This window comes from Macaca mulatta, chromosome 20, assembly GCF_049350105.2.
Source record: "Macaca mulatta isolate MMU2019108-1 chromosome 20, T2T-MMU8v2.0, whole genome shotgun sequence".
Classification (NCBI taxonomy): Eukaryota; Metazoa; Chordata; class Mammalia; order Primates; family Cercopithecidae; genus Macaca; species Macaca mulatta.
The window spans coordinates 36,510,825-36,582,593 of record NC_133425.1 but is presented as its reverse complement, the minus strand read 5'-3'; positions in this window follow the sequence as shown (position 1 = coordinate 36,582,593).

The window sequence follows — 71,769 nt, the reverse complement described above, 5'->3', positions numbered from 1 at the left end:
AGAGTTACATCTGTATTTCGTGGATCTCTTTGCTAGCCTTATTTCTGTGGAATCTGAAAACAGATATTTCGGATCCCTTTGGAGACTATACGGCCAAAGGAAATATCCTCCGATAACAAAGAGAAAGAAGCTTTCTGAGAAACTTCTTTGTGTTCTGTGAAATCATCTCACAGAGTTACAGCTTTCCCCTCAAGAAGCCTTTCGCTAAGACAGTTCTTGTGGAATTGGCAAAGTGATATTTGTAAGCCCATAGAGGGCTATGGTGAAAAAGGAAATATCCTCAGATGAAATCTGGAAAGAAGCTTTCTGAGAAACTGCTTAGTGTTCTGTTAATTCATCTCACAGAGTTACATCTGTATTTCGTGGATCTCTTTGCTAGCCTTATTTCTGTGGAATCTGAGAACAGATATTTCTGTTCCCTTTGGAGCCTATAGGGCCAAAGGAAATATCCTCCGATAACAAAGAGAAAGAAGCTTTCTGAGAAACTTCTTTGTGTTCTGTGAAATCATCTCACAGAGTTACAGCTTTCCCCTCAAGAAGCCTTTCGCTAAGACAGTTCTTGTGGAATTGGCAGAGTAATATTTGGAAGCCCATAGAGGGCTATGTTGAAAAAGGAAATATCCTCAGATGAAATCTGGAAAGAAGCTTTCTGAGAAACTGCTTAGTGTTCTGTTAATTCATCTCACAGAGTTACATCTGTATTTCGTGGATCTCTTTGCTAGCCTTATTTCTGTGGAATCTGAGAACAGATATTTCGGATCCCTTTGGAGACTATAGGGCCAAAGGAAATATCCTCCGATAACAAAGAGAAAGAAGCTTTCTGAGAAACTTCTTTGTGTTCTGTGAAATCATCTCACAGAGTTACAGCTTTCCCCTCAAGAAGCCTTTCGCTAAGACAGTTCTTGTGGAATTGGCAAAGTGATATTTGGAAGCCCATAGAGGGCTATGGTGAAAAAGGAAATATCCTCAGATGAAATCTTGAAAGAAGCTTTCTGAGAAACTGCTTAGTGTTCTGTTAATTCATATCACAGAGTTACATCTGTATTTCGTGGATCTCTTTGCTACCCTTATTTTTGTGGAATCTGAGAACAGATATTTCTGTTCCCTTTGGAGACTACAGGGCCAAAGGAAATATCCTCCGATAACAAAGAGAAAGAAGCTTTCTGAGAAACTTCTTTGTGTTCTGTGAAATCATCTCACAGAGTTAGAGCTTTCCCGTCAAGAAGCCTTTCGCTAAGACAGTTCTTGTGGAATTTGCAAAGTGATATTTGGAAGCCCATAGAGGGCTATGGTGAAAAAGGAAATATCCTCAGATGAAATCTGGAAAGAAGCTTTCTGAGAAACTGCTTAGTGTTCTGTTAATTCATCTCACAGAGTTACATCTGTATTTCGTGGATCTCTTTGCTAGCCTTATTTCTGTGGAATCTGAGAACAGATATTTAGGATCCCTGTGGACACTATATGGCCAAAGGAAATATACTCCGATAACAAAGAGAAAGAAGCTTTCTGAGAAACTTCTTTGTGTTCTGTGAAATCATCTCACAGAGTTACAGCTTTCCCCTCAAGAAGCCTTTCGCTAAGACAGTTCTTGTGGATTTTGCAAAGTGATATTTGGAAGCCCATAGAGGGCTATGGTGAAAAAGGAAATATCCTCAGATGAAATCTGGAAAGAAGCTTTCTGAGAAACTGCTTAGTGTTCTGTTAATTCATCTCACAGAGTTACATCTGCATTTCGTGGATCTCTTTGCTAGCCTTATTTCTGTGGAATCTGAGAACAGATATTTCTGTTCCCTTTGGAGACTACTGGGCCAAAGGAAATATCCTCCGATAACAAAGAGAAAGAAGCTTTCTGAGAAACTTCTTTGTGTTCTGTGAAATCATCTCACAGAGTTACAGCTTTCCCCTCAAGAAGCCTTTCGCTAAGACAGTTCTTGTGGAATTGGCAAAGTGATATTTGGAAGCCCATAGAGGGCTATGGTGAAAAAGGAAATATCCTCAGATGAAATCTGGAAAGAAGCTTTCTGAGAAACTGCTTAGTGTTCTGTTAATTCATCTCACAGAGTTACATCTGTATTTCGTGGATCTCTTTGCTAGCCTTATTTCTGTGGAATCTGAGAACAGATATTTCGGATCCCTTTGGAGACTATAGGGCCAAAGGAAATATCCTCCGATAACAAAGAGAAAGAAGCTTTCTGAGAAACTTCTTTGTGTTCTGTGAAATCATCTCACAGAGTTACAGCTTTCCCCTCAAGAAGCCTTTCGCTAAGACAGTTCTTGTAGATTTGGCACAGTGATATTTGGAAGCCCATAGAGGGCTATGGTGAAAAAGGAAATATCCTCAGATGAAATCTGGAAAGAAGCTTTCTGAGAAACTGCTTAGTGTTCTGTTAATTCATCTCACAGAGTTACATCTGTATTTCGTGGATCTCTTTGCTAGCCTTATTTCTGTGGAATCTGAGAACAGATATTTCGGTTCCCTTTGGAGACTATAGGGCCAAAGGAAATATCCTCCGATAACAAAGAGAAAGAAGCTTTCTGAGAAACTTCTTTGTGTTCTGTGAAATCATCTCACAGAGTTACAGCTTTCCCCTCAAGAAGCCTTTCGCTAAGACAGTTCTTGTGGAATTGGCAAAGTGATATTTTTAAGCCCATAGAGGGCTATGGTGAAAAAGGAAATATCCTCAGATGAAATCTGGAAAGAAGCTTTCTGAGAAACTGCTTAGTGTTCTGTTAATTCATCTCACAGAGTTACATCTGTATTTCGTGGATCTCTTTGCTAGCCTTATTTCTGTGGAATCTGAGAACAGATGTTTCGGTTCCCTTTGGAGACTATAGGGCCAAAGGAAATATCCTCCGGTAACAAAGAGAAAGAAGCTTTCTGAGAAACTTCTTTGTGTTCTGTGAAATCATCTCACAGAGTTACAGCTTTCCCCTCAAGAAGCCTTTCGCTAAGACAGTTCTTGTGGAATTTGCAAAGTGATATTTGGAAGCCCATAGAGGGCTATGGTGAAAAAGGAAATATCCTCAGATGAAATCTGGAAAGAAGCTTTCTGAGAAACTGCTTAGTGTTCTGTTAATTCATCTCACAGAGTTACATCTGTATTTCGTGGATCTCTTTGCTAGCCTTATTTCTGTGGAATCTGAGAACAGATATTTCGGATCCCTTTGGAGACTATATGGCCAAAGGAAATATCCTCCGATAACAAAGAGAAAGAAGCTTTCTGAGAAACTTCTTTGTCTTCTGTGAAATCATCTCACAGAGTTACAGCTTTCCCCTCAAGAAGCCTTTCGCTAAGACAGTTCTTGTAGATTTGGCAAAGTGATATTTGGAAGCCCATGGTGGGCTATGTTGAAAAAGGAAATATCCTCAGATGAAATCTGGAAAGAATGTTTCTGAGAAACTGCTTAGTGTTCTGTTAATTCATCTCACAGAGTTACATCTGTATTTCGTGGATCTCTTTGCTAGCCTTATTTCTGTGGAATCTGAGAACAGATATTTCTGTTCCCTTTGGAGCCTATAGGGGTAAGGAAATATCCTCCGATAACAAAGAGAAAGAAGCTTTCTGAGAAACTTCTTTGTGTTCTGTGAAATCATCTCACAGAGTTACAGCATTCCTCTCAAGATGCCTTTCGTTAAGACAGTTCTTGTGGAATTGGCAAAGTGATATATGGAAGCCCATAGAGGGCTATGGTGAAAAAGGAAATATCCTCAGATGAAATCTGGAAAGAAGATTTCTGAGAAACTGCTTAGTGTTCTGTTAATTCATCTTACAGAGTTACATCTGTATTTCGTGGATCTCTTTGCTAGCCTTATTTCTGTGGAATCTGAGAACAGATATTTCGGTTCCCTTTGGAGACTATAGGGACAAAGGAAATATCCTCCGATAACAAAGAGAAAGAAGCTTTCTGAGAAACTTCTTTGTGTTCTGTGAAATCATCTCACAGAGTTACAGCTTTCCCCTCAAGAAGCCTTTCGCTAAGACAGTTCTTGTAGATTTGGCAAAGTGATATTTGGAAGCCCATAGAGGGCTATGGTGAAAAAGGAAATATCCTCAGATGAAATCTGGAAAGAAGCTTTCTGAGAAACTGCTTAGTGTTCTGTTAATTCATCTCACAGAGTTACATCTGTATTTCGTGGATCTCTTTGCTAGCCTTATTTCTGTGGAATCTGAGAACAGATATTTCGGTTCCCTTTGGAGACTATAGGGCCAAAGGAAATATCCTCCGATAACAAAGAGAAAGAAGCTTTCTGAGAAACTTCTTTGTGTTCTGTGAAATCATCTCACAGAGTTACAGCTTTCCCCTCAAGAAGCCTTTCGCTAAGACAGTTCTTGTGGAATTGGCAAAGTGATATTTTTAAGCCCATAGAGGGCTATGGTGAAAAAGGAAATATCCTCAGATGAAATCTGGAAAGAAGCTTTCTGAGAAACTGCTTAGTGTTCTGTTAATTCATCTCACAGAGTTACATCTGTATTTCGTGGATCTCTTTGCTAGCCTTATTTCTGTGGAATCTGAGAACAGATGTTTCGGTTCCCTTTGGAGACTATAGGGCCAAAGGAAATATCCTCCGGTAACAAAGAGAAAGAAGCTTTCTGAGAAACTTCTTTGTGTTCTGTGAAATCATCTCACAGAGTTACAGCTTTCCCCTCAAGAAGCCTTTCGCTAAGACAGTTCTTGTGGAATTTGCAAAGTGATATTTGGAAGCCCATAGAGGGCTATGGTGAAAAAGGAAATATCCTCAGATGAAATCTGGAAAGAAGCTTTCTGAGAAACTGCTTAGTGTTCTGTTAATTCATCTCACAGAGTTACATCTGTATTTCGTGGATCTCTTTGCTAGCCTTATTTCTGTGGAATCTGAGAACAGATATTTCGGATCCCTTTGGAGACTATATGGCCAAAGGAAATATCCTCCGATAACAAAGAGAAAGAAGCTTTCTGAGAAACTTCTTTGTGTTCTGTGAAATCATCTCACAGAGTTACAGCTTTCCCCTCAAGAAGCCTTTCGCTAAGACAGTTCTTGTGGAATTGGCAAAGTGATATTTGGAAGGCCATAGAGGGCTATGGTGAAAAAGGAAATATCCTCAGATGAAATCTGGAAAGAAGCTTTCTGAGAAACTGCTTAGTGTTCTGTTAATTCATCTCACAGAGTTACATCTGTATTTCCTGGATCTCTTTGCTAGCCTTATTTCTGTGGAATCTGAGAACAGATATTTCGGTTCCCTTTGGAGACTATAGGGCCAAAGGAAATATCCTCCGATAACAAAGAGAAAGAAGCTTTCTGAGAAACTTCTTTGTGTTCTGTGAAATCATCTCACAGAGTTACAGCTTTCCCCTCAAGAAGCCTTTCGCTAAGACAGTTCTTGTAGATTTAGCAAAGTGATATTTGGAAGCCCATAGAGGGCTATGGTGAAAAAGGAAATATCCTCAGATGAAATCTGGAAAGAAGCTTTCTGAGAAACTGCTTAGTGTTCTGTTAATTCATCTCACAGAGTTATATTTGTATTTCGTGGATCTCTTTGCTAGCCTTATTTCTGTGGAATCTGAGAAGAGATATTTCGGATCCCTTTGGAGACTATAGGGCCAAAGGAAATATCCTCCGATAACAAAGAGAAAGAAGCTTTCTGAGAAACTTCTTTGTGTTCTGTGAAATCATCTCACAGATTTACAGCTTACCCCTCAAGAAGCCTTTCGCTAAGACAGTTCTTGTGGATTTGGAAAGTGATATTAGGAAGCCCATAGAGGGCTATGGTGAAAAAGGAAATATCCTTAGATGAAATCTGGAAAGAAGCTTTCTGAGAAACTGCTTAGTGTTCTGTTAATTCATCTCACAGAGTTACATCTGTATTTCGTAGATCTCTTTGCTAGCCTTATTTCTGTGGAATCTGAGAACAGATATTTCGATTCCCTTTGGAGACTATAGGGCCAAAGGAAATATCCTCCGATAACAAAGAGAAAGAAGCTTTCTGAGAAACTTCTTTGTGTTCTGTGAAATCATCTCACAGAGTTACAGCTTTCCCCTCAAGAAGCCTTTCGCTAAGACAGTTCTTGTAGATTTGGCAAAGTGATATTTGGAAGCCCATAGAGGGCTATGGTGAAAAAGGAAATATCCTCAGATGAAATCTGGAAAGAAGCTTTCTGAGAAACTGCTTAGTGTTCTCTTAATTCATCTCACAGAGTTACATCTGTATTTCGTGGATCTCTTTGCTAGCCTTATTTCTGTGGAATCTGAGAACAGAGATTTCGGATCCCTTTGGAGACTTTAGGGCCAAAGGAAATATCCTCCGATAACAAAGAGAAAGAAGCTTTCTGAGAAACTTCTTTGTGTTCTGTGAAATCATCTCACAGAGTTACAGCTTTCCCCTCCAGAAGCCTTTCGCTAAGACAGTTCTTGTGGAATTGGCAAAGTGATATTTGGAAGCCCATAGAGGGCTATGGTGAAAAAGGAAATATCCTCAGATGAAATCTGGAAAGAAGCTTTCTGAGAAACTGCTTAGTGTTCTGTTAATTCATCTCACAGAGTTACATCTGTATTTCGTGGATCTCTTTGCTAGCCTTATTTCTGTGGAATCTGAGAACAGATATTTCTGTTCCCCTTGGAGCCTATAGGGCCAAAGGAAATATCCTCCGATAACAAAGAGAAAGAAGCTTTCTGAGAAATTTCTTTATGTTCTGTGGAATCATCTCACAGAGTTACAGCTTTCCCCTCAAGAAGCCTTTCGCTAAGACAGTTCTTGTGGAATTGGCAAAGTGAAATATGCAAGCCCATAGAGGGCTATGGTGAAAAAGGAAATATCCTCAGATGAAATCTGGAAAGAAGATTTCTGAGAAACTGCTTAGTGTTCTGTTAATTCATCTCACAGAGTTACATCTGTATTTCGTGGATCTCTTTGCTAGCCTTATTTCTGTGGAATCTGAGAACAGATATTTCGGATCCCTTTGGAGACTATATGGCCAAAGGAAATATCCTCCGATAACAAAGAGAAAGAAGCTTTCTGAGAAACTTCTTTGTGTTCTGTGAAATCATCTCACAGAGTTACAGCTTTCCCCTCAAGAAGCCTTTCGCTAAGACAGTTCTTGTGGAATTGGCAAAGTGAAATATGCAAGCCCATAGAGGGCTATGGTGAAAAAGGAAATATCCTCAGATGAAATCTGGAAAGAAGATTTCTGAGAAACTGCTTAGTGTTCTGTTAATTCATCTCACAGAGTTACATCTGTATTTCGTGGATCTCTTTGCTAGCCTTATTTCTGTGGAATCTGAGAACAGATATTTCGGATCCCTTTGGAGACTATATGGCCAAAGGAAATATCCTCCGATAACAAAGAGAAAGAAGCTTTCTGAGAAACTTCTTTGTGTTCTGTGAAATCATCTCACAGAGTTACAGCTTTCCCCTCAAGAAGCCTTTCGCTAAGACAGTTCTTGTGGAATTGGCAAAGTGATATTTGGAAGGCCATAGAGGGCTATGGTGAAAAAGGAAATATCCTCAGATGAAATCTGGAAAGAAGCTTTCTGAGAAACTGCTTAGTGTTCTGTTAATTCATCTCACAGAGTTACATCTGTATTTCCTGGATCTCTTTGCTAGCCTTATTTCTGTGGAATCTGAGAACAGATATTTCGGTTCCCTTTGGAGACTATAGGGCCAAAGGAAATATCCTCCGATAACAAAGAGAAAGAAGCTTTCTGAGAAACTTCTTTGTGTTCTGTGAAATCATCTCACAGAGTTACAGCTTTCCCCTCAAGAAGCCTTTCGCTAAGACAGTTCTTGTAGATTTAGCAAAGTGATATTTGGAAGCCCATAGAGGGCTATGGTGAAAAAGGAAATATCCTCAGATGAAATCTGGAAAGAAGCTTTCTGAGAAACTGCTTAGTGTTCTGTTAATTCATCTCACAGAGTTATATTTGTATTTCGTGGATCTCTTTGCTAGCCTTATTTCTGTGGAATCTGAGAAGAGATATTTCGGATCCCTTTGGAGACTATAGGGCCAAAGGAAATATCCTCCGATAACAAAGAGAAAGAAGCTTTCTGAGAAACTTCTTTGTGTTCTGTGAAATCATCTCACAGATTTACAGCTTACCCCTCAAGAAGCCTTTCGCTAAGACAGTTCTTGTGGATTTGGAAAGTGATATTAGGAAGCCCATAGAGGGCTATGGTGAAAAAGGAAATATCCTTAGATGAAATCTGGAAAGAAGCTTTCTGAGAAACTGCTTAGTGTTCTGTTAATTCATCTCACAGAGTTACATCTGTATTTCGTAGATCTCTTTGCTAGCCTTATTTCTGTGGAATCTGAGAACAGATATTTCGATTCCCTTTGGAGACTATAGGGCCAAAGGAAATATCCTCCGATAACAAAGAGAAAGAAGCTTTCTGAGAAACTTCTTTGTGTTCTGTGAAATCATCTCACAGAGTTACAGCTTTCCCCTCAAGAAGCCTTTCGCTAAGACAGTTCTTGTAGATTTGGCAAAGTGATATTTGGAAGCCCATAGAGGGCTATGGTGAAAAAGGAAATATCCTCAGATGAAATCTGGAAAGAAGCTTTCTGAGAAACTGCTTAGTGTTCTCTTAATTCATCTCACAGAGTTACATCTGTATTTCGTGGATCTCTTTGCTAGCCTTATTTCTGTGGAATCTGAGAACAGAGATTTCGGATCCCTTTGGAGACTTTAGGGCCAAAGGAAATATCCTCCGATAACAAAGAGAAAGAAGCTTTCTGAGAAACTTCTTTGTGTTCTGTGAAATCATCTCACAGAGTTACAGCTTTCCCCTCCAGAAGCCTTTCGCTAAGACAGTTCTTGTGGAATTGGCAAAGTGATATTTGGAAGCCCATAGAGGGCTATGGTGAAAAAGGAAATATCCTCAGATGAAATCTGGAAAGAAGCTTTCTGAGAAACTGCTTAGTGTTCTGTTAATTCATCTCACAGAGTTACATCTGTATTTCGTGGATCTCTTTGCTAGCCTTATTTCTGTGGAATCTGAGAACAGATATTTCTGTTCCCCTTGGAGCCTATAGGGCCAAAGGAAATATCCTCCGATAACAAAGAGAAAGAAGCTTTCTGAGAAATTTCTTTATGTTCTGTGGAATCATCTCACAGAGTTACAGCTTTCCCCTCAAGAAGCCTTTCGCTAAGACAGTTCTTGTGGAATTGGCAAAGTGAAATATGCAAGCCCATAGAGGGCTATGGTGAAAAAGGAAATATCCTCAGATGAAATCTGGAAAGAAGATTTCTGAGAAACTGCTTAGTGTTCTGTTAATTCATCTCACAGAGTTACATCTGTATTTCGTGGATCTCTTTGCTAGCCTTATTTCTGTGGAATCTGAGAACAGATATTTCGGTTCCCTTTGGAGACTAAAGGGACAAAGGAAATATCCTCCGATAACAATGAGAAAGAAGCTTTCTGAGAAACTTCTTTGTGTTCTGTGAAATCATCTCACAGAGTTACAGCTTTCCCCTCAAGAAGCCTTTCGCTAAGACAGTTCTTGTAGATTTGGCAAAGTGATATTTGGAAGCCCATAGAGGGCTATGGTGAAAAAGGAAATATCCTCAGATGAAATCTGGAAAGAAGCTTTCTGAGAAACTGCTTAGTGTTCTGTTAATTCATCTCACAGAGTTACATCTGTATTTCGTGGATCTCTTTGCTAGCCTTATTTCTGTGGAATCTGAGAACAGATATTTCGGTTCCCTTTGGAGACTATAGGGCCAAAGGAAATATCCTCCGATAACAAAGAGAAAGAAGCTTTCTGAGAAACTTCTTTGTGTTCTGTGAAATCATCTCACAGAGTTACAGCTTTCCCTTCAAGAAGCCTTTCACTAAGACAGTTCTTGTAGATTTGGCAAAGTGATATTTGGAAGCCCTTAGAGGGCTATGGTGAAAAAGGAAATATCCTCAGATGAAATCTGGAAAGAAGCTTTCTGAGAAACTGCTTAGTGTTCTGTTAATTCATCTCACAGAGTTACATCTGTATTTCGTGGATCTCTTTGCTAGCCTTATTTCTGTGGAATCTGAGAACAGATATTTCGGATCCCTTTGGAGACTATAGGGCCAAAGGAAATATCCTCCGATAACAAAGAGAAAGAAGCTTTCTGAGAAACTTCTTTTTGTTCTGTGAAATCATCTCACAGAGTTACAGCTTTCCCCTCAAGAATCCTTTCGCTAAGACAGTTCTTGTAGATTTGGCAAAGTGATATTTGGAAGCCCATAGAGGGCTATGGTGAAAAAGGAAATATCCTCAGATGAAATCTGGAAAGAAGCTTTCTGAGAAACTGCTTAGTGTTCTGTTAATTCATCTCACAGAGTTACATCTGTATTTCGTGGATCTCTTTGCTAGCCTTATTTCTGTGGAATCTGAGAACAGATATTTCGGTTCCCTTTGGAGACTATAGGGCCAAAGGAAATATCCTCCGATAACAAAGAGAAAGAAGCTTTCTGAGAAACTTCTTTGTGTTCTGTGAAATCATCTCACAGAGTTACAGCTTTCCCCTCAAGAAGCCTTTCGCTAAGACAGTTCTTGTGGAATTGGCAAAGTGATATTTGGAAGCCCATAGAGGGCTATGGTGAAAAAGGAAATATCCTCAGATGAAATCTGGAAAGAAGCTTTCTGAGAAACTGCTTAGTGTTCTCTTAATTCATCTCACAGAGTTACATCTGTATTTCGTGAATCTCTTTGCTAGCCTTATTTCTGTGGAATCTGAGAATAGATATTTCGGTTCCCTTTGGAGACTATAGGGCCAAAGGAAATATCCTCCGATAACAAAGAGAAAGAAGCTTTCTGAGAAACTTCTTTGTGTTCTGTGAAATCATCTCACAGAGTTACAGCTTTCCCCTCAAGAAGCCCTTCGCTAAGACAGTTCTTGTGGAATTGGCAAAGTGATATTTGGAAGCCCATAGAGGGCTATGGTGAAAAAGGAAATATCCTCAGATGAAATCTGGAAAGAAGCTTTCTGAGAAACTGCTTAGTGTTCTGTTAATTCATCTCACCGAGTTACATCTGTATTTCGTGGATCTCTTTGCTAGCCTTATTTCTGTGGAATCTGAGAACAGATATTTCGGATCCCTTTGGAGACTATAGGGCCAAAGGAAATATCCTCCGATAACAAAGAGAAAGAAGCTTTCTGAGAAACTTCTTTGTGTTCTGTGAAATCATCTCACAGAGTTACAGCTTTCCCCTCAAGAAGCCTTTCGCTAAGACAGTTCTTGTGGAATTGGCAAAGTGATATTTGGAAGCCCATAGAGGGCTATGGTGAAAAAGGAAATATCCTCAGATGAAATCTGGAAAGAAGCTTTCTGAGAAACTGCTTAGTGTTCTCTTAATTCATCTCACAGAGTTACATCTGTATTTCGTGGATCTCTTTGCTAGCCTTATTTCTGTGGAATCTGAGAACAGATATTTCGGTTCCCTTTGGAGACTATAGGGCCAAAGGAAATATCCTCCGATAACAAAGAGAAAGAAGCTTTCTGAGAAACTTCTTTGTGTTCTGTGAAATCATCTCACAGAGTTACAGCTTTCCCCTCAAGAAGCCTTTCGCTAAGACAGTTCTTGTCGATTTGGCAAAGTGATATTTGGAAGACCATAGAGGGCTATGGTGAAAAAGGAAATATCCTGAGATGAAATCTGGAAAGAAGCTTTCTGAGAAACTGCTTAGTGTTCTGTTAATTCATCTCACAGAGTTACATCTGTATTTCGTGGATCTCTTTGCTAGCCTTATTTCTGTGGAATCTGAGAACAGATATTTCGGATCCCTTTGGAGACTACAGGGCCAAAGGAAATATCCTCCGATAACAAAGAGAAAGAAGCTTTCTGAGAAACTACTTTGTGTTCTGTGAAATCATCTCACAGAGTTACAGCTTTCCACTCAAAAAGCCTTTCGCTAAGACAGTTCTTGTAGATTTGGCAAAGTGATATTTGGAAGCCCATAGAGGGCTATGGTGAAAAAGGAAATATCCTCAGATGAAATCTGGAAAGAAGCTTTCTGAGAAACTGCTTAGTGTTCTGTTAATTCATCTCACAGAGTTACATCTGTATTTCGTGGATCTCTTTGCTAGCCTTATTTCTGTGGAATCTGAGAACAGATATTTCGGATCCCTTTGGAGACTATAGGGCCAAAGGAAATATCCTCCGATAACAAAGAGAAAGAAGCTTTCTGAGAAACTTCTTTGTGTTCTGTGAAATCATCTCACAGAGTTACAGCTTTCCCCTCAAGAAGCCTTTCGCTAAGACAGTTCTTGTGGAATTGGCAAAGTGATATTTGGAAGCCCATAGAGGGCTATGGTGAAAAAGGAAATATCCTCAGATGAAATCTGGAAAGAAGCTTTCTGAGAAACTGCTTAGTGTTCTGTTAATTCATCTCACAGAGTTACATCTGTATTTCGTGGATCTCTTTGCTAGCCTTATTTCTGTGGAATCTGAGAACAGATATTTCGGTTCCCTTTGGAGACTATAGGGCCAAAGGAAATATCCTCCGATAACAAAGAGAAAGAAGCTTTCTGAGAAACTACTTTGTGTTCTGTGAAATCATCTCACAGAGTTACAGCTTTCCCCTCAAGAAGCCTTTCGCTAAGACAGTTCTTTTAGATTTGGCAAAGTGATATTTGGAAGCCCATAGAGGGCTATGGTGAAAAAGGAAATATCCTCAGATGAAATCTGGAAAGAAGCTTTCTGAGAAACTGCTTAGTGTTCTGTTAATTCATCTCACAGAGTTACATCTGTATTTCGTGGATCTCTTTGGTAGCCTTATTTCTGTGGAATCTGAGAACAGATATTTCGGATCCCTTTGGAGACTATAGGGCCAAAGGAAATATCCTCCGATAACAAAGAGAAAGAAGCTTTCTGAGAAACTTCTTTGTGTTCTGTGAAATCATCTCACAGAGTTACAGCTTTCCCCTCAAGAAGCCTTTCGCTAAGACAGTTCTTGTAGATTTGGCAAAGTGATATTTGGAAGCCCATAGAGGGTTATGGTGAAAAAGGAAATATCCTCAGATGAAATCTGGAAAGAAGCTTTCTGAGAAACTGCTTAGTGTTGTGTTAATTCATCTCACAGAGTTACATCTGTATTTCGTGGATCTCTTTGCTAGCCTTATTTCTGTGGAATCTGATAACAGATATTTCGGTTCCCTTTGGAGACTATAGGGCCAAAGGAAATATCCTCCGATAACAAAGAGAAAGAAGCTTTCTGAGAAACTTCTTTGTGTTCTGTGAAATCATCTCACAGAGTTACAGCTTTCCCCTCAAGAAGCCTTTCGCTAAGACAGTTCTTGTGGTATTGGCAAAGTGATATTTGGAAGCCCATAGAGGGCTATGTTGAAAAAGGAAATATCCTCAGATGACATCTGGAAAGAAGCTTTCTGAGAAACTGCTTAGTGTTCTGTTAATTCATCTCACAGAGTTACATCTGTATTTCTTGGATCTCTTTCTAGCCTTATTTCTGTGGAATCTGAGAACAGATATTTCGGATCCCTTTGGAGACTATAGGGCCAAAGGAAATATCCTCCGATAACAAAGAGAAAGAAGCTTTCTGAGAAACTTCTTTGTGTTCTGTGAAATCATCTCACAGAGTTACAGCTTTCCCCTCAAGAAGCCTTTCGCTAAGACAGTTCTTGTGGAATTGGCAAAGTGATATTTGGAAGCCCATAGAGGGCTATGGTGAAAAAGGAAATATCCTCAGATGAAATCTGGAAAGAAGCTTTCTGAGAAACTGCTTAGTGTTCTGTTAATTCATCTCACAGAGTTACATCTGTATTTCGTGGATCTCTTTGCTAGCCTTATTTCTGTGGAATCTGAGAACAGATATTTCGGATCCCTTTGGAGACTATAGGGCCAAAGGAAATATCCTCCGATAACAAAGAGAAAGAAGCTTTCTGAGAATCTTCTTTGTGTTCTGTGAAATCATCTCACAGAGTTACAGCTTTCCCCTCAAGAAGCCTTTCGCTAAGACAGTTCTTGTGGAATTGGCAAAGTGATATTTGGAAGCCCATAGAGGGCTATGGTGAAAAAGGAAATATCCTCAGATGAAATCTGGAAAGAAGCTTTCTGAGAAACTGCTTAGTGTTCTGTTAATTCATGTCACAGAGTTACATCTGTATTTCGTGGATCTCTTTGCTAGCCTTATTTCTGTGGAATCTGAGAACAGATATTTCGGATCCCTTTGGAGACTATAGGGCCAAAGGAAATATCCTCCGATAACAAAGAGAAAGAAGCTTTCTGAGAAACTTCTTTGAGTTCTGTGAAATCATCTCACAGAGTTACAGCTTTCCCCTCAAGAAGCCTTTCGCTAAGACAGTTCTTGTAGATTTGGCAAAGTGATATTTGGAAGCCCATAGAGGGCTACGGTGAAAAAGGAAATATCCTCAGATGAAATCTGGAAAGAAGCTTTCTGAGAAACTGCTTAGTGTTCTGTTAATTCATCTCACAGAGTTACATCTGTATTTCGTGGATCTCTTTGCTAGCCTTATTTCTGTGGAATCTGAGAACAGATATTTCGGATCCCATTGGAGACTATAGGGCCAAAGGAAATATCCTCCGATAACAAAGAGAAAGAAGCTTTCTGAGAAACTTCTTTGTGTTCTGTGAAATCATCTCACAGAGTTACAGCTTTCCCCTCAGGAAGCCTTTCGCTAAGACAGTTCTTGTGGAATTGGCAAAGTGATATTTGGAAGCCCATAGAGGGCTATGGTGAAAAAGGAAATATCCTCAGATGAAATCTGGAAAGAAGCTTTGTGAGAAACTGCTTAGTGTTCTGTTAATTCATCTCACAGAGTTACATCTGTATTTCGTGGATCTCTTTGCTAGCCTTATTTCTGTGGAATCTGAGAACAGATATTTCTGTTCCCTTTGGAGCCTATAGGGCCAAAGGAAATATCCTCCGATAACAAAGAGAAAGAAGCTTTCTGAGAAACTTCTTTGTGTTCTGTGAAATCATCTCACAGAGTTACAGCTTTCCCCTCAAGAAGCCTTTCGCTAAGACAGTTCTTGTGGAATTGGAAAAGTGATATATGGAAGCCCATAGAGGGCTATGGTGAAAAAGGAAATATCCTCAGATGAAATCTGGAAAGAAGATTCCTGAGAAACTGCTTAGTGTTCTGTTAATTCATCTCACAGAGTTACATCTGTATTTCGTGGATCTCTTTGCTAGCCTTATTTCTGTGGAATCTGAGAACAGATATTTCGGTTCCCTTTGGAGACTATATGGCCAAAGGAAATATCCTCCGATAACAAAGAGAAAGAAGCTTTCTGAGAAACTTCTTTGTGTTCTGTGAAATCATCTCACAGAGTTACAGCTTTCCCCTCAAGAAGCCTTTCGCTAAGACAGTTCTTGTAGATTTGGCAAAGTGATATTTGGAAGCCCATAGAGGGCTATGGTGAAAAAGGAAATATCCTCAGATGAAATCTGGAAAGAAGCTTTCTGAGAAACTGCTTAGTGTTCTGTTAATTCATCTCACAGAGTTACATCTGTATTTCGTGGATCTCTTTGCTAGCCTTATTTCTGTGGAATCTGAGAACAGATATTTCGGTTCCCTTTGGAGACTATAGGGCCAAAGGAAATATCCTCCGATAACAAAGAGAAAGAAGCTTTCTGAGAAACTTCTTTGTGTTCTGTGAAATCATCTCACAGAGTTACAGCTTTCCCCTCAAGAAGCCTTTCGCTAAGACAGTTCTTGTGGAATTGGCAAAGTGATATTTGGAAGCCCATAGAGGGCTATAGTGAAAAAGGAAATATCCTCACATGAAATCTGGAAAGAAGCTTTCTGAGAAACTGCTTAGTGTTCTGTTAATTCATCTCACAGAGTTACATCTGTATTTCGTGGATCTCTTTGCTAGCCTTATTTCTGTGGAATCTGAGAAGAGACATTTCGGTTCCCTTTGGAGACTATAGGGCCAAAGGAAATATCCTCCGATAACAAAGAGAAAGAAGCTTTCTGAGAAACTTCTTTGTGTTCTGTGAAATCATCTCACAGAGTTACAGCTTTCCCCTCAAGAAGCCTTTCGCTAAGACAGTTCTTGTGGAATTGGCAAAGTGATATTTGGAAGCCCATAGAGGGTTATGGTGAAAAAGGAAATATCCTCAGATGAAATCTGGAAAGAAGCTTTCTGAGAAACTGCTTAGTGTTCTGTTAATTCATCTCACAGAGTTACATCTGTATTTCGTGGATCTCTTTGCTAGCCTTATTTCTGTGGAATCTGAGAACAGATATTTCGGATCCCTTTGGAGACTATAGGGCCAAAGGAAATATCCTCCGATAACAAAGAGAAAGAAGCTTTCTGAGAAACTTCTTTGTGTTCTGTGAAATCATCTCACAGAGTTACAGCTTTCCCCTCAAGAAGCCTTTCGCTAAGACAGTTCTTGTAGATTTGGCAAAGTGATATTTGGAAGCCCATAGAGGGCTATGGTGAAATAGGAAATATCCTCAGATGAAATCTGGAAAGAAGCTTTCTGAGAAACTGCTTAGTGTTCTGTTAATTCATCTCACAGAGTTACATCTGTATTTCGTGGATCTCTTTGCTAGCCTTATTTCTGTGGAATCTGAGAACAGATATTTCGGTTCCCTTTGGAGACTATAGGGCCAAAGGAAATATCCTCCGATAACAAAGAGAAAGAAGCTTTCTGAGAAACTTCTTTGTGTTCTGTGAAATCATCTCACAGAGTTACAGCTTTCCCCTCAAGAAGCCTTTCGCTAAGACAGTTCTTGTAGATTTGGCAAAGTGATATTTGGAAGCCCATAGAGGGCTATGGTGAAAAAGGAAATATCCTCAGATGAAATCTGGAAAGAAGCTTTCTGAGAAACTGCTTAGTGTTCTGTTAATTCATCTCACAGAGTTACATCTGTATTTCGTGGATCTCTTTGCTAGCCTTATTTCTGTGGAATCTGAGAACAGATATTTCGGATCCCTTTGGAGACTATAGGGCCAAAGGAAATATCCTCCGATAACAAAGAGAAAGAAGCTTTCTGAGAAACTTCTTTGTGTTCTGTGAAATCATCTCACAGAGTTACAGCTTTCCCCTCAAGAAGCCTTTCGCTAAGACAGTTCTTGTAGATTTGGCCCAGTGATATTTGGAAGCCCATAGAGGGCTATGGTGAAAAAGGAAATATCCTCAGATGAAATCTGGAAAGAAGCTTTCTGAGAAACTGCTTAGTGTTCTCTTAATTCATCTCACAGAGTTACATCTGTATTTCGTGGATCTCTTTGCTAGCCTTATTTCTGTGGAATCTGAGAACAGATATTTCGGTTCCCTTTGGAGACTATAGGGCCAAAGGAAATATCCTCCGATAACAAAGAGAAAGAAGCTTTCTGAGAAACTTCTTTGTGTTCTGTGAAATCATCTCACAGAGTTACAGCTTTCCCCTCAAGAACCCTTTCGCTAAGACAGTTCTTGTGGAATTGGCAAAGTGATATTTTTAAGCCCATAGAGGGCTATGGTGAAAAAGGAAATATCCTCAGATGAAATCTGGAAAGAAGCTTTCTGAGAAACTGCTTAGTGTTCTGTTAATTCATCTCACAGAGTTACATCTGTATTTCGTGGATCTCTTTGCTAGCCTTATTTCTGTGGAATCTGAGAACAGATATTTCGGATCCCTTTGGAGACTATAGGGCCAAAGGAAATATCCTCCGATAACAAAGAGAAAGAAGCTTTCTGAGAAACTTCTTTGAGTTCTGTGAAATCATCTCACAGAGTTACAGCTTTCCCCTCAAGAAGCCTTTCGCTAAGACAGTTCTTGTAGATTTGGCAAAGTGATATTTGGAAGCCCATAGAGGGCTATGGTGAAAAAGGAAATATCCTCAGATGAAATCTGGAAAGAAGCTTTCTGAGAAACTGCTTAGTGTTCTGTTAATTCATGTCACAGAGTTACATCTGTATTTCGTGGATCTCTTTGCTAGCCTTATTTCTGTGGAATCTGAGAACAGATATTTCGGATCCCTTTGGAGACTATAGGGCCAAAGGAAATATCCTCCGATAACACAGAGAAAGAAGCTTTCTGAGAAACTTCTTTGAGTTCTGTGAAATCATCTCACAGAGTTACAGCTTTCCCCTCAAGAAGCCTTTCGCTAAGACAGTTCTTGTAGATTTGGCAAAGTGATATTTGGAAGCCCATAGAGGGCTACGGTGAAAAAGGAAATATCCTCAGATGAAATCTGGAAAGAAGCTTTCTGAGAAACTGCTTAGTGTTCTGTTAATTCATCTCACAGAGTTACATCTGTATTTCGTGGATCTCTTTGCTAGCCTTATTTCTGTGGAATCTGAGAACAGATATTTCGGATCCCTTTGGAGACTATAGGGCCAAAGGAAATATCCTCCGATAACAAAGAGAAAGAAGCTTTCTGAGAAACTTCTTTGTGTTCTGTGAAATCATCTCACAGAGTTACAGCTTTCCCCTCAGGAAGCCTTTCGCTAAGACAGTTCTTGTGGAATTGGCAAAGTGATATTTGGAAGCCCATAGAGGGCTATGGTGAAAAAGGAAATATCCTCAGATGAAATCTGGAAAGAAGCTTTGTGAGAAACTGCTTAGTGTTCTGTTAATTCATCTCACAGAGTTACATCTGTATTTCGTGTATCTCTTTGCTAGCCTTATTTCTGTGGAATCTGAGAACAGATATTTCTGTTCCCTTTGGAGCCTATAGGGCCAAAGGAAATATCCTCCGATAACAAAGAGAAAGAAGCTTTCTGAGAAACTTCTTTGTGTTCTGTGAAATCATCTCACAGAGTTACAGCTTTCCCCTCAAGAAGCCTTTCGCTAAGACAGTTCTTGTGGAATTGGAAAAGTGATATATGGAAGCCCATAGAGGGCTATGGTGAAAAAGGAAATATCCTCAGATGAAATCTGGAAAGAAGATTCCTGAGAAACTGCTTAGTGTTCTGTTAATTCATCTCACAGAGTTACATCTGTATTTCGTGGATCTCTTTGCTAGCCTTATTTCTGTGGAATCTGAGAACAGATATTTCGGTTCCCTTTGGAGACTATATGGCCAAAGGAAATATCCTCCGATAACAAAGAGAAAGAAGCTTTCTGAGAAACTTCTTTGTGTTCTGTGAAATCATCTCACAGAGTTACAGCTTTCCCCTCAAGAAGCCTTTCGCTAAGACAGTTCTTGTAGATTTGGCAAAGTGATATTTGGAAGCCCATAGAGGGCTATGGTGAAAAAGGAAATATCCTCAGATGAAATCTGGAAAGAAGCTTTCTGAGAAACTGCTTAGTGTTCTGTTAATTCATCTCACAGAGTTACATCTGTATTTCGTGGATCTCTTTGCTAGCCTTATTTCTGTGGAATCTGAGAACAGATATTTCGGTTCCCTTTGGAGACTATAGGGCCAAAGGAAATATCCTCCGATAACAAAGAGAAAGAAGCTTTCTGAGAAACTTCTTTGTGTTCTGTGAAATCATCTCACAGAGTTACAGCTTTCCCCTCAAGAAGCCTTTCGCTAAGACAGTTCTTGTGGAATTGGCAAAGTGATATTTGGAAGCCCATAGAGGGCTATAGTGAAAAAGGAAATATCCTCAGATGAAATCTGGAAAGAAGCTTTCTGAGAAACTGCTTAGTGTTCTGTTAATTCATCTCACAGAGTTACATCTGTATTTCGTGGATCTCTTTGCTAGCCTTATTTCTGTGGAATCTGAGAAGAGACATTTCGGTTCCCTTTGGAGACTATAGGGCCAAAGGAAATATCCTCCGATAACAAAGAGAAAGAAGCTTTCTGAGAAACTTCTTTGTGTTCTGTGAAATCATCTCACAGAGTTACAGCTTTCCCCTCAAGAAGCCTTTCGCTAAGACAGTTCTTGTGGAATTGGCAAAGTGATATTTGGAAGCCCATAGAGGGTTATGGTGAAAAAGGAAATATCCTCAGATGAAATCTGGAAAGAAGCTTTCTGAGAAACTGCTTAGTGTTCTGTTAATTCATCTCACAGAGTTACATCTGTATTTCGTGGATCTCTTTGCTAGCCTTATTTCTGTGGAATCTGAGAACAGATATTTCGGATCCCTTTGGAGACTATAGGGCCAAAGGAAATATCCTCCGATAACAAAGAGAAAGAAGCTTTCTGAGAAACTTCTTTGTGTTCTGTGAAATCATCTCACAGAGTTACAGCTTTCCCCTCAAGAAGCCTTTCGCTAAGACGGTTCTTGTAGATTTGGCAAAGTGATATTTGGAAGCCCATAGAGGGCTATGGTGAAATAGGAAATATCCTCAGATGAAATCTGGAAAGAAGCTTTCTGAGAAACTGCTTAGTGTTCTGTTAATTCATCTCACAGAGTTACATCTGTATTTCGTGGATCTCTTTGCTAGCCTTATTTCTGTGGAATCTGAGAACAGATATTTCGGTTCCCTTTGGAGACTATAGGGCCAAAGGAAATATCCTCCGATAACAAAGAGAAAGAAGCTTTCTGAGAAACTTCTTTGTGTTCTGTGAAATCATCTCACAGAGTTACAGCTTTCCCCTCAAGAAGCCTTTCGCTAAGACAGTTCTTGTAGATTTGGCAAAGTGATATTTGGAAGCCCATAGAGGGCTATGGTGAAAAAGGAAATATCCTCAGATGAAATCTGGAAAGAAGCTTTCTGAGAAACTGCTTAGTGTTCTGTTAATTCATCTCACAGAGTTACATCTGTATTTCGTGGATCTCTTTGCTAGCCTTATTTCTATGGAATCTGAGAACAGATATTTCGGATCCCTTTGGAGACTATAGGGCCAAAGGAAATATCCTCCGATAACAAAGAGAAAGAAGCTTTCTGAGAAACTTCTTTGTGTTCTGTGAAATCATCTCACAGAGTTACAGCTTTCCCCTCAAGAAGCCTTTCGCTAAGACAGTTCTTGTAGATTTGGCCCAGTGATATTTGGAAGCCCATAGAGGGCTATGGTGAAAAAGGAAATATCCTCAGATGAAATCTGGAAAGAAGCTTTCTGAGAAACTGCTTAGTGTTCTCTTAATTCATCTCACAGAGTTACATCTGTATTTCGTGGATCTCTTTGCTAGCCTTATTTCTGTGGAATCTGAGAACAGATATTTCGGTTCCCTTTGGAGACTATAGGGCCAAAGGAAATATCCTCCGATAACAAAGAGAAAGAAGCTTTCTGAGAAACTTCTTTGTGTTCTGTGAAATCATCTCACAGAGTTACAGCTTTCCCCTCAAGAAGCCTTTCGCTAAGACAGTTCTTGTGGAATTGGCAAAGTGATATTTTTAAGCCCATAGAGGGCTATGGTGAAAAAGGAAATATCCTCAGATGAAATCTGGAAAGAAGCTTTCTGAGAAACTGCTTAGTGTTCTGTTAATTCATCTCACAGAGTTACATCTGTATTTCGTGGATCTCTTTGCTAGCCTTATTTCTGTGGAATCTGAGAACAGATGTTTCGGTTCCCTTTGGAGACTATAGGGCCAAAGGAAATACCCTCCGGTAACAAAGAGAAAGAAGCTTTCTGAGAAACTTCTTTGTGTTCTGTGAAATCATCTCACAGAGTTACAGCTTTCCCCTCAAGAAGCCTTTCGCTAAGACAGTTCTTGTGGAATTTGCAAAGTGATATTTGGAAGCCCATAGAGGGCTATGGTGAAAAAGGAAATATCCTCAGATGAAATCTGGAAAGAAGCTTTCTGAGAAACTGCTTAGTGTTCTCTTAATTCATCTCACAGAGTTACATCTGTATTTCGTGGATCTCTTTGCTAGCCTTATTTCTGTGGAATCTGAGAACAGATATTTCGGATCCCTTTGGAGACTATATGGCCAAAGGAAATATCCTCCGATAACAAAGAGAAAGAAGCTTTCTGAGAAACTTCTTTGTGTTCTGTGAAATCATCTCACAGAGTTACAGCTTTCCCCTCAAGAAGCCTTTCGCTAAGACAGTTCTTGTCGAATTGGCAAAGTGATATTTGGAAGCCCATAGAGGGCTATGGTGAAAAAGGAAATATCCTCAGATGAAATCTGGAAAGAAGCTTTCTGAGAAACTGCTTAGTGTTCTGTTAATTCATCTCACAGAGTTACATCTGTATTTCCTGGATCTCTTTGCTAGCCTTATTTCTGTGGAATCTGAGAACAGATATTTCGGTTCCCTTTGGAGACTATAGGGCCAAAGGAAATATCCTCCGATAACAAAGAGAAAGAAGCTTTCTGAGAAACTTCTTTGTGTTCTGTGAAATCATCTCACAGAGTTACAGCTTTCCCCTCAAGAAGCCTTTCGCTAAGACAGTTCTTGTAGATTTGGCAAAGTGATATTTGGAAGCCCATAGAGGGCTATGGTGAAAAAGGAAATATCCTCAGATGAAATCTGGAAAGAAGCTTTCTGAGAAACTGCTTAGTGTTCTGTTAATTCATCTCACAGAGTTACATCTGTATTTCCTGGATCTCTTTGCTAGCCTTATTTCTGTGGAATCTGAGAACAGATATTTCGGTTCCCTTTGGAGACTATAGGGCCAAAGGAAATATCCTCCGATAACAAAGAGAAAGAAGCTTTCTGAGAAACTTCTTTGTGTTCTGTGAAATCATCTCACAGAGTTACAGCTTTCCCCTCAAGAAGCCTTTCGCTAAGACAGTTCTTGTAGATTTGGCAAAGTGATATTTGGAAGCCCATAGAGGGCTATGGTGAAAAAGGAAATATCCTCAGATGAAATCTGGAAAGAAGCTTTCTGAGAAACTGCTTAGTGTTCTGTTAATTCATCTCACAGAGTTACATCTGTATTTCGTGGATCTCTTTGCTAGCCTTATTTCTATGGAATCTGAGAACAGATATTTCGGATCCCTTTGGAGACTATAGGGCCAAAGGAAATATCCTCCGATAACAAAGAGAAAGAAGCTTTCTGAGAAACTTCTTTGTGTTCTGTGAAATCATCTCACAGAGTTACAGCTTTCCCCTCAAGAAGCCTTTCGCTAAGACAGTTCTTGTAGATTTGGCCCAGTGATATTTGGAAGCCCATAGAGGGCTATGGTGAAAAAGGAAATATCCTCAGATGAAATCTGGAAAGAAGCTTTCTGAGAAACTGCTTAGTGTTCTCTTAATTCATCTCACAGAGTTACATCTGTATTTCGTGGATCTCTTTGCTAGCCTTATTTCTGTGGAATCTGAGAACAGATATTTCGGTTCCCTTTGGAGACTATAGGGCCAAAGGAAATATCCTCCGATAACAAAGAGAAAGAAGCTTTCTGAGAAACTTCTTTGTGTTCTGTGAAATCATCTCACAGAGTTACAGCTTTCCCCTCAAGAAGCCTTTCGCTAAGACAGTTCTTGTGGAATTGGCAAAGTGATATTTTTAAGCCCATAGAGGGCTATGGTGAAAAAGGAAATATCCTCAGATGAAATCTGGAAAGAAGCTTTCTGAGAAACTGCTTAGTGTTCTGTTAATTCATCTCACAGAGTTACATCTGTATTTCGTGGATCTCTTTGCTAGCCTTATTTCTGTGGAATCTGAGAACAGATGTTTCGGTTCCCTTTGGAGACTATAGGGCCAAAGGAAATACCCTCCGGTAACAAAGAGAAAGAAGCTTTCTGAGAAACTTCTTTGTGTTCTGTGAAATCATCTCACAGAGTTACAGCTTTCCCCTCAAGAAGCCTTTCGCTAAGACAGTTCTTGTGGAATTTGCAAAGTGATATTTGGAAGCCCATAGAGGGCTATGGTGAAAAAGGAAATATCCTCAGATGAAATCTGGAAAGAAGCTTTCTGAGAAACTGCTTAGTGTTCTGTTAATTCATCTCACAGAGTTACATCTGTATTTCGTGGATCTCTTTGCTAGCCTTATTTCTGTGGAATCTGAGAACAGATATTTCGGATCCCTTTGGAGACTATATGGCCAAAGGAAATATCCTCCGATAACAAAGAGAAAGAAGCTTTCTGAGAAACTTCTTTGTGTTCTGTGAAATCATCTCACAGAGTTACAGCTTTCCCCTCAAGAAGCCTTTCGCTAAGACAGTTCTTGTCGAATTGGCAAAGTGATATTTGGAAGCCCATAGAGGGCTATGGTGAAAAAGGAAATATCCTCAGATGAAATCTGGAAAGAAGCTTTCTGAGAAACTGCTTAGTGTTCTGTTAATTCATCTCACAGAGTTACATCTGTATTTCCTGGATCTCTTTGCTAGCCTTATTTCTGTGGAATCTGAGAACAGATATTTCGGTTCCCTTTGGAGACTATAGGGCCAAAGGAAATATCCTCCGATAACAAAGAGAAAGAAGCTTTCTGAGAAACTTCTTTGTGTTCTGTGAAATCATCTCACAGAGTTACAGCTTTCCCCTCAAGAAGCCTTTCGCTAAGACAGTTCTTGTAGATTTGGCAAAGTGATATTTGGAAGCCCATAGAGGGCTATGGTGAAAAAGGAAATATCCTCAGATGAAATCTGGAAAGAAGCTTTCTGAGAAACTGCTTAGTGTTCTGTTAATTCATCTCACAGAGTTACATCTGTATTTCCTGGATCTCTTTGCTAGCCTTATTTCTGTGGAATCTGAGAACAGATATTTCGGTTCCCTTTGGAGACTATAGGGCCAAAGGAAATATCCTCCGATAACAAAGAGAAAGAAGCTTTCTGAGAAACTTCTTTGTGTTCTGTGAAATCATCTCACAGAGTTACAGCTTTCCCCTCAAGAAGCCTTTCGCTAAGACAGTTCTTGTGGAATTGGCAAAGTGATATATGGAAGCCCATAGAGGGCTATGGTGAAAAAGGAAATATCCTCAGATGAAATCTGGAAAGAAGAATTCTGAGAAACTGCTTAGTGTTCTGTTAATTCATCTCACAGAGTTACATCTGTATTTCGTGGATCTCTTTGCTAGCCTTATTTCTGTGGAATCTGAGAACAGATATTTCGGATCCCTTTGGAGACTATAGGGCCAAAGGAAATATCCTCCGATAACAAAGAGAAAGAAGCTTTCTGAGAAACTTCTTTGTGTTCTGTGAAATCATCTCACAGAGTTACAGCTTTCCCCTCAAGAAGCCTTTCGTTAAGACAGTTCTTGTAGATTTGGCAAAGTGATATTTGGAAGCCCATGGTGGGCTATGTTGAAAAAGGAAATATCCTCAGATGAAATCTGGAAAGAATGTTTCTGAGAAACTGCTTAGTGTTCTGTTAATTCATCTCACAGAGTTACATCTGTATTTCGTGGATCTCTTTGCTAGCCTTATTTCTGTGGAATCTGAGAACAGATATTTCTGTTCCCTTTGGAGCCTATAGGGGTAAGGAAATATCCTCCGATAACAAAGAGAAAGAAGCTTTCTGAGAAACTTCTTTGTGTTCTGTGAAATCATCTCACAGAGTTACAGCATTCCTCTCAAGATGCCTTTCGCTAAGACAGTTCTTGTGGAATTGGCAAAGTGATATATGGAAGCCCATAGAGGGCTATGGTGAAAAAGGAAATATCCTCAGATGAAATCTGGAAAGAAGCTTTCTGAGAAACTGCTTAGTGTTCTGTTAATTCATCTTACAGAGTTACATCTGTATTTCGTGGATCTCTTTGCTAGCCTTATTTCTGTGGAATCTGAGAACAGATATTTCGGTTCCCTTTGGAGACTATAGGGACAAAGGAAATATCCTCCGATAACAAAGAGAAAGAAGCTTTCTGAGAAACTTCTTTGTGTTCTGTGAAATCATCTCACAGAGTTACAGCTTTCCCCTCAAGAAGCCTTTCGCTAAGACAGTTCTTGTAGATTTGGCAAAGTGATATTTGGAAGCCCATAGAGGGCTATGGTGAAAAAGGAAATATCCTCAGATGAAATCTGGAAAGAAGCTTTCTGAGAAACTGCTTAGTGTTCTGTTAATTCATCTCACAGAGTTACATCTGTATTTCGTGGATCTCTTTGCTAGCCTTATTTCTGTGGAATCTGAGAACAGATATTTCGGATCCCTTTGGAGACTATAGGGCCAAAGGAAATATCCTCCGATAACAAAGAGAAAGAAGCTTTCTGAGAAACTTCTTTGTGTTCTGTGAAATCATCTCACAGAGTTACAGCTTTCCCTTCAAGAAGCCTTTCGCTAAGACAGTTCTTGTAGATTTGGCACAGTGATATTAGGAAGCCCATAGAGGGCTATGGTGAAAAAGGAAATATCCTCAGATGAAATCTGGAAAGAAGCTTTCTGAGAAACTGCTTAGTGTTCTCTTAATTCATCTCACAGAGTTACATCTGTATTTCGTGGATCTCTTTGCTAGCCTTATTTCTGTGGAATCTGAGAACAGATATTTCGGTTCCCTTTGGAGACTATAGGGCCAAAGGAAATATCCTCCGATAACAAAGAGAAAGAAGCTTTCTGAGAAACTTCTTTGTGTTCTGTGAAATCATCTCACAGAGTTACAGCTTTCCCCTCAAGAAGCCTTTCGCTAAGACAGTTCTTGTGGAATTGGCAAAGTGATATTTTTAAGCCCATAGAGGGCTACGGTGAAAAAGGAAATATCCTCAGATGAAATCTGGAAAGAAGCTTTCTGAGAAACTGCTTAGTGTTCTGTTAATTCATCTCACAGAGTTACATCTGTATTTCGTGGATCTCTTTGCTAGCCTTATTTCTGTGGAATCTGAGAACAGATGTTTCGGTTCCCTTTGGAGACTATAGGGCCAAAGGAAATATCCTCCGGTAACAAAGAGAAAGAAGCTTTCTGAGAAACTTCTTTGTGTTCTGTGAAATCATCTCACAGAGTTACAGCTTTCCCCTCCAGAAGCCTTTCGCTAAGACAGTTCTTGTGGAATTGGCAAAGTGATATTTGGAAGCCCATAGAGGGCTATGGTGAAAAAGGAAATATCCTCAGATGAAATCTGGAAAGAAGCTTTCTGAGAAACTGCTTAGTGTTCTGTTAATTCATCTCACAGAGTTACATCTGTATTTCGTGGATCTCTTTGCTAGCCTTATTTCTGTGGAATCTGAGAACAGATATTTCTGTTCCCTTTGGAGCCTATAGGGCCAAAGGAAATATCCTCCGATAACAAAGAGAAAGAAGCTTTCTGAGAAACTTCTTTGTGTTCTGTGAAATCATCTCACAGAGTTACAGCTTTCCCCTCAAGAAGCCTTTCGCTAAGACAGTTCTTGTGGAATTGGAAAAGTGATATATGGAAGCCCATAGAGGGCTATGGTGAAAAAGGAAATATCCTCAGATGAAATCTGGAAAGAAGATTCCTGAGAAACTGCTTAGTGTTCTGTTAATTCATCTCACAGAGTTACATCTGTATTTCGTGGATCTCTTTGCTAGCCTTATTTCTGTGGAATCTGAGAACAGATATTTCGGTTCCCTTTGGAGACTATATGGCCAAAGGAAATATCCTCCGATAACAAAGAGAAAGAAGCTTTCTGAGAAACTTCTTTGTGTTCTGTGAAATCATCTCACAGAGTTACAGCTTTCCCGTCAAGAAGCCTTTCGCTAAGACAGTTCTTGTAGATTTGGCAAAGTGATATTTGGAAGCCCATAGAGGGCTATGGTGAAAAAGGAAATATCCTCAGATGAAATCTGGAAAGAAGCTTTCTGAGAAACTGCTTAGTGTTCTGTTAATTCATCTCACAGAGTTACATCTGTATTTCGTGGATCTCTTTGCTAGCCTTATTTCTGTGGAATCTGAGAACAGATATTTCGGTTCCCTTTGGAGACTATAGGGCCAAAGGAAATATCCTCCGATAACAAAGAGAAAGAAGCTTTCTGAGAAACTTCTTTGTGTTCTGTGAAATCATCTCACAGAGTTACAGCTTTCCCCTCAAGAAGCCTTTCGCTAAGACAGTTCTTGTGGAATTGGCAAAGTGATATTTGGAAGCCCATAGAGGGCTATAGTGAAAAAGGAAATATCCTCAGATGAAATCTGGAAAGAAGCTTTCTGAGAAACTGCTTAGTGTTCTGTTAATTCATCTCACAGAGTTACATCTGTATTTCGTGGATCTCTTTGCTAGCCTTATTTCTGTGGAATCTGAGAAGAGACATTTCGGTTCCCTTTGGAGACTATAGGGCCAAAGGAAATATCCTCCGATAACAAAGAGAAAGAAGCTTTCTGAGAAACTTCTTTGTGTTCTGTGAAATCATCTCACAGAGTTACAGCTTTCCCCTCAAGAAGCCTTTCGCTAAGACAGTTCTTGTGGAATTGGCAAAGTGATATTTGGAAGCCCATAGAGGGTTATGGTGAAAAAGGAAATATCCTCAGATGAAATCTGGAAAGAAGCTTTCTGAGAAACTGCTTAGTGTTCTGTTAATTCATCTCACAGAGTTACATCTGTATTTCGTGGATCTCTTTGCTAGCCTTATTTCTGTGGAATCTGAGAACTGATATTTCGGATCCCTTTGGAGACTATAGGGCCAAAGGAAATATCCTCCGATAACAAAGAGAAAGAAGCTTTCTGAGAAACTTCTTTGTGTTCTGTGAAATCATCTCACAGAGTTACAGCTTTCCCCTCAAGAAGCCTTTCGCTAAGACGGTTCTTGTAGATTTGGCAAAGTGATATTTGGAAGCCCATAGAGGGCTATGGTGAAATAGGAAATATCCTCAGATGAAATCTGGAAAGAAGCTTTCTGAGAAACTGCTTAGTGTTCTGTTAATTCATCTCACAGAGTTACATCTGTATTTCGTGGATCTCTTTGCTAGCCTTATTTCTGTGGAATCTGAGAACAGATATTTCGGTTCCCTTTGGAGACTATAGGGCCAAAGGAAATATCCTCCGATAACAAAGAGAAAGAAGCTTTCTGAGAAACTTCTTTGTGTTCTGTGAAATCATCTCACAGAGTTACAGCTTTCCCCTCAAGAAGCCTTTCGCTAAGACAGTTCTTGTAGATTTGGCAAAGTGATATTTGGAAGCCCCTAGAGGGCTATGGTGAAAAAGGAAATATCCTCAGATGAAATCTGGAAAGAAGCTTTCTGAGAAACTGCTTAGTGTTCTGTTAATTCATCTCACAGAGTTACATCTGTATTTCGTGGATCTCTTTGCTAGCCTTATTTCTGTGGAATCTGAGAACAGATGTTTCGGTTCCCTTTGGAGACTATAGGGCCAAAGGAAATATCCTCCGGTAACAAAGAGAAAGAAGCTTTCTGAGAAACTTCTTTGTGTTCTGTGAAATCATCTCACAGAGTTACAGCTTTCCCCTCAAGAAGCCTTTCGCTAAGACAGTTCTTGTGGAATTTGCAAAGTGATATTTGGAAGCCCATAGAGGGCTATGGTGAAAAAGGAAATATCCTCAGATGAAATCTGGAAAGAAGCTTTCTGAGAAACTGCTTAGTGTTCTGTTAATTCATCTCACAGAGTTACATCTGTATTTCGTGGATCTCTTTGCTAGCCTTATTTCTGTGGAATCTGAGAACAGATATTTCTGTTCCCTTTGGAGCCTATAGGGCCAAAGGAAATATCCTCCGATAACAAAGAGAAAGAAGCTTTCTGAGAAACTTCTTTGTGTTCTGTGAAATCATCTCACAGAGTTACAGCTTTCCCCTCAAGAAGCCTTTCGCTAAGACAGTTCTTGTGGAATTGGAAAAGTGATATATGGAAGCCCATAGAGGGCTATGGTGAAAAAGGAAATATCCTCAGATGAAATCTGGAAAGAAGATTCCTGAGAAACTGCTTAGTGTTCTGTTAATTCATCTCACAGAGTTACATCTGTATTTCGTGGATCTCTTTGCTAGCCTTATTTCTGTGGAATCTGAGAACAGATATTTCGGTTCCCTTTGGAGACTATATGGCCAAAGGAAATATCCTCCGATAACAAAGAGAAAGAAGCTTTCTGAGAAACTTCTTTGTGTTCTGTGAAATCATCTCACAGAGTTACAGCTTTCCCCTCAAGAAGCCTTTCGCTAAGACAGTTCTTGTAGATTTGGCAAAGTGATATTTGGAAGCCCATAGAGGGCTATGGTGAAAAAGGAAATATCCTCAGATGAAATCTGGAAAGAAGCTTTCTGAGAAACTGCTTAGTGTTCTGTTAATTCATCTCACAGAGTTACATCTGTATTTCGTGGATCTCTTTGCTAGCCTTATTTCTGTGGAATCTGAGAACAGATATTTCGGTTCCCTTTGGAGACTATAGGGCCAAAGGAAATATCCTCCGATAACAAAGAGAAAGAAGCTTTCTGAGAAACTTCTTTGTGTTCTGTTAAATCATCTCACAGAGTTACAGCTTTCCCCTCAAGAAGCCTTTCGCTAAGACAGTTCTTGTGGAATTGGCAAAGTGATATTTGGAAGCCCATAGAGGGCTATAGTGAAAAAGGAAATATCCTCAGATGAAATCTGGAAAGAAGCTTTCTGAGAAACTGCTTAGTGTTCTGTTAATTCATCTCACAGAGTTACATCTGTATTTCGTGGATCTCTTTGCTAGCCTTATTTCTGTGGAATCTGAGAAGAGACATTTCGGTTCCCTTTGGAGACTATAGGGCCAAAGGAAATATCCTCCGATAACAAAGAGAAAGAAGCTTTCTGAGAAACTTCTTTGTGTTCTGTGAAATCATCTCACAGAGTTACAGCTTTCCCCTCAAGAAGCCTTTCGCTAAGACAGTTCTTGTGGAATTGGCAAAGTGATATTTGGAAGCCCATAGAGGGTTATGGTGAAAAAGGAAATATCCTCAGATGAAATCTGGAAAGAAGCTTTCTGAGAAACTGCTTAGTGTTCTGTTAATTCATCTCACAGAGTTACATCTGTATTTCGTGGATCTCTTTGCTAGCCTTATTTCTGTGGAATCTGAGAACAGATATTTCGGATCCCTTTGGAGACTATAGGGCCAAAGGAAATATCCTCCGATAACAAAGAGAAAGAAGCTTTCTGAGAAACTTCTTTGTGTTCTGTGAAATCATCTCACAGAGTTACAGCTTTCCCCTCAAGAAGCCTTTCGCTAAGACGGTTCTTGTAGATTTGGCAAAGTGATATTTGGAAGCCCATAGAGGGCTATGGTGAAATAGGAAATATCCTCAGATGAAATCTGGAAAGAAGCTTTCTGAGAAACTGCTTAGTGTTCTGTTAATTCATCTCACAGAGTTACATCTGTATTTCGTGGATCTCTTTGCTAGCCTTATTTCTGTGGAATCTGAGAACAGATGTTTCGGTTCCCTTTGGAGACTATAGGGCCAAAGGAAATACCCTCCGGTAACAAAGAGAAAGAAGCTTTCTGAGAAACTTCTTTGTGTTCTGTGAAATCATCTCACAGAGTTACAGCTTTCCCCTCAAGAAGCCTTTCGCTAAGACAGTTCTTGTGGAATTTGCAAAGTGATATTTGGAAGCCCATAGAGGGCTATGGTGAAAAAGGAAATATCCTCAGATGAAATCTGGAAAGAAGCTTTCTGAGAAACTGCTTAGTGTTCTGTTAATTCATCTCACAGAGTTACATCTGTATTTCGTGGATCTCTTTGCTAGCCTTATTTCTGTGGAATCTGAGAACAGATTTTTCGGATCCCTTTGGAGACTATATGGCCAAAGGAAATATCCTCCGATAACAAAGAGAAAGAAGCTTTCTGAGAAACTTCTTTGTGTTCTGTGAAATCATCTCACAGAGTTACAGCTTTCCCCTCAAGAAGCCTTTCGCTAAGACAGTTCTTGTGGAATTGGCAAAGTGATATTTGGAAGCCCATAGAGGGCTATGGTGAAAAAGGAAATATCCTCAGATGAAATCTGGAAAGAAGCTTTCTGAGAAACTGCTTAGTGTTCTGTTAATTCATCTCACAGAGTTACATCTGTATTTCCTGGATCTCTTTGCTAGCCTTATTTCTGTGGAATCTGAGAACAGATATTTCGGTTCCCTTTGGAGAATATAGGGCCAAAGGAAATATCCTCCGATAACAAAGAGAAAGAAGCTTTCTGAGAAACTTCTTTGTGTTCTGTGAAATCATCTCACAGAGTTACAGCTTTCCCCTCAAGAAGCCTTTCGCTAAGACAGTTCTTGTAGATTTGGCAAAGTGATATTTGGAAGCCCATAGAGGGCTATGGTGAAAAAGGAAATATCCTCAGATGAAATCTGGAAAGAAGCTTTCTGAGAAACTGCTTAGTGTTCTGTTAATTCATCTCACAGAGTTACATCTGTATTTCCTGGATCTCTTTGCTAGCCTTATTTCTGTGGAATCTGAGAACAGATATTTCGGTTCCCTTTGGAGACTATAGGGCCAAAGGAAATATCCTCCGATAACAAAGAGAAAGAAGCTTTCTGAGAAACTTCTTTGTGTTCTGTGAAATCATCTCACAGAGTTACAGCTTTCCCCTCAAGAAGCCTTTCGCTAAGACAGTTCTTGTGGAATTGGCAAAGTGATATATGGAAGCCCATAGAGGGCTATGGTGAAAAAGGAAATATCCTCAGATGAAATCTGGAAAGAAGAATTCTGAGAAACTGCTTAGTGTTCTGTTAATTCATCTCACAGAGTTACATCTGTATTTCGTGGATCTCTTTGCTAGCCTTATTTCTGTGGAATCTGAGATCAGATATTTCGGATCCCTTTGGAGACTATAGGGCCAAAGGAAATATCCTCCGATAACAAAGAGAAAGAAGCTTTCTGAGAAACTTCTTTGTGTTCTGTGAAATCATCTCACAGAGTTACAGCTTTCCCCTCAAGAAGCCTTTCGCTAAGACAGTTCTTGTAGATTTGGCAAAGTGATATTTGGAAGCCCATGGTGGGCTATGTTGAAAAAGGAAATATCCTCAGATGAAATCTGGAAAGAATGTTTCTGAGAAACTGCTTAGTGTTCTGTTAATTCATCTCACAGAGTTACATCTGTATTTCGTGGATCTCTTTGCTAGCCTTATTTCTGTGGAATCTGAGAACAGATATTTCTGTTCCCTTTGGAGCCTATAGGGGTAAGGAAATATCCTCCGATAACAAAGAGAAAGAAGCTTTCTGAGAAACTTCTTTGTGTTCTGTGAAATCATCTCACAGAGTTACAGCATTCCTCTCAAGATGCCTTTCGCTAAGACAGTTCTTGTGGAATTGGCAAAGTGATATATGGAAGCCCATAGAGGGCTATGGTGAAAAAGGAAATATCCTCAGATGAAATCTGGAAAGAAGCTTTCTGAGAAACTGCTTAGTGTTCTGTTAATTCATCTTACAGAGTTACATCTGTATTTCGTGGATCTCTTTGCTAGCCTTATTTCTGTGGAATCTGAGAACAGATATTTCGGTTCCCTTTGGAGACTATAGGGACAAAGGAAATATCCTCCGATAACAAAGAGAAAGAAGCTTTCTGAGAAACTTCTTTGTGTTCTGTGAAATCATCTCACAGAGTTACAGCTTTCCCCTCAAGAAGCCTTTCGCTAAGACAGTTCTTGTAGATTTGGCAAAGTGATATTTGGAAGCCCATAGAGGGCTATGGTGAAAAAGGAAATATCCTCAGATGAAATCTGGAAAGAAGCTTTCTGAGAAACTGCTTAGTGTTCTGTTAATTCATCTCACAGAGTTACATCTGTATTTCGTGGATCTCTTTGCTAGCCTTATTTCTGTGGAATCTGAGAACAGATATTTCGGATCCCTTTGGAGACTATAGGGCCAAAGGAAATATCCTCCGATAACAAAGAGAAAGAAGCTTTCTGAGAAACTTCTTTGTGTTCTGTGAAATCATCTCACAGAGTTACAGCTTTCCCCTCAAGAAGCCTTTCGCTAAGACAGTTCTTGTAGATTTGGCACAGTGATATTAGGAAGCCCATAGAGGGCTATGGTGAAAAAGGAAATATCCTCAGATGAAATCTGGAAAGAAGCTTTCTGAGAAACTGCTTAGTGTTCTCTTAATTCATCTCACAGAGTTACATCTGTATTTCGTGGATCTCTTTGCTAGCCTTATTTCTGTGGAATCTGAGAACAGATATTTCGGTTCCCTTTGGAGACTATAGGGCCAAAGGAAATATCCTCCGATAACAAAGAGAAAGAAGCTTTCTGAGAAACTTCTTTGTGTTCTGTGAAATCATCTCACAGAGTTACAGCTTTCCCCTCAAGAAGCCTTTCGCTAAGACAGTTCTTGTGGAATTGGCAAAGTGATATTTTTAAGCCCATAGAGGGCTATGGTGAAAAAGGAAATATCCTCAGATGAAATCTGGAAAGAAGCTTTCTGAGAAACTGCTTAGTGTTCTGTTAATTCATCTCACAGAGTTACATCTGTATTTCGTGGATCTCTTTGCTAGCCTTATTTCTGTGGAATCTGAGAACAGATGTTTCGGTTCCCTTTGGAGACTATAGGGCCAAAGGAAATATCCTCCGGTAACAAAGAGAAAGAAGCTTTCTGAGAAACTTCTTTGTGTTCTGTGAAATCATCTCACAGAGTTACAGCTTTCCCCTCAAGAAGCCTTTCGCTAAGACAGTTCTTGTGGAATTTGCAAAGTGATATTTGGAAGCCCATAGAGGGCTATGGTGAAAAAGGAAATATCCTCAGATGAAATCTGGAAAGAAGCTTTCTGAGAAACTGCTTAGTGTTCTGTTAATTCATCTCACAGAGTTACATCTGTATTTCGTGGATCTCTTTGCTAGCCTTATTTCTGTGGAATCTGAGAACAGATATTTCGGATCCCTTTGGAGACTATATGGCCAAAGGAAATATCCTCCGATAACAAAGAGAAAGAAGCTTTCTGAGAAACTTCTTTGTGTTCTGTGAAATCATCTCACAGAGTTACAGCTTTCCCCTCAAGAAGCCTTTCGCTAAGACAGTTCTTGTGGAATTGGCAAAGTGATATTTGGAAGCCCACAGAGGGCTATGGTGAAAAAGGAAATATCCTCAGATGAAATCTGGAAAGAAGCTTTCTGAGAAACTGCTTAGTGTTCTCTTAATTCATCTCACAGAGTTACATCTGTATTTCGTGAATCTCTTTGCTAGCCTTATTTCTGTGGAATCTGAGAATAGATATTTCGGTTCCCTTTGGAGACTATAGGGCCAAAGGAAATATCCTCCGATAACAAAGAGAAAGAAGCTTTCTGAGAAACTTCTTTGTGTTCTGTGAAATCATCTCACAGAGTTACAGCTTTCCCCTCAAGAAGCCCTTCGCTAAGACAGTTCTTGTGGAATTGGCAAAGTGATATTTGGAAGCCCATAGAGGGCTATGGTGAAAAAGGAAATATCCTCAGATGAAATCTGGAAAGAAGCTTTCTGAGAAACTGCTTAGTGTTCTGTTAATTCATCTCACCGAGTTACATCTGTATTTCGTGGATCTCTTTGCTAGCCTTATTTCTGTGGAATCTGAGAACAGATATTTCGGATCCCTTTGGAGACTATAGGGCCAAAGGAAATATCCTCCGATAACAAAGAGAAAGAAGCTTTCTGAGAAACTTCTTTGTGTTCTGTGAAATCATCTCACAGAGTTACAGCTTTCCCCTCAAGAAGCCTTTCGCTAAGACAGTTCTTGTGGAATTGGCAAAGTGATATTTGGAAGCCCATAGAGGGCTATGGTGAAAAAGGAAATATCCTCAGATGAAATCTGGAAAGAAGCTTTCTGAGAAACTGCTTAGTGTTCTGTTAATTCATCTCACAGAGTTACATCTGTATTTCGTGGATCTCTTTGCTAGCCTTATTTCTGTGGAATCTGAGAACAGATGTTTCGGTTCCCTTTGGAGACTATAGGGCCAAAGGAAATATCCTCCGATAACAAAGAGAAAGAAGCTTTCTGAGAAACTTCTTTGTGTTCTGTGAAATCATCTCACAGAGTTACAGCTTTCCCCTCAAGAAGCCTTTCGCTAAGACAGTTCTTGTCGATTTGGCAAAGTGATATTTGGAAGCCCATAGAGGGCTATGGTGAAAAAGGAAATATCCTGAGATGAAATCTGGAAAGAAGCTTTCTGAGAAACTGCTTAGTGTTCTGTTAATTCATCTCACAGAGTTACATCTGTATTTCGTGGATCTCTTTGCTAGCCTTATTTCTGTGGAATCTGAGAACAGATATTTCGGATCCCTTTGGAGACTATAGGGCCAAAGGAAATATCCTCCGATAACAAAGAGAAAGAAGCTTTCTGAGAAACTTCTTTGTGTTCTGTGAAATCATCTCACAGAGTTACAGCTTTCCCCTCAAGAAGCCTTTCGCTAAGACAGTTCTTGTCGATTTGGCAAAGTGATATTTGGAAGCCCATAGAGGGCTATGGTGAAAAAGGAAATATCCTGAGATGAAATCTGGAAAGAAGCTTTCTGAGAAACTGCTTAGTGTTCTGTTAATTCATCTCACAGAGTTACATCTGTATTTCGTGGATCTCTTTGCTAGCCTTATTTCTGTGGAATCTGAGAACAGATATTTCGGATCCCTTTGGAGACTATAGGGCCAAAGGAAATATCCTCCGATAACAAAGAGAAAGAAGCTTTCTGAGAAACTACTTTGTGTTCTGTGAAATCATCTCACAGAGTTACAGCTTTCCCCTCAAAAAGCCTTTCGCTAAGACAGTTCTTGTAGATTTGGCAAAGTGATATTTGGAAGCCCATAGAGGGCTATGGTGAAAAAGGAAATATCCTCAGATGAAATCTGGAAAGAAGCTTTCTGAGAAACTGCTTAGTGTTCTGTTAATTCATCTCACAGAGTTACATCTGTATTTCGTGGATCTCTTTGCTAGCCTTATTTCTGTGGAATCTGAGAACAGATATTTCGGATCCCTTTGGAGACTATAGGGCCAAAGGAAATATCCTCCGATAACAAAGAGAAAGAAGCTTTCTGAGAAACTTCTTTGTGTTCTGTGAAATCATCTCACAGAGTTACAGCTTTCCCCTCAAGAAGCCTTTCGCTAAGACAGTTCTTGTGGAATTGGCAAAGTGATATTTGGAAGCCCATAGAGGGCTATGGTGAAAAAGGAAATATCCTCAGATGAAATCTGGAAAGAAGCTTTCTGAGAAACTGCTTAGTGTTCTGTTAATTCATCTCACAGAGTTATATCTGTATTTCGTGGATCTCTTTGCTAGCCTTATTTCTGTGGAATCTGAGAACAGATATTTCGGTTCCCTTTGGAGACTATAGGGCCAAAGGAAATATCCTCCGATAACAAAGAGAAAGAAGCTTTCTGAGAAACTACTTTGTGTTCTGTGAAATCATCTCACAGAGTTACAGCTTTCCCCTCAAGAAGCCTTTCGCTAAGACAGTTCTTTTAGATTTGGCAAAATGATATTTGGAAGCCCATAGAGGGCTATGGTGAAAAAGGAAATATCCTCAGATGAAATCTGGAAAGAAGCTTTCTGAGAAACTGCTTAGTGTTCTGTTAATTCATCTCACAGAGTTACATCGGTATTTCGTGGATCTCTTTGCTAGCCTTATTTCTGTGGAATCTGAGAACAGATATTTCGGATCCCTTTGGAGACTATAGGGCCAAAGGAAATATCCTCCGATAACAAAGAGAAAGAAGCTTTCTGAGAAACTTCTTTGTGTTCTGTGAAATCATCTCACAGAGTTACAGCTTTCCCCTCAAGAAGCCTTTCGCTAAGACAGTTCTTGTAGATTTGGCAAAGTGATATATGGAAGCCCATAGAGGGCTATGGTGAAAAAGGAAATATCCTCAGATGAAATCTGGAAAGAAGCTTTCTGAGAAACTGCTTAGTGTTCTGTTAATTCATCTCACAGAGTTACATCTGTATTTCGTGGATCTCTTTGCTAGCCTTATTTCTGTGGAATCTGAGCACAGATATTTCGGTTCCCTTTGGAGACTATAGGGCCAAAGGAAATATCCTCCGATAACAAAGAGAAAGAAGCTTTCTGAGAAACTTCTTTGTGTTCTGTGAAATCATCTCACAGAGTTACAGCTTTCCCCTCAAGAAGCCTTTCGCTAAGACAGTTCTTGTAGATTTGGCAAAGTGATATTTGGAAGCCCATAGAGGGTTATGGTGAAAAAGGAAATATCCTCAGATGAAATCTGGAAAGAAGCTTTCTGAGAAACTGCTTAGTGTTCTGTTAATTCATCTCACAGAGTTACATCTGTATTTCCTGGATCTCTTTGCTAGCCTTATTTCTGTGGAATCTGAGAAGAGATATTTCGGTTCCCTTTGGAGACTATAGGGCCAAAGGAAATATCCTCCGATAACAAAGAGAAAGAAGCTTTCTGAGAAACTTCTTTGTGTTCTGTGAAATCATCTCACAGAGTTACAGCTTTCCCCTCAAGAAGCCTTTCGCTAAGACAGTTCTTGTGGAATTGGCAAAGTGATATTTGGAAGCCCATAGAGGGCTATGGTGAAAAAGGAAATATCCTCAGATGAAATCTGGAAAGAAGCTTTCTGAGAAACTGCTTAGTGTTCTGTTAATTCATCTCACAGAGTTACATCTGTATTTCTTGGATCTCTTTCTAGCCTTATTTCTGTGGAATCTGAGAACAGATATTTCGGATCCCTTTGGAGACTATAGGGCCAAAGGAAATATCCTCCGATAACAAAGAGAAAGAAGCTTTCTGAGAAACTTCTTTGTGTTCTGTGAAATCATCTCACAGAGTTACAGCTTTCCCCTCAGGAAGCCTTTCGCTAAGACAGTTCTTGTGGAATTGGCAAAGTGATATTTGGAAGCCCATAGAGGGCTATGGTGAAAAAGGAAATATCCTCAGATGAAATCTGGAAAGAAGCTTTCTGAGAAACTGCTTAGTGTTCTGTTAATTCATCTCACAGAGTTACATCTGTATTTCGTGGATCTCTTTGCTAGCCTTATTTCTGTGGAATCTGAGAACAGATATTTCTGTTCCCTTTGGAGCCTATAGGGCCAAAGGAAATATCCTCTGATAACAAAGAGAAAAAAGCTTTCTGAGAAACTTCTTTGTGTTCTGTGAAATCATCTCACAGAGTTACAGCTTTCCCCTCAAGAAGCCTTTCGCTAAGACAGTTCTTGTGGAATTGGCAAAGTGATATATGGAAGCCCATAGAGGTCTATGGTGAAAAAGGAAATATCCTCAGATGAAATCTGGAAAGAAGATTTCTGAGAAACTGCTTAGTGTTCTGTTAATTCATCTCACAGAGTTACATCTGTATTTCGTGGATCTCTTTGCTAGCCTTATTTCTGTGGAATCTGAGAACAGATATTTCGGTTCCCTTTGGAGACTATAGGGCCAAAGGAAATATCCTCCGATAACAAAGAGAAAGAAGCTTTCTGAGAAACTTCTTTGTGTTCTGTGAAATCATCTCACAGAGTTACAGCTTTCACCTCAAGAAGCCTTTCGCTAAGGCAGTTCTTGTAGATTTGGCAAAGTGATATTTGGAAGCCCATAGATTGCTATGGTGAAAAAGGAAATATCCTCAGATGAAATCTGGAAAGAAGCTTTGTGAGAAACTGCTTAGTGTTCTGTTAATTCATCTCACAGAGTTACATCTGTATTTCGTGGATCTCTTTGCTAGCCTTATTTCTGTGGAATCTGAGAACAGATATTTCGGATCCCTTTGGAGACTATAGGGCCAAAGGAAATATCCTCCGATAACAAAGAGAAAGAAGCTTTCTGAGAAACTTGTTTGTGTTCTGTGAAATCATCTCACAGAGTTACAGCTTTCCCCTCAAGAAGCCTTTCGCTAAGACAGTTCTTGTAGATTTGGCAAAGTGATATTTGGAAGCCCGTAGAGGGCTATGGTGAAAAAGGTAATATCCTCAGATAAAATCTGGAAAGAAGCTTTCTGAGAAACTGCTTAGTGTTCTGTTAATTCATCTCACAGAGTTACATCTGTATTTCGTGGATCTCTTTGCTAGCCTTATTTCTGTGGAATCTGAGAACAGATATTTCAGTTCCCTTTGGAGACTATAGGGCCAAAGGAAATATCCTCCGATAACAAAGAGAAAGAAGCTTTCTGAGAAACTTCTTTGTGTTCTGTGAAATCATCTCACAGAGTTACAGCTTTCCCCTCAAGAAGCCTTTCGCTAAGACAGTTCTTGTGGAATTGGCAAAGTGATATTTGGAAGCCCATAGAGGGCTATAGTGAAAAAGGAAATATCCTCAGATGAAACCTGGAAAGAAGCTTTCTGAGAAACTACTTAGTGTTCTGTTAATTCATCTCACAGAGTTACATCGGTATTTCGTGGATCTCTTTGCTAGCCTTATTTCTGTGGAATCTGAGAACAGATATTTCGGTTCCCTTTGGAGACTATAGGGCCAAAGGAAATATCCTCCGATAACAAAGAGAAAGAAGCTTTCTGAGAAACTTCTTTGTGTTCTGTGAAATCATCTCACAGAGTTACAGCTTTCCCCTCAAGAAGCCTTTCGCTAAGACAGTTCTTGTCGATTTGGCAAAGTGATATTTGGAAGCCCATAGAGGGCTATGGTGAAAAAGGAAATATCCTGAGATGAAATCTGGAAAGAAGCTTTCTGAGAAACTGCTTAGTGTTCTGTTAATTCATCTCACAGAGTTACATCTGTATTTCGTGGATCTCTTTGCTAGCCTTATTTCTGTGGAATCTGAGAACAGATATTTCGGATCCCTTTGGAGACTATAGGGCCAAAGGAAATATCCTCCGATAACAAAGAGAAAGAAGCTTTCTGAGAAACTACTTTGTGTTCTGTGAAATCATCTCACAGAGTTACAGCTTTCCCCTCAAAAAGCCTTTCGCTAAGACAGTTCTTGTAGATTTGGCAAAGTGATATTTGGAAGCCCATAGAGGGCTATGGTGAAATAGGAAATATCCTCAGATGAAATCTGGAAAGAAGCTTTCTGAGAAACTGCTTAGTGTTCTGTTAATTCATCTCACAGAGTTACATCTGTATTTCGTGGATCTCTTTGCTAGCCTTATTTCTGTGGAATCTGAGAACAGATATTTCGGATCCCTTTGGAGACTATAGGGCCAAAGGAAATATCCTCCGATAACAAAGAGAAAGAAGCTTTCTGAGAAACTTCTTTGTGTTCTGTGAAATCATCTCACAGAGTTACAGCTTTCCCCTCAAGAAGCCTTTCGCTAAGACAGTTCTTGTGGAATTGGCAAAGTGATATTTGGAAGCCCATAGAGGGCTATGGTGAAAAAGGAAATATCCTCAGATGAAATCTGGAAAGAAGCTTTCTGAGAAACTGCTTAGTGTTCTGTTAATTCATCTCACAGAGTTACATCTGTATTTCGTGGATCTCTTTGCTAGCCTTATTTCTGTGGAATCTGAGAACAGATATTTCGGTTCCCTTTGGAGACTATAGGGCCAAAGGAAATATCCTCCGATAACAAAGAGAAAGAAGCTTTCTGAGAAAGTACTTTGTGTTCTGTGAAATCATCTCACAGAGTTACAGCTTTCCCCTCAAGAAGCCTTTCGCTAAGACAGTTCTTTTAGATTTGGCATAGTGATATTTGGAAGCCCATAGAAGGCTATGGTGAAAAAGGAAATATCCTCAGATGAAATCTGGAAAGAAGCTTTCTGAGAAACTGCTTAGTGTTCTGTTAATTCATCTCACAGAGTTACATCGGTATTTCGTGGATCTCTTTGCTAGCCTTATTTCTGTGGAATCTGAGAACAGATATTTCGGATCCCTTTGGAGACTATAGGGCCAAAGGAAATATCCTCCGATAACAAAGAGAAAGAAGCTTTCTGAGAAACTTCTTTGTGTTCTGTGAAATCATCTCACAGAGTTACAGCTTTCCCCTCAAGAAGCCTTTCGCTAAGACAGTTCTTGTAGATTTGGCAAAGTGATATATGGAAGCCCATAGAGGGCTATGGTGAAAAAGGAAATATCCTCAGATGAAATCTGGAAAGAAGCTTTCTGAGAAACTGCTTAGTGTTCTGTTAATTCATCTCACAGAGTTACATCTGTATTTCGTGGATCTCTTTGCTAGCCTTATTTCTGTGGAATCTGAGAAGAGATATTTCGGTTCCCTTTGGAGACTATAGGGCCAAAGGAAATATCCTCCGATAACAAAGAGAAAGAAGCTTTCTGAGAAACTTCTTTGTGTTCTGTGAAATCATCTCACAGAGTTACAGCTTTCCCCTCAAGAAGCCTTTCGCTAAGACAGTTCTAGTAGATTTGGCAAAGTGATATTTGGAAGCCCATAGAGGGTTATGGTGAAAAAGGAAATATCCACAGATGAAATCTGGAAAGAAGCTTTCTGAGAAACTGCTTAGTGTTGTGTTAATTCATCTCACAGAGTTACATCTGTATTTCGTGGATCTCTTTGCTAGCCTTATTTCTGTGGAATCTGAGAAGAGATATTTCGGTTCCCTTTGGAGACTATAGGGCCAAAGGAAATATCCTCCGATAACAAAGAGAAAGAAGCTTTCTGAGAAACTTCTTTGTGTTCTGTGAAATCATCTCACAGAGTTACAGCTTTCCCCTCAAGAAGCCTTTCGCTAAGACAGTTCTTGTGGAATTAGCAAAGTGATATTTGGAAGCCCATAGAGGGCTATGGTGAAAAAGGAAATATCCTCAGATGAAATCTGGAAAGAAGCTTTCTGAGAAACTGCTTAGTGTTCTGTTAATTCATCTCACAGAGTTACATCTGTATTTCTTGGATCTCTTTCTAGCCTTATTTCTGTGGAATCTGAGAACAGATATTTCGGATCCCTTTGGAGACTATAGGGCCAAAGGAAATATCCTCCGATAACAAAGAGAAAGAAGCTTTCTGAGAAACTTGTTTGTGTTCTGTGAAATCATCTCACAGAGTTACAGCTTTCCCCTCAGGAAGCCTTTCGCTAAGACAGTTCTTGTGGAATTGGCAAAGTGATATTTGGAAGCCCATAGAGGGCTATGGTGAAAAAGGAAATATCCTCAGATGAAATCTGGAAAGAAGCTTTCTGAGAAACTGCTTAGTGTTCTGTTAATTCATCTCACAGAGTTACATCTGTATTTCGTGGATCTCTTTGCAGGCCTTATTTCTGTGGAATCTGAGAACAGATATTTCTGTTCCCTTTGGAGCCTATAGGGCCAAAGGAAATATCCTCTGATAACAAAGAGAAAAAAGCTTTCTGAGAAACTTCTTTGTGTTCTGTGAAATCATCTCACAGAGTTACAGCTTTCCCCTCAAGAAGCCTTTCGCTAAGACAGTTCTTGTGGAATTGGCAAAGTGATATATGGAAGCCCATAGAGGGCTATGGTGAAAAAGGAAATATCCTCAGATGAAATCTGGAAAGAAGATTTCTGAGAAACTGCTTAGTGTTCTGTTAATTCATCTCACAGAGTTACATCTGTATTTCGTGGATCTCTTTGCTAGCCTTATTTCTGTGGAATCTGAGAACAGATATTTCGGTTCCCTTTGGAGACTATAGGGCCAAAGGAAATATCCTCCGATAACAAAGAGAAAGAAGCTTTCTGAGAAACTTCTTTGTGTTCTGTGAAATCATCTCACAGAGTTACAGCTTGCACCTCAAGAAGCCTTTCGCTAAGACAGTTCTTGTAGATTTGGCAAAGTGATATTTGGAAGCCCATAGATTGCTATGGTGAAAAAGGAAATATCCTCAGTTGAAATCTGGAAAGAAGCTTTGTGAGAAACTGCTTAGTGTTCTGTTAATTCATCTCACAGAGTTACATCTGTATTTCGTGGATCTCTTTGCTAGCCTTATTTCTGTGGAATCTGAGAACAGATATTTCGGATCCCTTTGGAGACTATAGAGCCAAAGGAAATATCCTCCGATAACAAAGAGAAAGAAGCTTTCTGAGAAACTTCTTTGTGTTCTGTGAAATCATCTCACAGAGTTACAGCTTTCCCCTCAAGAAGCCTTTCGCTAAGACAGTTCTTGTAGATTTGGCAAAGTGATATTTGGAAGCCCGTAGAGGGCTATGGTGAAAAAGGAAATATCCTCAGATGAAATCTGGAAAGAAGCTTTCTGAGAAACTGCTTAGTGTTCTGTTAATTCATCTCACAGAGTTACATCTGTATTTCGTGGATCTCTTTGCTAGCCTTATTTCTGTGGAATCTGAGAACAGATATTTCAGTTCCCTTTGGAGACTATAGGGCCAAAGGAAATATCCTCCGATAACAAAGAGAAAGAAGCTTTCTGAGAAACTTCTTTGTGTTCTGTGAAATCATCTCACAGAGTTACAGCTTTCCCCTCAAGAAGCCTTTCGCTAAGACAGTTCTTGTAGAATTGGCAAAGTGATATTTGGAAGCCCATAGAGGGCTATAGTGAAAAAGGAAATATCCTCAGATGAAACCTGGAAAGAAGCTTTCTGAGAAACTACTTAGTGTTCTGTTAATTCATCTCACAGAGTTACATCGGTATTTCGTGGATCTCTTTGCTAGCCTTATTTCTGTGGAATCTGAGAACAGATATTTCGGTTCCCTTTGGAGACTATAGGGCCAAAGGAAATATCCTCCGATAACAAAGAGAAAGAAGCTTTCTGAGAAACTTCTTTGTGTTCTGTGAAATCATCTCACAGAGTTACAGCTTTCCCCTCAAGAAGCCTTTCGCTAAGACAGTTCTTGTGGAATTGGCAAAGTGATATTTGGAAGCCCATAGAGGGCTATGGTGAAAAAGGAAATATCCTCAGATGAAATCTGGAAAGAAGCTTTCTGAGAAACTGCTTAGTGTTCTGTTAATTCATCTCACAGAGTTACATCGATATTTCGTGGATCTCTTTGCTAGCCTTATTTCTGTGGAATCTGAGAACAGATATTTCGGATCCCTTTGGAGACTATACGGCCAAAGGAAATATCCTCCGATAACAAAGAGAAAGAAGCTTTCTGAGAAACTTCTTTGTGTTCTGTGAAATCATCTCACAGAGTTACAGCTTTCCCCTCAAGAAGCCTTTCGCTAAGACAGTTCTTGTGGAATTGGCAAAGTGATATTTGGAAGCCCATAGAGGGCTATGGTGAAAAAGGAAATATCCTCAGATGAAATCTGGAAAGAAGCTTTCTGAGAAACTGCTTAGTGTTCTGTTAATTCATCTCACAGAGTTACATCTGTATTTCGTGGATCTCTTTGCTAGCCTTATTTCTGTGGAATCTGAGAACAGATATTTCGGATCCCTTTGGAGACTATAGGGCCAAAGGAAATATCCTCCGATAACAAAGAGAAAGAAGCTTTCTGAGAAACTTCTTTGTGTTCTGTGAAATCATCTCACAGAGTTACAGCTTTCCCCTCAAGAAGCCTTTCGCTAAGACAGTTCTTGTAGATTTGGCAAAGTGATATTTGGAAGCCCATAGAGGGCTATGGTGAAAAAGGAAATATCCTCAGATGAAATCTGGAAAGAAGCTTTCTGAGAAACTGCTTAGTGTTCTGTTAATTCATCTCACAGAGTTACATCTGTATTTCGTGGATCTCTTTGCTAGCCTTATTTCTGTGGAATCTGAGAACAGATATTTCGGATCCCTTTGGAGACTATAGGGCCAAAGGAAATATCCTCCGATAACAAAGAGAAAGAAGCTTTCTGAGAAACTTCTTTGTGTTCTGTGAAATCATCTCACAGAGTTACAGCTTTCCCCTGAAGAAGCCTTTCGCTAAGACAGTTCTTGTGGAATTGGCAAAGTGATATTTGGAAGCCCATAGAGGGCTATGGTGAAAAAGGAAATATCCTCAGATGAAATCTGGAAAGAAGCTTTCTGAGAAACTGCTTAGTGTTCTGTTAATTCATGTCACAGAGTTACATCTGTATTTCGTGGATCTCTTTGCTAGCCTTATTTCTGTGGAATCTGAGAACAGATATTTCGGATCCCTTTGGAGACTATAGGGCCAAAGGAAATATCCTCCGATAACAAAGAGAAAGAAGCTTTCTGAGAAACTTCTTTGAGTTCTGTGAAATCATCTCACAGAGTTACAGCTTTCCCCTCAAGAAGCCTTTCGCTAAGACAGTTCTTGTAGATTTGGCAAAGTGATATTAGGAAGCCCTTAGAGGGCTACGGTGAAAAAGGAAATATCCTCAGATGAAATCTGGAAAGAAGCTTTCTGAGAAACTGCTTAGTGTTCTGTTAATTCATCTCACAGAGTTACATCTGTATTTCGTAGATCTCTTTGCTAGCCTTATTTCTGTGGAATCTGAGAACAGATATTTCGGTTCCCTTTGGAGACTATAGGGCCAAAGGAAATATCCTCCGATAACAAAGAGAAAGAAGCTTTCTGAGAAACTTCTTTGTGTTCTGTGAAATCATCTCACAGAGTTACAGCTTTCCCCTCAAGAAGCCTTTCGCTAAGACAGTTCTTGTAGATTTGGCAAAGTGATATTTGGAAGCCCATAGAGGGCTATGGTGAAAAAGGAAATATCCTCAGATGAAATCTGGAAAGAAGCTTTCTGAGAAACTGCTTAGTGTTCTGTTAATTCATCTCACAGAGTTACATCTGTATTTCGTGGATCTCTTTGCTAGCCTTATTTCTGTGGAATCTGAGAACAGAGATTTCGGATCCCTTTGGAGACTTTAGGGCCAAAGGAAATATCCTCCGATAACAAAGAGAAAGAAGCTTTCTGAGAAACTTCTTTGTGTTCTGTGAAATCATCTCACAGAGTTACAGCTTTCCCCTCCAGAAGCCTTTCGCTAAGACAGTTCTTGTGGAATTGGCAAAGTGATATTTGGAAGCCCATAGAGGGCTATGGTGAAAAAGGAAATATCCTCAGATGAAATCTGGAAAGAAGCTTTCTGAGAAACTGCTTAGTGTTCTGTTAATTCATCTCACAGAGTTACATCTGTATTTCGTGGATCTCTTTGCTAGCCTTATTTCTGTGGAATCTGAGAACAGATATTTCTGTTCCCCTTGGAGCCTATAGGGCCAAAGGAAATATCCTCCGATAACAAAGAGAAAGAAGCTTTCTGAGAAATTTCTTTATGTTCTGTGGAATCATCTCACAGAGTTACAGCTTTCCCCTCAAGAAGCCTTTCGCTAAGACAGTTCTTGTGGAATTGGCAAAGTGATATATGGAAGCCCATAGAGGGCTATGGTGAAAAAGGAAATATCCTCAGATGAAATCTGGAAAGAAGATTTCTGAGAAACTGCTTAGTGTTCTGTTAATTCATCTCACAGAGTTACATCTGTATTTCGTGGATCTCTTTGCTAGCCTTATTTCTGTGGAATCTGAGAACAGATATTTCGGTTCCCTTTGGAGACTAAAGGGACAAAGGAAATATCCTCCGATAACAATGAGAAAGAAGCTTTCTGAGAAACTTCTTTGTGTTCTGTGAAATCATCTCACAGAGTTACAGCTTTCCCCTCAAGAAGCCTTTCGCTAAGACAGTTCTTGTAGATTTGGCAAAGTGATATTTGGAAGCCCATAGAGGGCTATGGTGAAAAAGGAAATATCCTCAGATGAAATCTGGAAAGAAGCTTTCTGAGAAACTGCTTAGTGTTCTGTTAATTCATCTCACAGAGTTACATCTGTATTTCGTGGATCTCTTTGCTAGCCTTATTTCTGTGGAATCTGAGAACAGATATTTCGGTTCCCTTTGGAGACTATAGGGCCAAAGGAAATATCCTCCGATAACAAAGAGAAAGAAGCTTTCTGAGAAACTTCTTTGTGTTCTGTGAAATCATCTCACAGAGTTACAGCTTTCCCCTCAAGAAGCCTTTCACTAAGACAGTTCTTGTAGATTTGGCAAAGTGATATTTGGAAGCCCATAGAGGGCTATGGTGAAAAAGGAAATATCCTCAGATGAAATCTGGAAAGAAGCTTTCTGAGAAACTGCTTAGTGTTCTGTTAATTCATCTCACAGAGTTACATCTGTATTTCGTGGATCTCTTTGCTAGCCTTATTTCTGTGGAATCTGAGAACAGATATTTCGGATCCCTTTGGAGACTATAGGGCCAAAGGAAATATCCTCCGATAACAAAGAGAAAGAAGCTTTCTGAGAAACTTCTTTTTGTTCTGTGAAATCATCTCACAGAGTTACAGCTTTCCCCTCAAGAATCCTTTCGCTAAGACAGTTCTTGTAGATTTGGCAAAGTGATATTTGGAAGCCCATAGAGGGCTATGGTGAAAAAGGAAATATCCTCAGATGAAATCTGGAAAGAAGCTTTCTGAGAAACTGCTTAGTGTTCTGTTAATTCATCTCACAGAGTTACATGTGTATTTCGTGGATCTCTTTGCTAGCCTTATTTCTGTGGAATCTGAGAACAGATATTTCGGTTCCCTTTGGAGACTATAGGGCCAAAGGAAATATCCTCCGATAACAAAGAGAAAGAAGCTTTCTGAGAAACTTCTTTGTGTTCTGTGAAATCATCTCACAGAGTTACAGCTTTCCCCTCAAGAAGCCTTTCGCTAAGACAGTTCTTGTGGAATTGGCAAAGTGATATTTGGAAGCCCATAGAGGGCTATGGTGAAAAAGGAAATATCCTCAGATGAAATCTGGAAAGAAGCTTTCTGAGAAACTGCTTAGTGTTCTCTTAATTCATCTCACAGAGTTACATCTGTATTTCGTGAATCTCTTTGCTAGCCTTATTTCTGTGGAATCTGAGAATAGATATTTCGGTTCCCTTTGGAGACTATAGGGCCAAAGGAAATATCCTCCGATAACAAAGAGAAAGAAGCTTTCTGAGAAACTTCTTTGTGTTCTGTGAAATCATCTCACAGAGTTACAGCTTTCCCCTCAAGAAGCCCTTCGCTAAGACAGTTCTTGTGGAATTGGCAAAGTGATATTTGGAAGCCCATAGAGGGCTATGGTGAAAAAGGAAATATCCTCAGATGAAATCTGGAAAGAAGCTTTCTGAGAAACTGCTTAGTGTTCTGTTAATTCATCTCACCGAGTTACATCTGTATTTCGTGGATCTCTTTGCTAGCCTTATTTCTGTGGAATCTGAGAACAGATATTTCGGATCCCTTTGGAGACTATAGGGCCAAAGGAAATATCCTCCGATAACAAAGAGAAAGAAGCTTTCTGAGAAACTTCTTTGTGTTCTGTGAAATCATCTCACAGAGTTACAGCTTTCCCCTCAAGAAGCCTTTCGCTAAGACAGTTCTTGTGGAATTGGCAAAGTGATATTTGGAAGCCCATAGAGGGCTATGGTGAAAAAGGAAATATCCTCAGATGAAATCTGGAAAGAAGCTTTCTGAGAAACTGCTTAGTGTTCTGTTAATTCATCTCACAGAGTTACATCTGTATTTCGTGGATCTCTTTGCTAGCCTTATTTCTGTGGAATCTGAGAACAGATATTTCGGTTCCCTTTGGAGACTATAGGGCCAAAGGAAATATCCTCCGATAACAAAGAGAAAGAAGCTTTCTGAGAAACTTCTTTGTGTTCTGTGAAATCATCTCACAGAGTTACAGCTTTCCCCTCAAGAAGCCTTTCGCTAAGACAGTTCTTGTCGATTTGGCAAAGTGATATTTGGAAGCCCATAGAGGGCTATGGTGAAAAAGGAAATATCCTGAGATGAAATCTGGAAAGAAGCTTTCTGAGAAACTGCTTAGTGTTCTGTTAATTCATCTCACAGAGTTACATCTGTATTTCGTGGATCTCTTTGCTAGCCTTATTTCTGTGGAATCTGAGAACAGATATTTCGGATCCCTTTGGAGACTATAGGGCCAAAGGAAATATCCTCCGATAACAAAGAGAAAGAAGCTTTCTGAGAAACTACTTTGTGTTCTGTGAAATCATCTCACAGAGTTACAGCTTTCCCCTCAAAAAGCCTTTCGCTAAGACAGTTCTTGTAGATTTGGCAAAGTGATATTTGGAAGCCCATAGAGGGCTATGGTGAAAAAGGAAATATCCTCAGATGAAATCTGGAAAGAAGCTTTCTGAGAAACTGCTTAGTGTTCTGTTAATTCATCTCACAGAGTTACATCTGTATTTCGTGGATCTCTTTGCTAGCCTTATTTCTGTGGAATCTGAGAACAGATATTTCGGATCCCTTTGGAGACTATAGGGCCAAAGGAAATATCCTCCGATAACAAAGAGAAAGAAGCTTTCTGAGAAACTTCTTTGTGTTCTGTGAAATCATCTCACAGAGTTACAGCTTTCCCCTCAAGAAGCCTTTCGCTAAGACAGTTCTTGTGGAATTGGCAAAGTGATATTTGGAAGCCCATAGAGGGCTATGGTGAAAAAGGAAATATCCTCAGATGAAATCTGGAAAGAAGCTTTCTGAGAAACTGCTTAGTGTTCTGTTAATTCATCTCACAGAGTTATATCTGTATTTCGTGGATCTCTTTGCTAGCCTTATTTCTGTGGAATCTGAGAACAGATATTTCGGTTCCCTTTGGAGACTATAGGGCCAAAGGAAATATCCTCCGATAACAAAGAGAAAGAAGCTTTCTGAGAAACTACTTTGTGTTCTGTGAAATCATCTCACAGAGTTACAGCTTTCCCCTCAAGAAGCCTTTCGCTAAGACAGTTCTTGTAGATTTGGCAAAGTGATATTTGGAAGCCCATAGAGGGCTATGGTGAAAAAGGAAATATCCTCAGATGAAATCTGGAAAGAAGCTTTCTGAGAAACTGCTTAGTGTTCTGTTAATTCATCTCACAGAGTTACATCTGTATTTCGTGGATCTCTTTGCTAGCCTTATTTCTGTGGAATCTGAGAACAGATATTTCGGTTCCCTTTGGAGACTATAGGGCCAAAGGAAATATCCTCCGATAACAAAGAGAAAGAAGCTTTCTGAGAAACTTCTTTGTGTTCTGTGAAATCATCTCACAGAGTTACAGCTTTCCCCTCAAGAAGCCTTTCACTAAGACAGTTCTTGTAGATTTGGCAAAGTGATATTTGGAAGCCCATAGAGGGCTATGGTGAAAAAGGAAATATCCTCAGATGAAATCTGGAAAGAAGCTTTCTGAGAAACTGCTTAGTGTTCTGTTAATTCATCTCACAGAGTTACATCTGTATTTCGTGGATCTCTTTGCTAGCCTTATTTCTGTGGAATCTGAGAACAGATATTTCGGATCCCTTTGGAGACTATAGGGCCAAAGGAAATATCCTCCGATAACAAAGAGAAAGAAGCTTTCTGAGAAACTTCTTTTTGTTCTGTGAAATCATCTCACAGAGTTACAGCTTTCCCCTCAAGAATCCTTTCGCTAAGACAGTTCTTGTAGATTTGGCAAAGTGATATTTGGAAGCCCATAGAGGGCTATGGTGAAAAAGGAAATATCCTCAGATGAAATCTGGAAAGAAGCTTTCTGAGAAACTGCTTAGTGTTCTGTTAATTCATCTCACAGAGTTACATGTGTATTTCGTGGATCTCTTTGCTAGCCTTATTTCTGTGGAATCTGAGAACAGATATTTCGGTTCCCTTTGGAGACTATAGGGCCAAAGGAAATGTCCTCCGATAACAAAGAGAAAGAAGCTTTCTGAGAAACTTCTTTGTGTTCTGTGAAATCATCTCACAGAGTTACAGCTTTCCCCTCAAGAAGCCTTTCGCTAAGACAGTTCTTGTGGAATTGGCAAAGTGATATTTGGAAGCCCATAGAGGGCTATGGTGAAAAAGGAAATATCCTCAGATGAAATCTGGAAAGAAGCTTTCTGAGAAACTGCTTAGTGTTCTCTTAATTCATCTCACAGAGTTACATCTGTATTTCGTGAATCTCTTTGCTAGCCTTATTTCTGTGGAATCTGAGAATAGATATTTCGGTTCCCTTTGGAGACTATAGGGCCAAAGGAAATATCCTCCGATAACAAAGAGAAAGAAGCTTTCTGAGAAACTTCTTTGTGTTCTGTGAAATCATCTCACAGAGTTACAGCTTTCCCCTCAAGAAGCCCTTCGCTAAGACAGTTCTTGTGGAATTGGCAAAGTGATATTTGGAAGCCCATAGAGGGCTATGGTGAAAAAGGAAATATCCTCAGATGAAATCTGGAAAGAAGCTTTCTGAGAAAGTGCTTAGTGTTCTGTTAATTCATCTCACCGAGTTACATCTGTATTTCGTGGATCTCTTTGCTAGCCTTATTTCTGTGGAATCTGAGAACAGATATTTCGGATCCCTTTGGAGACTATAGGGCCAAAGGAAATATCCTCCGATAACAAAGAGAAAGAAGCTTTCTGAGAAACTTCTTTGTGTTCTGTGAAATCATCTCACAGAGTTACAGCTTTCCCCTCAAGAAGCCTTTCGCTAAGACAGTTCTTGTGGAATTGGCAAAGTGATATTTGGAAGCCCATAGAGGGCTATGGTGAAAAAGGAAATATCCTCAGATGAAATCTGGAAAGAAGCTTTCTGAGAAACTGCTTAGTGTTCTGTTAATTCATCTCACAGAGTTACATCTGTATTTCGTGGATCTCTTTGCTAGCCTTATTTCTGTGGAATCTGAGAACAGATATTTCGGTTCCCTTTGGAGACTATAGGGCCAAAGGAAATATCCTCCGATAACAAAGAGAAAGAAGCTTTCTGAGAAACTTCTTTGTGTTCTGTGAAATCATCTCACAGAGTTACAGCTTTCCCCTCAAGAAGCCTTTCGCTAAGACAGTTCTTGTCGATTTGGCAAAGTGATATTTGGAAGCCCATAGAGGGCTATGGTGAAAAAGGAAATATCCTGAGATGAAATCTGGAAAGAAGCTTTCTGAGAAACTGCTTAGTGTTCTGTTAATTCATCTCACAGAGTTACATCTGTATTTCGTGGATCTCTTTGCTAGCCTTATTTCTGTGGAATCTGAGAACAGATATTTCGGATCCCTTTGGAGACTATAGGGCCAAAGGAAATATCCTCCGATAACAAAGAGAAAGAAGCTTTCTGAGAAACTACTTTGTGTTCTGTGAAATCATCTCACAGAGTTACAGCTTTCCCCTCAAAAAGCCTTTCGCTAAGACAGTTCTTGTAGATTTGGCAAAGTGATATTTGGAAGCCCATAGAGGGCTATGGTGAAAAAGGAAATATCCTCAGATGAAATCTGGAAAGAAGCTTTCTGAGAAACTGCTTAGTGTTCTGTTAATTCATCTCACAGAGTTACATCTGTATTTCGTGGATCTCTTTGCTAGCCTTATTTCTGTGGAATCTGAGAACAGATATTTCGGATCCCTTTGGAGACTATAGGGCCAAAGGAAATATCCTCCGATAACAAAGAGAAAGAAGCTTTCTGAGAAACTTCTTTGTGTTCTGTGAAATCATCTCACAGAGTTACAGCTTTGCCCTCAAGAAGCCTTTCGCTAAGACAGTTCTTGTGGAATTGGCAAAGTGATATTTGGAAGCCCATAGAGGGCTATGGTGAAAAAGGAAATATCCTCAGATGAAATCTGGAAAGAAGCTTTCTGAGAAACTGCTTAGTGTTCTGTTAATTCATCTCACAGAGTTATATCTGTATTTCGTGGATCTCTTTGCTAGCCTTATTTCTGTGGAATCTGAGAACAGATATTTCGGTTCCCTTTGGAGACTATAGGGCCAAAGGAAATATCCTCCGATAACAAAGAGAAAGAAGCTTTCTGAGAAACTACTTTGTGTTCTGTGAAATCATCTCACAGAGTTACAGCTTTCCCCTCAAGAAGCCTTTCGCTAAGACAGTTCTTTTAGATTTGGCAAAGTGATATTTGGAAGCCCATAGAGGGCTATGGTGAAAAAGGAAATATCCTCAGATGAAATCTGGAAAGAAGCTTTCTGAGAAACTGCTTAGTGTTCTGTTAATTCATCTCACAGAGTTACATCGGTATTTCGTGGATCTCTTTGCTAGCCTTATTTCTGTGGAATCTGAGAACAGATATTTCGGATCCCTTTGGAGACTATAGGGCCAAAGGAAATATCCTCCGATAACAAAGAGAAAGAAGCTTTCTGAGAAACTTCTTTGTGTTCTGTGAAATCATCTCACAGAGTTACAGCTTTCCCCTTAAGAAGCCTTTCGCTAAGACAGTTCTTGTAGATTTGGCAAAGTGATATATGGAAGCCCATAGAGGGCTATGGTGAAAAAGGAAATATCCTCAGATGAAATCTGGAAAGAAGCTTTCTGAGAAACTGCTTAGTGTTCTGTTAATTCATCTCACAGAGTTACATCTGTATTTCGTGGATCTCTTTGCTAGCCTTATTTCTGTGGAATCTGAGAACAGATATTTCGGTTCCCTTTGGAGACTATAGGGCCAAAGGAAATATCCTCCGATAACAAAGAGAAAGAAGCTTTCTGAGAAACTTCTTTGTGTTCTGTGAAATCATCTCACAGAGTTACAGCTTTCCCCTCAAGAAGCCTTTCGCTAAGACAGTTCTTGTAGATTTGGCAAAGTGATATTTGGAAGCCCATAGAGGGTTATGGTGAAAAAGGAAATATCCTCAGATGAAATCTGGAAAGAAGCTTTCTGAGAAACTGCTTAGTGTTCTGTTAATTCATCTCACAGAGTTACATCTGTATTTCCTGGATCTCTTTGCTAGCCTTATTTCTGTGGAATCTGAGAAGAGATATTTCGGTTCCCTTTGGAGACTATAGGGCCAAAGGAAATATCCTCCGATAACAAAGAGAAAGAAGCTTTCTGAGAAACTTCTTTGTGTTCTGTGAAATCATCTCACAGAGTTACAGCTTTCCCCTCAAGAAGCCTTTCGCTAAGACAGTTCTTGTGGAATTGGCAAAGTGATATTTGGAAGCCCATAGAGGGCTATGGTGAAAAAGGAAATATCCTCAGATGAAATCTGGAAAGAAGCTTTCTGAGAAACTGCTTAGTGTTCTGTTAATTCATCTCACAGAGTTACATCTGTATTTCTTGGATCTCTTTCTAGCCTTATTTCTGTGGAATCTGAGAACAGATATTTCGGATCCCTTTGGAGACTATAGGGCCAAAGGAAATATCCTCCGATAACAAAGAGAAAGAAGCTTTCTGAGAAACTTCTTTGTGTTCTGTGAAATCATCTCACAGAGTTACAGCTTTCCCCTCAGGAAGCCCTTCGCTAAGACAGTTCTTGTGGAATTGGCAAAGTGATATTTGGAAGCCCATAGAGGGCTATGGTGAAAAAGGAAATATCCTCAGATGAAATCTGGAAAGAAGCTTTCTGAGAAACTGCTTAGTGTTCTGTTAATTCATCTCACAGAGTTACATCTGTATTTCGTGGATCTCTTTGCTAGCCTTATTTCTGTGGAATCTGAGAACAGATATTTCTGTTCCCTTTGGAGCCTATAGGGCCAAAGGAAATATCCTCTGATAACAAAGAGAAAAAAGCTTTCTGAGAAACTTCTTTGTGTTCTGTGAAATCATCTCACAGAGTTACAGCTTTCCCCTCAAGAAGCCTTTCGCTAAGACAGTTCTTGTGGAATTGGCAAAGTGATATATGGAAGCCCATAGAGGGCTATGGTGAAAAAGGAAATATCCTCAGATGAAATCTGGAAAGAAGATTTCTGAGAAACTGCTTAGTGTTCTGTTAATTCATCTCACAGAGTTACATCTGTATTTCGTGGATCTCTTTGCTAGCCTTATTTCTGTGGAATCTGAGAACAGATATTTCGGTTCCCTTTGGAGACTATAGGGCCAAAGGAAATATCCTCCGATAACAAAGAGAAAGAAGCTTTCTGAGAAACTTCTTTGTGTTCTGTGAAATCATCTCACAGAGTTACAGCTTTCACCTCAAGAAGCCTTTCGCTAAGACAGTTCTTGTAGATTTGGCAAAGTGATATTTGGAAGCCCATAGATTGCTATGGTGAAAAAGGAAATATCCTCAGATGAAATCTGGAAAGAAGCTTTGTGAGAAACTGCTTAGTGTTCTGTTAATTCATCTCACAGAGTTACATCTGTATTTCGTGGATCTCTTTGCTAGCCTTATTTCTGTGGAATCTGAGAACAGATATTTCGGATCCCTTTGGAGACTATAGGGCCAAAGGAAATATCCTCCGATAACAAAGAGAAAGAAGCTTTCTGAGAAACTTGTTTGTGTTCTGTGAAATCATCTCACAGAGTTACAGCTTTCCCCTCAAGAAGCCTTTCGCTAAGACAGTTCTTGTAGATTTGGCAAAGTGATATTTGGAAGCCCGTAGAGGGCTATGGTGAAAAAGGTAATATCCTCAGATAAAATCTGGAAAGAAGCTTTCTGAGAAACTGCTTAGTGTTCTGTTAATTCATCTCACAGAGTTACATCTGTATTTCGTGGATCTCTTTGCTAGCCTTATTTCTGTGGAATCTGAGAACAGATATTTCAGTTCCCTTTGGAGACCATAGGGCCAAAGGAAATATCCTCCGATAACAAAGAGAAAGAAGCTTTCTGAGAAACTTCTTTGTGTTCTGTGAAATCATCTCACAGAGTTACAGCTTTCCCCTCAAGAAGCCTTTCGCTAAGACAGTTCTTGTGGAATTGGCAAAGTGATATTTGGAAGCCCATAGAGGGCTATAGTGAAAAAGGAAATATCCTCAGATGAAACCTGGAAAGAAGCTTTCTGAGAAACTACTTAGTGTTCTGTTAATTCATCTCACAGAGTTACATCGGTATTTCGTGGATCTCTTTGCTAGCCTTATTTCTGTGGAATCTGAGAACAGATATTTCGGTTCCCTTTGGAGACTATAGGGCCAAAGGAAATATCCTCCGATAACAAAGAGAAAGAAGCTTTCTGAGAAACTTCTTTGTGTTCTGTGAAATCATCTCACAGAGTTACAGCTTTCCCCTCAAGAAGCCTTTCGCTAAGACAGTTCTTGTCGATTTGGCAAAGTGATATTTGGAAGCCCATAGAGGGCTATGGTGAAAAAGGAAATATCCTGAGATGAAATCTGGAAAGAAGCTTTCTGAGAAACTGCTTAGTGTTCTGTTAATTCATCTCACAGAGTTACATCTGTATTTCGTGGATCTCTTTGCTAGCCTTATTTCTGTGGAATCTGAGAACAGATATTTCGGATCCCTTTGGAGACTATAGGGCCAAAGGAAATATCCTCCAATAACAAAGAGAAAGAAGCTTTCTGAGAAACTACTTTGTGTTCTGTGAAATCATCTCACAGAGTTACAGCTTTCCCCTCAAAAAGCCTTTCGCTAAGACAGTTCTTGTAGATTTGGCAAAGTGATATTTGGAAGCCCATAGAGGGCTATGGTGAAAAAGGAAATATCCTCAGATGAAATCTGGAAAGAAGCTTTCTGAGAAACTGCTTAGTGTTCTGTTAATTCATCTCACAGAGTTACATCTGTATTTCGTGGATCTCTTTGCTAGCCTTATTTCTGTGGAATCTGAGAACAGATATTTCGGATCCCTTTGGAGACTATAGGGCCAAAGGAAATATCCTCCGATAACAAAGAGAAAGATGCTTTCTGAGAAACTTCTTTGTGTTCTGTGAAATCATCTCACAGAGTTACAGCTTTCCCCTCAAGAAGCCTTTCGCTAAGACAGTTCTTGTGGAATTGGCAAAGTGATATTTGGAAGCCCATAGAGGGCTATGGTGAAAAAGGAAATATCCTCAGATGAAATCTGGAAAGAAGCTTTCTGAGAAACTGCTTAGTGTTCTGTTAATTCATCTCACAGAGTTACATCTGTATTTCGTGGATCTCTTTGCTAGCCTTATTTCTGTGGAATCTGAGAACAGATATTTCGGTTCCCTTTGGAGACTATAGGGCCAAATGAAATATCCTCCGATAACAAAGAGAAAGAAGCTTTCTGAGAAAGTACTTTGTGTTCTGTGAAATCATCTCACAGAGTTACAGCTTTCCCCTCAAGAAGCCTTTCGCTAAGACAGTTCTTTTAGATTTGGCATAGTGATATTTGGAAGCCCATAGAGGGCTATGGTGAAAAAGGAAATATCCTCAGATGAAATCTGGAAAGAAGCTTTCTGAGAAACTGCTTAGTGTTCTGTTAATTCATCTCACAGAGTTACATCGGTATTTCGTGGATCTCTTTGCTAGCCTTATTTCTGTGGAATCTGAGAACAGATATTTCGGATCCCTTTGGAGACTATAGGGCCAAAGGAAATATCCTCCGATAACAAAGAGAAAGAAGCTTTCTGAGAAACTTCTTTGTGTTCTGTGAAATCATCTCACAGAGTTACAGCTTTCCCCTCAAGAAGCCTTTCGCTATGACAGTTCTTGTAGATTTGGCAAAGTGATATATGGAAGCCCATAGAGGGCTATGGTGAAAAAGGAAATATCCTCAGATGAAATCTGGAAAGAAGCTTTCTGAGAAACTGCTTAGTGTTCTGTTAATTCATCTCACAGAGTTACATCTGTATTTCGTGGATCTCTTTGCTAGCCTTATTTCTGTGGAATCTGAGAAGAGATATTTCGGTTCCCTTTGGAGACTATAGGGCCAAAGGAAATATCCTCCGATAACAAAGAGAAAGAAGCTTTCTGAGAAACTTCTTTGTGTTCTGTGAAATCATCTCACAGAGTTACAGCTTTCCCCTCAAGAAGCCTTTCGCTAAGACAGTTCTAGTAGATTTGGCAAAGTGATATTTGGAAGCCCATAGAGGGTTATGGTGAAAAAGGAAATATCCTCAGATGAAATCTGGAAAGAAGCTTTCTGAGAAACTGCTTAGTGTTGTGTTAATTCATCTCACAGAGTTACATCTGTATTTCGTGGATCTCTTTGCTAGCCTTATTTCTGTGGAATCTGAGAAGAGATATTTCGGTTCCCTTTGGAGACTATAGGGCCAAAGGAAATATCCTCCGATAACAAAGAGAAAGAAGCTTTCTGAGAAACTTCTTTGTGTTCTGTGAAATCATCTCACAGAGTTACAGCTTTCCCCTCAAGAAGCCTTTCGCTAAGACAGTTCTTGTGGAATTGGCAAAGTGATATTTGGAAGCCCATAGAGGGCTATGGTGAAAAAGGAAATATCCTCAGATGAAATCTGGAAAGAAGCTTTCTGAGAAACTGCTTAGTGTTCTGTTAATTCATCTCACAGAGTTACATCTGTATTTCTTGGATCTCTTTCTAGCCTTATTTCTGTGGAATCTGAGAACAGATATTTCGGATCCCTTTGGAGACTATAGGGCCAAAGGAAATATCCTCCGATAACAAAGAGAAAGAAGCTTTCTGAGAAACTTCTTTGTGTTCTGTGAAATCATCTCACAGAGTTACAGCTTTCCCCTCAAGAAGCCTTTCGCTAAGACAGTTCTTGTAGATTTGGCAAAGTGATATTTGGAAGCCCATGGTGGGCTATGTTGAAAAAGGAAATATCCTCAGATGAAATCTGGAAAGAATGTTTCTGAGAAACTGCTTAGTGTTCTGTTAATTCATCTCACAGAGTTACATCTGTATTTCGTGGATCTCTTTGCTAGCCTTATTTCTGTGGAATCTGAGAACAGATATTTCTGTTCCCTTTGGAGCCTATAGGGGTAAGGAAATATCCTCCGATAACAAAGAGAAAGAAGCTTTCTGAGAAACTTCTTTGTGTTCTGTGAAATCATCTCACAGAGTTACAGCATTCCTCTCAAGATGCCTTTCGCTAAGACAGTTCTTGTGGAATTGGCAAAGTGATATATGGAAGCCCATAGAGGGCTATGGTGAAAAAGGAAATATCCTCAGATGAAATCTAAAAAGAAGATTTCTGAGAAACTGCTTAGTGTTCTGTTAATTCATCTTACAGAGTTACATCTGTATTTCGTGGATCTCTTTGCTAGCCTTATTTCTGTGGAATCTGAGAACAGATATTTCGGTTCCCTTTGGAGACCATAGGGACAAAGGAAATATCCTCCGATAACAAAGAGAAAGAAGCTTTCTGAGAAACTTCTTTGTGTTCTGTGAAATCATCTCACAGAGTTACAGCTTTCCCCTCAAGAAGCCTTTCGCTAAGACAGTTCTTGTAGATTTGGCAAAGTGATATTTGGAAGCCCATAGAGGGCTATGGTGAAAAAGGAAATATCCTCAGATGAAATCTGGAAAGAAGCTTTCTGAGAAACTGCTTAGTGTTCTGTTAATTCATCTCACAGAGTTACATCTGTATTTCGTGGATCTCTTTGCTAGCCTTATTTCTGTGGAATCTGAGAACAGATATTTCGGATCCCTTTGGAGACTATAGGGCCAAAGGAAATATCCTCCGATAACAAAGAGAAAGAAGCTTTCTGAGAAACTTCTTTGTGTTCTGTGAAATCATCTCACAGAGTTACAGCTTTCACCTCAAGAAGCCTTTCGCTAAGACAGTTCTTGTAGATTTGGCACAGTGATATTAGGAAGCCCATAGAGGGCTATGGTGAAAAAGGAAATATCCTCAGATGAAATCTGGAAAGAAGCTTTATGAGAAACTGCTTAGTGTTCTCTTAATTCATCTCACAGAGTTACATCTGTATTTCGTGGATCTCTTTGCTAGCCTTATTTCTGTGGAATCTGAGAACAGATATTTCGGTTCCCTTTGGAGACTATAGGGCCAAAGGAAATATCCTCCGATAACAAAGAGAAAGAAGCTTTCTGAGAAACTTCTTTGTGTTCTGTGAAATCATCTCACAGAGTTACAGCTTTCCCCTCAAGAAGCCTTTCGCTAAGACAGTTCTTGTGGAATTGGCAAAGTGATATTTTTAAGCCCATAGAGGGCTATGGTGAAAAAGGAAATATCCTCAGATGAAATCTGGAAAGAAGCTTTCTGAGAAACTGCTTAGTGTTCTGTTAATTCATCTCACAGAGTTACATCTGTATTTCGTGGATCTCTTTGCTAGCCTTATTTCTGTGGAATCTGAGAACAGATGTTTCGGTTCCCTTTGGAGACTATAGGGCCAAAGGAAATATCCTCCGGTAACAAAGAGAAAGAAGCTTTCTGAGAAACTTCTTTGTGTTCTGTGAAATCATCTCACAGAGTTACAGCTTTCCCCTCAAGAAGCCTTTCGCTAAGACAGTTCTTGTGGAATTTGCAAAGTGATATTTGGAAGCCCATAGAGGGCTATGGTGAAAAAGGAAATATCCTCAGATGAAATCTGGAAAGAAGCTTTCTGAGAAACTGCTTAGTGTTCTGTTAATTCATCTCACAGAGTTACATCTGTATTTCGTGGATCTCTTTGCTAGCCTTATTTCTGTGGAATCTGAGAACAGATATTTCGGATCCCTTTGGAGACTATATGGCCAAAGGAAATATCCTCCGATAACAAAGAGAAAGAAGCTTTCTGAGAAACTTCTTTGTGTTCTGTGAAATCATCTCACAGAGTTACAGCTTTCCCCTCAAGAAGCCTTTCGCTAAGACAGTTCTTGTGGAATTGGCAAAGTGATATTTGGAAGCCCATAGAGGGCTATGGTGAAAAAGGAAATATCCTCAGATGAAATCTGGAAAGAAGCTTTCTGAGAAACTGCTTAGTGTTCTGTTAATTCATCTCACAGAGTTACATCTGTATTTCCTGGATCTCTTTGCTAGCCTTATTTCTGTGGAATCTGAGAACAGATATTTCGGTTCCCTTTGGAGACTATAGGGCCAAAGGAAATATCCTCCGATAACAAAGAGAAAGAAGCTTTCTTAGAAACTTCTTTGTGTTCTGTGAAATCATCTCACAGAGTTACAGCTTTCCCCTCAAGAAGCCTTTCGCTAAGACAGTTCTTGTAGATTTGGCAAAGTGATATTTGGAAGCCCATAGAGGGCTATGGTGAAAAAGGAAATATCCTCAGATGAAATCTGGAAAGAAGTTTTCTGAGAAACTGCTTAGTGTTCTGTTAATTCATCTCACAGAGTTACATCTGTATTTCCTGGATCTCTTTGCTAGCCTTATTTCTGTGGAATCTGAGAACAGATATTTCGGTTCCCTTTGGAGACTATAGGGCCAAAGGAAATATCCTCCGATAACAAAGAGAAAGAAGCTTTCTGAGAAACTTCTTTGTGTTCTGTGAAATCATCTCACAGAGTTACAGCTTTCCCCTCAAGAAGCCTTTCGCTAAGACAGTTCTTGTGGAATTGGCAAAGTGATATATGGAAGCCCATAGAGGGCTATGGTGAAAAAGGAAATATCCTCAGATGAAATCTGGAAAGAAGCTTTCTGAGAAACTGCTTAGTGTTCTGTTAATTCATCTCACAGAGTTACATCTGTATTTCGTGGATCTCTTTGCTAGCCTTATTTCTGTGGAATCTGAGAACAGATATTTCGGATCCCTTTGGAGACTATAGGGCCAAAGGAAATATCCTCCGATAACAAAGAGAAAGAAGCTTTCTGAGAAACTTCTTTGTGTTCTGTGAAATCATCTCACAGAGTTACAGCTTTCCCCTCAAGAAGCCTTTCGCTAAGACAGTTCTTGTAGATTTGGCACAGTGATATTAGGAAGCCCATAGAGGGCTATGGTGAAAAAGGAAATATCCTCAGATGAAATCTGGAAAGAAGCTTTATGAGAAACTGCTTAGTGTTCTCTTAATTCATCTCACAGAGTTACATCTGTATTTCGTGGATCTCTTTGCTAGCCTTATTTCTGTGGAATCTGAGAACAGATATTTCGGTTCCCTTTGGAGACTATAGGGCCAAAGGAAATATCCTCCGATAACAAAGAGAAAGAAGCTTTCTGAGAAACTTCTTTGTGTTCTGTGAAATCATCTCACAGAGTTACAGCTTTCCCCTCAAGAAGCCTTTCGCTAAGACAGTTCTTGTGGAATTGGCAAAGTGATATTTTTAAGCCCATAGAGGGCTATGGTGAAAAAGGAAATATCCTCAGATGAAATCTGGAAAGAAGCTTTCTGAGAAACTGCTTAGTGTTCTGTTAATTCATCTCACAGAGTTACATCTGTATTTCGTGGATCTCTTTGCTAGCCTTATTTCTGTGGAATCTGAGAACAGATGTTTCGGTTCCCTTTGGAGACTATAGGGCCAAAGGAAATATCCTCCGGTAACAAAGAGAAAGAAGCTTTCTGAGGAACTTCTTTGTGTTCTGTGAAATCATCTCACAGAGTTACAGCTTTCCCCTCAAGAAGCCTTTCGCTAAGACAGTTCTTGTGGAATTTGCAAAGTGATATTTGGAAGCCCATAGAGGGCTATGGTGAAAAAGGAAATATCCTCAGATGAAATCTGGAAAGAAGCTTTCTGAGAAACTGCTTAGTGTTCTGTTAATTCATCTCACAGAGTTACATCTGTATTTCGTGGATCTCTTTGCTAGCCTTATTTCTGTGGAATCTGAGAACAGATATTTCGGATCCCTTTGGAGACTATATGGCCAAAGGAAATATCCTCCGATAACAAAGAGAAAGAAGCTTTCTGAGAAACTTCTTTGTGTTCTGTGAAATCATCTCACAGAGTTACAGCTTTCCCCTCAAGAAGCCTTTCGCTAAGACAGTTCTTGTGGAATTGGCAAAGTGATATTTGGAAGCCCATAGAGGGCTATGGTGAAAAAGGAAATATCCTCAGATGAAATCTGGAAAGAAGCTTTCTGAGAAACTGCTTAGTGTTCTGTTAATTCATCTCACAGAGTTACATCTGTATTTCCTGGATCTCTTTGCTAGCCTTATTTCTGTGGAATCTGAGAACAGATATTTCGGTTCCCTTTGGAGACTATAGGGCCAAAGGAAATATCCTCCGATAACAAAGAGAAAGAAGCTTTCTGAGAAACTTCTTTGTGTTCTGTGAAATCATCTCACAGAGTTACAGCTTTCCCCTCAAGAAGCCTTTCGCTAAGACAGTTCTTGTAGATTTGGCAAAGTGATATTTGGAAGCCCATAGAGGGCTATGGTGAAAAAGGAAATATCCTCAGATGAAATCTGGAAAGAAGCTTTCTGAGAAACTGCTTGGTGTTCTGTTAATTCATCTCACAGAGTTACATCTGTATTTCCTGGATCTCTTTGCTAGCCTTATTTCTGTGGAATCTGAGAACAGATATTTCGGTTCCCTTTGGAGACTATAGGGCCAAAGGAAATATCCTCCGATAACAAAGAGAAAGAAGCTTTCTGAGAAACTTCTTTGTGTTCTGTGAAATCATCTCACAGAGTTACAGCTTTCCCCTCAAGAAGCCTTTCGCTAAGACAGTTCTTGTGGAATTGGCAAAGTGATATATGGAAGCCCATAGAGGGCTATGGTGAAAAAGGAAATATCCTCAGATGAAATCTGGAAAGAAGATTTCTGAGAAACTGCTTAGTGTTCTGTTAATTCATCTCACAGAGTTACATCTGTATTTCGTGGATCTCTTTGCTAGCCTTATTTCTGTGGAATCTGAGAACAGATATTTCGGATCCCTTTGGAGACTATAGGGCCAAAGGAAATATCCTCCGATAACAAAGAGAAAGAAGCTTTCTGAGAAACTTCTTTGTGTTCTGTGAAATCATCTCACAGAGTTACAGCTTTCCCCTCAAGAAGCCTTTCGCTAAGACAGTCCTTGTAGATTTGGCAAAGTGATATTTGGAAGCCCATGGTGGGCTATGTTGAAAAAGGAAATATCCTCAGATGAAATCTGGAAAGAATGTTTCTGAGAAACTGCTTAGTGTTCTGTTAATTCATCTCACAGAGTTACATCTGTATGTCGTGGATCTCTTTGCTAGCCTTATTTCTGTGGAATCTGAGAACAGATATTTCGGATCCCTTTGGAGACTGTATGGCCAAAGGAAATATCCTCCGATAACAAAGAGAAAGAAGCTTTCTGAGAAACTTCTTTGTGTTCTGTGAAATCATCTCACAGAGTTACAGCTTTCCCCTCAAGAAGCCTTTCGCTAAGACAGTTCTTGTGGAATTGGCAAAGTGATATTTGGAAGCCCATAGAGGGCTATGGTGAAAAAGGAAATATCCTCAGATGAAATCTGGAAAGAAGCTTTCTGAGAAACTGCTTAGTGTTCTGTTAATTCATCTCACAGAGTTACATCTGTATTTCCTGGATCTCTTTGCTAGCCTTATTTCTGTGGAATCTGAGAACAGATATTTCGGTTCCCTTTGGAGACTATAGGGCCAAAGGAAATATCCTCCGATAAAAAAGAGAAAGAAGCTTTCTGAGAAACTTCTTTGTGTTCTGTGAAATCATCTCACAGAGTTACAGCTTTCCCCTCAAGAAGCCTTTCGCTAAGACAGTTCTTGTAGATTTGGCAAAGTGATATTTGGAAGCCCATAGAGGGCTATGGTGAAAAAGGAAATATCCTCAGATGAAATCTGGAAAGAAGCTTTCTGAGAAACTGCTTAGTGTTCTGTTAATTCATCTCACAGAGTTATATTTGTATTTCGTGGATCTCTTTGCTAGCCTTATTTCTGTGGAATCTGAGAAGAGATATTTCGGATCCCTTTGGAGACTATAGGGCCAAAGGAAATATCCTCCGATAACAAAGAGAAAGAAGCTTTCTGAGAAACTTCTTTGTGTTCTGTGAAATCATCTCACAGAGTTACAGCTTACCCCTCAAGAAGCCTTTCGCTAAGACAGTTCTTGTAGATTTGGCAAAGTGATATTAGGAAGCCCATAGAGGGCTACGGTGAAAAAGGAAATATCCTCAGATGAAATCTGGAAAGAAGCTTTCTGAGAAACTGCTTAGTGTTCTGTTAATTCATCTCACAGAGTTACATCTGTATTTCGTAGATCTCTTTGCTAGCCTTATTTCTGTGGAATCTGAGAACAGATATTTCGGTTCCCTTTGGAGACTATAGGGCCAAAGGAAATATCCTCCGATAACAAAGAGAAAGAAGCTTTCTGAGAAACTTCTTTGTGTTCTGTGAAATCATCTCACAGAGTTACAGCTTTCCCCTCAAGAAGCCTTTCGCTAAGACAGTTCTTGTAGATTTGGCAAAGTGATATTTGGAAGCCCATAGAGGGCTATGGTGAAAAAGGAAATATCCTCAGATGAAATCTGGAAAGAAGCTTTCTGAGAAACTGCTTAGTGTTCTCTTAATTCATCTCACAGAGTTACATCTGTATTTCGTGGATCTCTTTGCTAGCCTTATTTCTGTGGAATCTGAGAACAGAGATTTCGGATCCCTTTGGAGACTTTAGGGCCAAAGGAAATATCCTCCGATAACAAAGAGAAAGAAGCTTTCTGAGAAACTTCTTTGTGTTCTGTGAAATCATCTCACAGAGTTACAGCTTTCCCCTCCAGAAGCCTTTCGCTAAGACAGTTCTTGTGGAATTGGCAAAGTGATATTTGGAAGCCCATAGAGGGCTATGGTGAAAAAGGAAATATCCTCAGATGAAATCTGGAAAGAAGCTTTCTGAGAAACTGCTTAGTGTTCTGTTAATTCATCTCACAGAGTTACATCTCTATTTCGTGGATCTCTTTGCTAGCCTTATTTCTGTGGAATCTGAGAACAGATATTTCTGTTCCCCTTGGAGCCTATAGGGCCAAAGGAAATATCCTCCGATAACAAAGAGAAAGAAGCTTTCTGAGAAATTTCTTTATGTTCTGTGGAATCATCTCACAGAGTTACAGCTTTCCCCTCAAAAGCCTTTCGCTAAGACAGTTCTTGTGGAATTGGCAAAGTGATATATGGAAGCCCATAGAGGGCTATGGTGAAAAAGGAAATATCCTCAGATGAAATCTGGAAAGAAGATTTCTGAGAAACTGCTTAGTGTTCTGTTAATTCATCTCACAGAGTTACATCTGTATTTCGTGGATCTCTTTGCTAGCCTTATTTCTGTGGAATCTGAGAACAGATATTTCGGTTCCCTTTGGAGACTAAAGGGACAAAGGAAATATCCTCCGATAACAATGAGAAAGAAGCTTTCTGAGAAACTTCTTTGTGTTCTGTGAAATCATCTCACAGTGTTACAGCTTTCCCCTCAAGAAGCCTTTCGCTAAGACAGTTCTTGTAGATTTGGCAAAGTGATATTTGGAAGCCCATAGAGGGCTATGGTGAAAAAGGAAATATCCTCAGATGAAATCTGGAAAGAAGCTTTCTGAGAAACTGCTTAGTGTTCTGTTAATTCATCTCACAGAGTTACATCTGTATTTCGTGGATCTCTTTGCTAGCCTTATTTCTGTGGAATCTGAGAACAGATATTTCGGTTCCCTTTGGAGACTATAGGGCCAAAGGAAATATCCTCCGATAACAAAGAGAAAGAAGCTTTCTGAGAAACTTCTTTGTGTTCTGTGAAATCATCTCACAGAGTTACAGCTTTCCCCTCAAGAAGCCTTTCACTAAGACAGTTCTTGTCGATTTGGCAAAGTGATATTTGGAAGCCCATAGAGGGCTATGGTGAAAAAGGAAATATCCTCAGATGAAATCTGGAAAGAAGCTTTCTGAGAAACTGCTTAGTGTTCTGTTAATTCATCTCACAGAGTTACATCTGTATTTCGTGGATCTCTTTGCTAGCCTTATTTCTGTTGAATCTGAGAACAGATATTTCGGATCCCTTTGGAGACTACAGGGCCAAAGGAAATATCCTCCGATAACAAAGAGAAAGAAGCTTTCTGAGAAACTTCTTTTTGTTCTGTGAAATCATCTCACAGAGTTACAGCTTTCCCCTCAAGAATCCTTTCGCTAAGACAGTTCTTGTAGATTTGGCAAAGTGATATTTGGAAGCCCATAGAGGGCTATGGTGAAAAAGGAAATATCCTCAGATGAAATCTGGAAAGAAGCTTTCTGAGAAACTGCTTAGTGTTCTGTTAATTCATCTCACAGAGTTACATCTGTATTTCGTCGATCTCTTTGCTAGCCTTATTTCTGTGGAATCTGAGAACAGATATTTCGGTTCCCTTTGGAGACTATAGGGCCAAAGGAAATATCCTCCGATAACAAAGAGAAAGAAGCTTTCTGAGAAACTTCTTTGTGTTCTGTGAAATCATCTCACAGAGTTACAGCTTTCCCCTCAAGAAGCCTTTCGCTAAGACAGTTCTTGTGGAATTGGCAAAGTGATATTTGGAAGCCCATAGAGGGCTATGGTGAAAAAGGAAATATCCTCAGATGAAATCTGGAAAGAAGCTTTCTGAGAAACTGCTTAGTGTTCTCTTAATTCATCTCACAGAGTTACATCTGTATTTCGTGAATCTCTTTGCTAGCCTTATTTCTGTGGAATCTGAGAATAGATATTTCGGTTCCCTTTGGAGACTATAGGGCCAAAGGAAATATCCTCCGATAACAAAGAGAAAGAAGCTTTTGAGAAACTTCTTTGTGTTCTGTGAAATCATCTCACAGAGTTACAGCTTTCCCCTCAAGAAGCCCTTCGCTAAGACAGTTCTTGTGGAATTGGCAAAGTGATATTTGGAAGCCCATAGAGGGCTATGGTGAAAAAGGAAATATCCTCAGATGAAATCTGGAAAGAAGCTTTCTGAGAAACTGCTTAGTGTTCTGTTAATTCATCTCACCGAGTTACATCTGTATTTCGTGGATCTCTTTGCTAGCCTTATTTCTGTGGAATCTGAGAACAGATATTTCGGATCCCTTTGGAGACTATAGGGCCAAAGGAAATATCCTCCGATAACAAAGAGAAAGAAGCTTTCTGAGAAACTTCTTTGTGTTCTGTGAAATCATCTCACAGAGTTACAGCTTTCCCCTCAAGAAGCCTTTCGCTAAGACAGTTCTTGTGGAATTGGCAAAGTGATATTTGGAAGCCCATAGAGGGCTATGGTGAAAAAGGAAATATCCTCAGATGAAATCTGGAAAGAAGCTTTCTGAGAAACTGCTTAGTGTTCTGTTAATTCATCTCACAGAGTTACATCTGTATTTCGTGGATCTCTTTGCTAGCCTTATTTCTGTGGAATCTGAGAACAGATATTTCGGTTCCCTTTGGAGACTATAGGGCCAAAGGAAATATCCTCCGATAACAAAGAGAAAGAAGCTTTCTGAGAAACTTCTTTGTGTTCTGTGAAATCATCTCACAGAGTTACAGCTTTCCCCTCAAGAAGCCTTTCGCTAAGACAGTTCTTGTCGATTTGGCAAAGTGATATTTGGAAGCCCATAGAGGGCTATGGTGAAAAAGGAAATATCCTGAGATGAAATCTGGAAAGAAGCTTTCTGAGAAACTGCTTAGTGTTCTGTTAATTCATCTCACAGAGTTACATCTGTATTTCGTGGATCTCTTTGCTAGCCTTATTTCTGTGGAATCTGAGAACAGATATTTCGGATCCCTTTGGAGACTATAGGGCCAAAGGAAATATCCTCCGATAACAAAGAGAAAGAAGCTTTCTGAGAAACAACTTTGTGTTCTGTGAAATCATCTCACAGAGTTACAGCTTTCCCCTCAAAAAGCCTTTCGCTAAGACAGTTCTTGTAGATTTGGCAAAGTGATATTTGGAAGCCCATAGAGGGCTATGGTGAAAAAGGAAATATCCTCAGATGAAATCTGGAAAGAAGCTTTCTGAGAAACTGCTTAGTGTTCTGTTAATTCATCTCACAGAGTTACATCTGTATTTCGTGGATCTCTTTGCTAGCCTTATTTCTGTGGAATCTGAGAACAGATATTTCGGATCCCTTTGGAGACTATAGGGCCAAAGGAAATATCCTCCGATAACAAAGAGAAAGAAGCTTTCTGAGAAACTTCTTTGTGTTCTGTGAAATCATCTCACAGAGTTACAGCTTTCCCCTCAAGAAGCCTTTCGCTAAGACAGTTCTTGTGGAATTGGCAAAGTGATATTTGGAAGCCCATAGAGGGCTATGGTGAAAAAGGAAATATCCTCAGATGAAATCTGGAAAGAAGCTTTCTGAGAAACTGCTTAGTGTTCTGTTAATTCATCTCACAGAGTTATATCTGTATTTCGTGTATCTCTTTGCTAGCCTTATTTCTGTGGAATCTGAGAACAGATATTTCGGTTCCCTTTGGAGACTATAGGGCCAAAGGAAATATCCTCCGATAACAAAGAGAAAGAAGCTTTCTGAGAAACTTCTTTGTGTTCTGTGAAATCATCTCACAGAGTTACAGCTTTCCCCTCAAGAAGCCTTTCGCTAAGACAGTTCTTGTAGATTTGGCAAAGTGATATATGGAAGCCCATAGAGGGCTATGGTGAAAAAGGAAATATCCTCAGATGAAATCTGGAAAGAAGCTTTCTGAGAAACTGCTTAGTGTTCTGTTAATTCATCTCACAGAGTTACATCTGTATTTCGTGGATCTCTTTGCTAGCCTTATTTCTGTGGAATCTGAGAACAGATATTTCGGTTCCCTTTGGAGACTATAGGGCCAAAGGAAATATCCTCCGATAACAAAGAGAAAGAAGCTTTCTGAGAAACTTCTTTGTGTTCTGTGAAATCATCTCACAGAGTTACAGCTTTCCCCTGAAGAAGCCTTTCGCTAAGACAGTTCTTGTAGATTTGGCAAAGTGATATTTTGAAGCCCTTAGAGGGTTATGGTGAAAAAGGAAATATCCTCAGATGAAATCTGGAAAGAAGCTTTCTGAGAAACTGCTTAGTGTTGTGTTAATTCATCTCACAGAGTTACATCTGTATTTCGTGGATCTCTTTGCTAGCCTTATTTCTGTGGAATCTGAGAAGAGATATTTCGGTTCCCTTTGGAGACTATAGGGCCAAAGGAAATATCCTCCGATAACAAAGAGAAAGAAGCTTTCTGAGAAACTTCTTTGTGTTCTGTGAAATCATCTCACAGAGTTACAGCTTTCCCCTCAGGAAGCCTTTCGCTAAGACAGTTCTTGTGGAATTGGCAAAGTGATATTTGGAAGCCCATAGAGGGCTATGGTGAAAAAGGAAATATCCTCAGATGAAATCTGGAAAGAAGCTTTCTGAGAAACTGCTTAGTGTTCTGTTAATTCATCTCACAGAGTTACATCTGTATTTCGTGGATCTCTTTGCTAGCCTTATTTCTGTGGAATCTGAGAACAGATATTTCTGTTCCCTTTGGAGCCTATAGGGCCAAAGGAAATATCCTCTGATAACAAAGAGAAAAAAGCTTTCTGAGAAACTTCTTTGTGTTCTGTGAAATCATCTCACAGAGTTACAGCTTTCCCCTCAAGAAGCCTTTCGCTAAGACAGTTCTTGTGGAATTGGCAAAGTGATATATGGAAGCCCATAGAGGGCTATGGTGAAAAAGGAAATATCCTCAGATGAAATCTGGAAAGAAGATTTCTGAGAAACTGCTTAGTGTTCTGTTAATTCATCTCACAGAGTTACATCTGTATTTCGTGGATCTCTTTGCTACCCTTATTTCTGTGGAATCTGAGAACAGATATTTCGGTTCCCTTTGGAGACTATAGGGCCAAAGGAAATATCCTCCGATAACAAAGAGAAAGAAGCTTTCTGAGAAACTTCTTTGTGTTCTGTGAAATCATCTCACAGAGTTACAGCTTTCACCTCAAGAAGCCTTTCGCTAAGACAGTTCTTGTAGATTTGGTAAAGTGATATTTGGAAGCCCATAGATTGCTATGGTGAAAAAGGAAATATCCTCAGATGAAATCTGGAAAGAAGCTTTCTGAGAAACTGCTTAGTGTTCTGTTAATTCATCTCACAGAGTTACATCTGTATTTCGTGGATCTCTTTGCTAGCCTTATTTCTGTGGAATCTGAGAACAGATATTTCGGATCCCTTTGGAGACTATAGGGCCAAAGGAAATATCCTCCGATAACAAAGAGAAAGAAGCTTTCTGAGAAACTTGTTTGTGTTCTGTGAAATCATCTCACAGAGTTACAGCTTTCCCCTCAAGAAGCCTTTCGCTAAGACAGTTCTTGTAGATTTGGCAAAGTGATATTTGGAAGCCCGTAGAGGGCTATGGTGAAAAAGGAAATATCCTCAGATAAAATCTGGAAAGAAGCTTTCTGAGAAACTGCTTAGTGTTCTGTTAATTCATCTCACAGAGTTACATCTGTATTTCGTGGATCTCTTTGCTAGCCTTATTTCTGTGGAATCTGAGAACAGATATTTCAGTTCCCTTTGGAGACTATAGGGCCAAAGGAAATATCCTCCGATAACAAAGAGAAAGAAGCTTTCTGAGAAACTTCTTTCTGTTCTGTGAAATCATCTCACAGAGTTACAGCTTTCCCCTCAAGAAGCCTTTCGCTAAGACAGTTCTTGTGGAATTGGCAAAGTGATATTTGGAAGCCCATAGAGGGCTATAGTGAAAAAGGAAATATCCTCAGATGAAACCTGGAAAGAAGCTTTCTGAGAAACTACTTAGTGTTCTGTTAATTCATCTCACAGAGTTACATCGGTATTTCGTGGATCTCTTTGCTAGCCTTATTTCTGTGGAATCTGAGAACAGATATTTCGGTTCCCTTTGGAGACTATAGGGCCAAAGGAAATATCCTCCGATAACAAAGAGAAAGAAGCTTTCTGAGAAACTTCTTTGTGTTCTGTGAAATCATCTCACAGAGTTACAGCTTTCCCCTCAAGAAGCCTTTCGCTAAGACAGTTCTTGTGGAATTGGCAAAGTGATATTTGGAAGCCCATAGAGGGCTATGGTGAAAAAGGAAATATCCTCAGATGAAATCTGGAAAGAAGCTTTCTGAGAAACTGCTTAGTGTTCTGTTAATTCATCTCACAGAGTTACATCGATATTTCGTGGATCTCTTTGCTAGCCTTATTTCTGTGGAATCTGAGAACAGATATTTCTGTTCCCTTTGGAGCCTATAGGGGT